This window comes from Podarcis vaucheri, assembly GCF_965113315.1.
Source record: "Podarcis vaucheri genome assembly, chromosome: 13".
NCBI lineage: Eukaryota > Metazoa > Chordata > Lepidosauria > Squamata > Lacertidae > Podarcis > Podarcis vaucheri.
In genome coordinates, this window is record NC_138751.1 from 52,581,848 (window position 1) to 52,642,795 (window position 60,948).

The following is a 60,948-nucleotide window of genomic DNA, read 5'->3' on the forward strand; positions in this document are numbered from 1 at the left end:
AGGAAAGGCCATATTGTGTTCCATTGCGTATCCGTCAAGGCTGCGAACAGCGGCAGTGCTGTGGCGTCCAGTCCGCTTCCACTGCACCAATCTGCTTCTCCCAAGTACAGCAGAGTATCTTGAGCAGCGGTGTGCCTGTGTGGAAGGAATCTCAGCCATGCAGTAAAACTTGCGTACAACAGCTTCTTCTATTCTATGAAGCTTTATTGTACAGCAGCAAAACAACAAGATAGCCAGGAGAAAGTGAAGGCATCATGCTTTTCCTGTCGCAGCCAAAACTGAAAGTAAAAGTGTTCACATAACAAAGCACAATACCTGTATGCGAACACACACACACACACACACACACACACCAGTAACAGGAGGTCATTTCCCTTGAGCTGTTAACCCTGTAAGCTCTGGGTATCCTCACATATTGTTCAACCCTGTAACCAACCACATATTCACAGCAGAAAATATAATCTGGGGACCACAGCGGAGGACCTGCCAAGCTGTCAACATCTGTGGACATGTCAAGCCAGGGAGCCAAGTCACATGCACCAGTGATGGGTAACACTAATAATAACAATAATAGTAGTAATAATAATAATTAGACCAAACTGCGGGAGGCAGTGGAAGACAGGAGTGCCTGGTGTGCTCTGGTCCACGGGGTCACGAAGAGATGGACATGACTAAATGACTAAACAACAACAACATGCCACTCATCTCCTCTGGGTTTCAGAGTTCCTCCTACTTTCAGAGTTGCTTCTGGGATGAGGCCACCGTGGGTCAGGCCAGAGGGTGCTGTTGGAGGGGGGGTTTGTGCCTCCCCTGGTTCTGCATCTTGCTTCCCCGCCCCTTCCTTTAGCTGCTTGATGGAATCATAGCATAGCAGAGTTGGAAGGGATGCCAAGGGTCATCTTAGAATCATAGAATCATAGAATCATAGAGTTGGAAGAGACCACAAGGGCCATTGAGTCCAACCCCCTGCCAAGCAGGAAACACCATCAGAGCACTCCTGACATATGGTTGTCAAGCCTCTGCTTAAAGACCTCCAAAGTAGGAGACTCCACCACACTCCTTGGCAGCAAATTCCACTGTCGAACAGCTCTTACAGTCAGGAAGTTCTTCCTAATGTTTAGGTGGAATCTTCTTTCTTGTAGTTTGGATCCATTGCTCCGTGTCCGCTTCTCTGGAGCAGCAGAAAACAACCTTTCTCCCTCCTCTATGTGACATCCTTTTATATATTTGAACATGGCTATCATATCACCCCTTAACCTCCTCTTCTCCAGGCTAAACATGCCCAGCTCCCTTAGCCGTTCCTCATAAGGCATCGTTTCCAGACCTTTGACCATTTTGGTTGCCCTCCTCGGGACACGTTCCAGTTTGTCAGTGTCCTTCTTGAATTGTGGTGCCCAGAACTGGACACAGTACTCCAGGTGAGGTCTGACCAGAGCAGAATACAGTGGCACTATTACCTCCCTTGATCTAGATGCTATACTCCTATTGATGCAGCCCAGAATTGCATTGGCTTTTTTAGCTGCCGCGTCACACTGTTGGCTCATGTCAAGTTTGTGGTCAACCAAGACTCCTAGATCCTTTTCACATGTACTGCTCTCTAGACCACCCCCCTAGACCAACCCCCGGCAATGCCAGGATCCTGCCCACAGCCAGCCCTGGCTGGGCCCCAAACTCCGACCATCTTCTTACCAGCCAGATGCACTGCCAATTCTGCCTGGGCGGGAGAAAGGGGAGAGAGAAACGTTTTGCTCTCTGTCCCTCAGGACATGGATATGAGAGCCACACCATGCAGCCCTCTCAATATCTCAAGGGCCGTCACAGAGAGGAGGGAGGAAGCTTGTTTTCTCCTGCTCCAGAGGCCCTCAGGACCTGAAGTCATGGATTCAAGTTACAAGAAAGGAAATTCCATTACTTGGCGGTTTTTGAGCAGAGGTGGGATGGCCATCTGCCATGGATGCTTTAGCTGAGATTCCTGTATTGCAGGGGGTTGGTCTAGATGACCCTCAGGGTCCCTCCTAACACTACAATTCTATGGTCCTATGATTTAAAGTGCATCCAATGAGCATTTAAAGCACATGACGTCCCCCAAATGATCCTGGTCGTTGTAGCTTTCCTCTCACAGACCTACAAATCTCAGAACCCCCAACAAACTACAATTCCCAAAATTGTTTGGGGAAAGACACCTGCTTTTTAGAACAGACAGGAGAACCGGCAGCTCACTTCCCCCAATTTCCTAGGAAGCAGCAGAGGGAAGATTATGTGCCTCTGATAGGATGACTTGACAGAGCTGGATGTATAAAACATTGCTCCAAAAGTCGGGTTTCTCCCCCCTCTCTGCCCAGTGGGCAGTGGGGGCAACAGCCCAAGGGGTTCCAGACTCTCCCCTTTGGAGAACTGAGACATGGCGGAGACTGTCATGGCTTTAAGAAAGAGTAGAGTCATTTCCAGAGGGACTTGTCCTTCACAGCAGGGCAGCCAGCCTTCCCAAGTTGGATTCCAGACTCCCCTCCTCCTCCTCCTTCCCTCACCACTTGCTCATAGCCTCTCTTTTCCTGCCACCTAAGCACCCACTAGGGACACGGGTGGTGCTGTGGGTTAAACCACAGAGCCTAGGACTTGCCAATCAGAAGGTCGGCGGTTCGAATCCCCATGACGGGGTGAGCTCCTGTTGCTCGGTTCCTGCTCCTGCCAACCTAGCAGTTCGAAAGCACGTCAAAGTGCAACTAGATAAATAGGTACCACTCTGGCGGGAAGGTAAATGGTGTTTCCGTGCGCTGCTCTGGTTCACCAGAAGCGGCTTAGTCATGCTGGCCACATGACCCGGAAGCTGTACGCCGGCTCCCTCGGCCAATAAAGCGAGATGAGCGCTGCAACCCCAGAGTCGGCCACGACTGGACCTAATGGTCAGACGTCCCTTTACCTTTAAGCACCCACTTATCCCAGCCCCCTTCCAGATCCCCCGTCTCTGTTCACACCGCAGGACAAAGGAGAAGGACTTCTCTTGCATTTCCAGTTAGTCCCTCAGGGGCCTTGTATTGCGTGTTCAGACCCAGAAACCTCCCCCGTAAATAAATTCACACTTGACTCAAGTTTCGGTTTGGTTTCTGGCAGAATTTAGGCCACAACTTTATTGATTACAGAAAGCGACTGGTCCCAGGGTTTAGTGGTTATCCCCCCTAAATCTATATTTTAAAAAAAGGTGTAATAGGATAATTGAGGTGAAGCCATTAGAATTCCCAAGGGAACGTTAAGCAGGGAGGGAGGAGGGAAGAGAGAGAGTGGAATTCTGGAGGAGAGAGACGATTGGAGGAGAGTTTGAAAGGGAGTTTGAATGTTGAGAGGAGGCAGTTGAGAGTCAGTTGAGAGCGGTGGGTTCTCGAAGGGGGCACTTGGTGGGGTACCTGAAGCTGGGCAGGTCAGCTATTCAGCTTAGGATCAATAGTCCAGTTGCCATTGCCTGGGGCATGTGGCTGTTCCCTGACAAGAGAAGAGGGCTCTGCCAGTTCCCCAGGAACAGAATAACCTCAATTTAGGAGGGCCACGGAGCTAAGGCTTGGCTTGTACTGCTAAGGCCCAGAAGCCTCACACCACCCTCTCCAGTTACCTGGAAAGCTGCTTTACGGACCTGGGCTACACCTGATTATCGTCTTCCCAAGCAACTTAAAAATGTAATGCTGGTGGTCAGTGAAAGAGGTTTAAAGACTTCTCAAGGCAAATCTAAAAGAAATGTCGTATAAACAATTGGGAAAAGCTGCCTAGCGAGCGCTCAAATTGGAGAACAGCCTTTACTGAAGGTGTCATGGAATTTGAAGACGCTCGAACTCAGGAAGAAAGAGAGAAACGAGTTAAGAGGAAGGCATGTTCAGCAAATCCTCACCATGAATGACTCACGCCAGGAAACCGCCAGGAAACTGCAAGGACATGTGGACCCAGAATTGGCCTCTACAGTCCATTATGGACTCACTGTTAAGATTGTGTTCATGGAAGACAATCTTACTTGGCTATGTGTGATGCCCCTGTCCTGACCTTGCTCCCCAAGAAAGCTTGGCTCCTCCACTTCTGGACAAGAGCATCTCATTTCTGCTCTCATGCAGGAAGGTTCTTCTCCCATTCTCTGTTGACACTCAACTTGGAGGGTGTTCTCCCAGCCCCATGCAAATCTTCCCTTCCTCTTTCCTGTTCTTTTTATGAGAGGCTTTGGCAGCAGACACAGCGGTGCAAACAGAGGATCTTGGAAGAAAGAAGGCGTCTTTGAAGCAGGAGAGAAATTGACGCTAAGGGCTGCTTTGAGGGAAGAATCACTGGACATGTGAATGGGCTGTCACAGGCCATGAGAGGCACCAAAAGAGCATCTCTGACTGCATGGCTTAAAAAGAGGATGAGGTGACTGAATGGAGGAGAGGGTGGTCAAAGGGTACTACTCCTGATAAAAATGCTTCAGGATAGCCATTGCAGGGGCATTTCCTCCTACCTGATCTTATAAGGGCTCCCCATTTGTCCTCCTCCGTACAGGCGTCTGGGCTCCGTCCCAGCCGGCCTAGCACAGAAGCAGCAGCCAAAATCTCCTCCCTCTGTGAAATAACTCTAGATGCGGTTTTAATGGGAGGAAACTTTGGCTGCTGCTTCTGCGCCAAACCGAGCCGGGAAGGAGCCATGCCCGTATGGAGAAGGGGCAGTGGCGAAGCGTTGCGAGGGTTGACAGCCATTAACCGCCGGGATGTTGTGTGCTTCTTCATCCTGGGAGCCGGAGCTGGAGCCTCATCCCTGGAGGCGTGGCCCGGTTTTATTTGTGGGGGGCCTTCAGCAGCAGCCACATTGGTGCACAAGCAAGATCCTGCAAGAAAGAAGGAATCTTTGAGGCAGGGAAGAACGGAACGCTACGCGCTGCTTCGAGGGAAGAATCCCTGGACATGTGAATGGTCTGTCACAGACCAAACTCCAGGGACGGTGCTTCAAAAAGCAATTGCAGGAAGTCCCAGGTGCGCAGACGGCTCTTGGGCTCAAATCCTGTTTGTGGCCAGCGACATACAGAAGGGGGGTAGGGGGGTGGTCCGCCCAGGGTGCCATCCTGAACAGGGGTGACATTTCGGCACCCTTCCCCGACCGCAACCCCCAAACCCGCAAATTGCGAGTGGCAAAGCATAGACCAGATAAAGCAATAAAATCATGCCTAGCTAGGGCACCACTCAGGAGAATCACGCTTAGGCAGGGTTCTATGTGGAAAGACAGTCCTTTAGGTTGCTCGTGGCTGAAGGACATGCCCTTTGCACAGGCTCAGAGGGCCCCTGGTGAGTTTTGGGTTTCCAAGCATAAAGACCTCCCCCCCACAAAAAGGTGGAGGAGACCTGGGCAGAGTGTCTTGCCCTCTGCACCCCAAAGCAGCTTGGATGCAGGAAAAGTCACTTGCCACGCCCCCCTCTATCCAGGTGCCAAAGCCCCTACCTCCGCCACTGTTTGTGACTTTCCCACTGGGTGGCCCCTGGGAGAAGAGGAGCATGGACCAGGGAGGCCCTTGTGTGTTTCCTAAGGCCTCCCTCCTTCCCCCTGTACCATTACCTCAGGGGCGAGAGGCCGTCGTTTGGGCTCCAGTCCCTCCTGGAGAAATGCGGCCGTTCCACGACTGAACTTCTCCCTCCCTGCAAAACAAACAGAGACATCAGCAGGCGCCTGGCTCCCAGTTACAATAGCCCCAGTCTGGGGCAGGCGGGGGGGGGGGGACCTGGGAAGGGGCATTTCTTCCTACCTGATCTTATTAGCTGCCCCAACCTGTACTCCTCCGTACGGGCGTCTGGGCTCCGTCCCGACTGGCCTGGCACAGAGGCAGCAGCCCAAGTCTCCCCCAGCTCCAGAATAACTCCCGAGGTGTTCTTGATGGGGGGAAACCTTGGCTCCCCAAGTAGGACCGGGAAGGAGCCATGCCCACATGGAGAAGGGTCAGTGGGGAAGAGGTGCGAGGGTTGCCAGCCGGGAACCGCTGGGATGTTCTCTCGCCCTTCATCCCGGGAGCTGGAGCCTCGTCCCTGGAGGCCTGGCCCTGTGGAGGCGTGGCTCTGTGCCCATGCCCACGTCCCCACTGGCTACCAACGATCGCTGCTCCTGCCTGGGCACATAATGGACAGACCCCTGGCTTGGAAGGAGGGGGCGAGGGGCTGGGGAGAGACAGGCCTGCTCCTCCCCCCCACCAGCACTCAATTGGCATTTCCCCCTACCTGAACTCTGAGCCTTTCCACACTTTGCGGGGGTCTTTGTCCTTCCCCCTGTCCCAGTACCTCTGGGGTGAGAGGCCTTTGTCTGGGCTCCAGTCCGTCCCATGATGCAGCGGCTCCCAGGCTGAACCTTCTCCTCGCTGCAAAGGAAACAGAGACATCAGCAGGCGCCTGGCTCCCAGCCACGCTAGCCCCAGTCTGGGGCAGGAGGGGGGACCTGGGAAGGGGCATTTCCTCCTACCTGATCTTATCAGGGCTCCCCACTTCTCCTCTGTACGGGCGTCCGACCAGCCTAGTACAGAAGCATCAGCCAAAGTCCCCTCCCTCTCAGAAATCACCCGAGAAGCTGTTTTAATGGGAGGAAACTTTGGCTGCTGCTTCTGTGCCAAACTGGGCCGGGATGGAGCCATGCCCACACGGAGAAGGGGCAGTGGGGAAGCACCATGAGGGACGTCAGCCGGGAACCTCCGGGATGTTGTCCGGGTCTTCCTTCTGGGAGCCGGCGCTGGAGCCTCATCCCTGGAGGTGTAGCCCTGTGGAGGAAGAGGGACATCACATGAGTATGGAAGCCACAGGTGGGGAGAGTGTTTCTAGGACTCCCAAAACATGTTTCACAAGGACCCCTTCGTTCCCTCTGCCCTGGTAACTGATGTTCGCCACGTCTCTCCAGGGATTTGGCCAGAACAAAATACGTGTTGGGGAAAGGCTCCCACACTGCAAAGAAAAAGAAACATGAGCAGGCGCCTGGCTCCCTGCCAGACTGGGGCAAGAGGGTGGGGGACAAGGGAAGGAAGCATTCCTAAAATATGGGGCACTCTGTTGGCATTTCCACTTACCTGAGCTGGGAGCCTTTCCCCCTTTGCTCTGGCCGGCCTCTCGCCTAAGGAAGAAAGAAGCTCAGTTAGTCTGATTGGCTGGAGGAGTTCCAGATAAATATATAGGTATATCTATATCATTCTAAGGTTCATTATGGTAACTGAGACCACCAGTTGAGCTTGGCTAGAATCTCAGGAAGCACATTTGCATGGGATGCAGAAATTAGAGAATAAGATGGGCTAAGAAGGCAAGGAGAGCCAATTCTTCCCCTGGTCCAGTTCCACACACCATGTCTGCTTCTGACTGAAGGAATGACTTGGGGGGGGGGAATTCTGGGATTGATTTCTACAGAAGCATTCCCCACTGGAGCCAGATTATTCAATGGACAGAGCAGGTGCCTGGCTCTCAGCCACGCTAGCCCCAGTCTGGGGCAGGAGGGTGGGGGACCTGGGAATGGGCATTTCTTCCTACTTGATCTTATCAGGGCTTCCCACTTCTCCACCATACAGGCGTCCGACCAGCCTAGCACAGAAGCATCAGCCAAAGTCTCCTCCCTCTCAGAAATCACCTGAGAAGCTGTTTTAATGGGAGGAAACTTTGGCTGCTGCTTCTGCGACAAACAGGGCCAGGAAGGAGCCATGCCCACACAGAGAAGTGGCAGTGGTGAAGCGTCGCGAGAGACGTCAGCCGGGAACCGCTGGCATGTTCTCTTGCCCTTCATCCCGGGAGCTGGAGCAGGAGCCTCATCCCTGGAGGCCTGGCCCTGTGGAGGAAGCAGGATACAGTATGTGAGCCAAAGCACGCTAAAGACCTTTCCCTTGAAACCATAGGCTGTGTACCCACCATACCTTTGGGGCTCATCCCCACTTCCCCTTGGGTCGTGTGCCCAGCAATCTCAGGTGTGTTAACAGATTTGCTCTTTGCTAGACGGGCCAGCCTGGTTTGCTAAAGTCAGCCCAGGAATTCCTTGTCTGGCACAGTTGTGCAGCCTGTACTTTCATAGATATCCCAATTTATCAAAATTCTACCTTTTGTGTATTTCTGGGGTTTGGGAGGGGAGGTTTCCGGCAAATGTATAACACTATTTTGCCTGCACAGTTTTTAATGCCACTATTGATGTGAACTGATGCATGATTCTAAAGTAAATAAAGCTTATTTTTAAAGTTCCCATGTTGATGCCTGATTCTTTCTTAAGTGGGGAAAAGGGAGGGGAGGCAGCTAGCTTCATGGCTGGACTTGCTCAAAAGAAGGTTTTGCAGCCTGATTCCTATCCTTTTAAGTTTGCTGTCAAGGATGGAATTTTAATGTTTTTAAAGAACCAGGTGGCAACCCTTCTTCAGGTATACAGGACCCACACTGTGAAATGTGCTCACAAACATACTGGGAGCCATCATAGATCCTTTAGGACTGGCGTTCTCTGGTCCTGCCAGCTGCTCCCAGTCCCCAGTCTAGCTGTCGCTACATCTGCTAGCTCCTCTCAGATATGCCTGAGCCAATCTGATCTGAGGGGAATCCCTTCCTGTCCTCCAATATATGGTCATCTGTTAGAGCTTGAGCAGGACCAAACCCCATCTCCCAGGCGTCCCCTTGATGGCAAGGCACAATCCTGGGACCCTCAACACCCAACGGTTTTCCATTTCCAAGGCACGGGGTCACTCCCCATCTCAAGAACGGGGCATCTGAGCTCCTCCTTCCTTCCTGGTTCCTCCTCATGACTGAGTTCCTAGGACTCCAGAGCGCCTAACAAACTACAGTTCCCAGGATCTTTGGGGGGAAGACATCTGCTTTTTAGAGCATGCGCTTCAGGTTACAGACTCCACTAACCCAGAAATAGTACCTCGGGTTAAGAACTTTGCTTCAGGATGAGAACAGAAATCGTGCACCGGCAGCAGCAGAAGGCCCCATTAGCTAAAGTGGTACCTCAGGTTAAGAACAGTTTCAGGTTAAGAATGGACCTCCAGAACGAATTAAGTCCTTAACCCAAGAAGTGTACTACTACTAGTAGTAGTAGTAGTAGTAGAAGCAATTTGTACCCCGCCCATCTTCCTGGGTGGCCCCAGCCACTCTGAGGTAGAAGGAGCAATCTAGGGTCTAAATCCCCTTCCTGTGTTTGTGTTTGGGAGGGGCTGTGGCCAGTGGTGTAGCGTGGGTTGTCAGCACCCAGGGCAAGGCAAGTAATTTGCGCCCCCTAACCCGTGGATTCGCGCCCCCTAACCCTAACCCCCAGATGTTGCGCCCGGTGCAGCTGGCCCCCCTTCACCCCCTACGCTACGCCACTGGCGAGCGCCTCCTAAGCATGTGCAGAGCGCCTCCCTCCGCCACCGCCACGCGGAGCTCAGCCTGAGCGTGGGCAGGCCCTTTGCGTCATGCGCACTTGCCAATCCCCGGCACCTCTCCTCTCCTCTCTCTCTCCCTGGAGAAATGAAGCAGTGACCCGACAAGGAGTAGCAAGGGATGGGCGTGTTTCGTCCCTGATCCGGATGAAATCAAGTCGCCGGCAACGGGAAGGAGGCGGGGGAGAAGCAGGAGCAGGCCAGCCGGGGCTGCTCCAGATCCCCCCCCCCATCTCTCCCATCGCCGCTGGAGGGGTCATGGAGGCACTGAGCCCGGGAGGCGGGTAGCCAGCCAGGGCGCACCTACCCAACCTCGCTGCGCCCAGGCGCGCTGCTCTCTCCAGCTTCCTCCCAGCCGGGCCAGCGGCTCCATCTCTTCCTTTGCCTCTTTGAGCCGCTTAATTCCCAGCAAGCGATTAGCAGGCTTGGATCGGATCCTGCGGCAGGCGGCGCCTCCACCTCCTCCTCCTCCCGGCTTTGCTTTTGCTGCTGCTGCTGCTCGGCTCTTTTCCCTCCACCGACGGTGCGCTGCGCCTTGGAGAGGTTCCCGCTTCCTCGAGGGGGGCCGGCCAAATGGAGACGACGACCCCACACCCCAAACAAGCCTCGATTGCTTGTCCCTTCCCTCTGGACTCGCGCCCCCCCAGATGTTGCGCCCGGTGCGGCCGGCACCCCTGGCACCCCCCACGCTACGCCACTGGCTGTGGCTCAGTGGCAGAGCATCTTCTGGGCACCCAGAAGGGCCTTGATTCAACTCCCTGCTTGGCTTCAGGTGTGGGGATGAGAAGGCCCAGCTTGCAGGTTCGATCCCCATCTGGCACAGCTGCATCTTCCTTGACTAGATGATCCTCAAGGTCCCTTCCTGCTCTCTGATTCTTTGAGTCTAAGGATGCAAGAAGCGTTGGCACTCCTGCTGTGCGAACCCAACACAGGCACACAGAGAGACAGATTGAAGCTCGGCCACGGAGTGTTCAGTCGCCAGAGGTGAATAAGCAGGAAAGCGCCTGGCCCTTTGCCTGGCAGAAGACCTCACCCACTGGGCTGCATAGACAGCTGCCTCAGGAGCCAGATCCCGGGTCCCGGGAGCTCCAGACTGCCTTCCTCTGGCCTGGCTGGCAGCAGCTCACCAGGGGATCAGAAATTCCCAAGCCTCACCTGGAGATGCTGAGGACTGACCCTGTGGCCTTCCACGTGCGCTGAGCTATGGCCTAAAAAGGCCCCTGGGTGGGTCCGTCCTTGGTCTATCTAGGCCAGGCTGGGAGCAACTGCTACCTGCCCCCCTTTGGACAACCATGGCCAGGCAGTTGACAGCTGGGATGAGGAACCCAAGGCCCACCATCTGATTCCATGCATCCCAGAGATGGCACAGAGAGAGAGGCAGAGACTGTCTCTTGTGGGGAGGGGACTCTGCAATCTTGCCGTGCAGCAAACACGGCCCACTTTGCCTTGTCCCACGACAAGCTGCAGCTCCAAATATTTTCCCGTTGAGACTAGAAATTTTTCTTTTCACATCTTTCTTTCCTCTTACCTGTTATTTTCTCAAGGGAGGCTTGGGCAGCAGCAGTTTTCCCAAGATTCTTTTAAGTCAGATTCCTCCACTTGAAACAAAAACAAAAAGAACCTTGCGGTTTTATCCTACTGTCTTCTAAGCAGCATTTGCAGTATTGCCATAATGTCAAGGGTGTGAATGGACTCAGGGGGAAGCCGCATAACAACTACACACACAGAGAGACACACACACACACACACACCCTCTCTGATCTGACAAGCTCTATTGTGAAGGCAACGGTTCCTACGTGTCAGGGAACTGACATCGGAGGGAGAGGCGAAGGGGAGGCTCCCAGATGATGCTGGCGAAGGACCCAGCACCAGGGGGAGAAACAGCTCAGTGGAGGGGGAAGCCAATCAGCGCAACACCAGGGATAAAGGGGGGCAGACGGGGGAATTGGAGAGAGGGCTCCAGGACTCTTCACTGGACATCAGTGAGGAGAGCCCAGGTCCTCCGCTACCCACGCAACCTGTCTAGTGTCTGAGACTTTATCAGGCGTTATCCACACAGTTTCAAGTTTTCAAAGTCCATGAGGACCAGAAATTTGCCATTTAATTTTTTTTAATTAAAAAAAGGTAAGATTAGCAGGAAACTGGATTCTGTACCCTATTATACCTTCTGCATGCTGTAGCTCCAGCAGGTCAGGTGAACATGTGTTATCCCTGCAAGTACCTGTGTTATCCCTGTGCTAACAGAGCAATTTAAAGAAAAGATTTCTGGGCTGTGTACAGCAGACAGAACATAAAAATGCAGAAATACACAGGATCCTTATTTGCAGTGGGTCAGGTGCAGCCATGGCAGAAACTAGTATCTCCTCCAGCTGGCCTCCTTTTTAGGAGAATGACTGCGTCATTCATCCGTCTTGACATCCAAGTAACAGCCCAGTTTCAGATCCCCCACCAAGTGCATCCTAGAACTCACTACTCTCAACTGCCCCTCCCCCAACATTCACTCTACCTTCAATTCATCAACACCTGTGGGTATCTGGAGGGATTAATTTCAATTCACATATACTCTCCTTCCTGTTAAAACCCATCCCACACAGAGGCAAGATCCCAAAACTTTGAGAAATTCTCTTTGAAATGATCTAGAATTTTTTTAAAGGGAAAATGAGTCTGTAAGTTGACATTTAATGGAATGCCCCCGTGACTTCAAGGTGAGATGTTTCTGCAGCTTTAGATTTCAGAGAATAGAGGCATGGAAAGGCCATATGGTTCAATCTAGTACCCAACCAGATATTCACAGCAGTAAATATAATGTAGGGATCACAGCTGAGGGCCTGCCCAGCTGTCAAGAGCTGTGGACAAGTCAAGCCAGTGAGCCAAGTCACAGGCACCAGTGACGGATGACGCTAATAATAATAATAATAATAATAATAATAATAATAATAATAATAATAATAATTCTATGCCACTCATCTCCCCTCTGGGCCTCGGAGAGCCTCCTACCTTCACAGTTCCTTCTCATTATAGCTGATGGGAACACTTTTCTCTGTAAGTCCCTCACCATCATCTGACAGGCATCCCTCTTGCAGGCTTGCAAGCAAATCAGCACTCTGTGACATGAGCTGGCAAACAGGGGCCAGGTTGCTGGGTTGCCAGGCAGCTGAATTAATACAAATAAAATGGGGTTCAAAGTGTTCTGGGATGAGGCCACCATGGGTCAGGCCAGAGGGTGCTGTTGGGGTGTGGTTGTGCCTTCCCTTGTTCTGCATCTTGCTCCCCTGCCTGTTCCTTTAGCTGCTTGATGGAATCATAGCAGGGTAGATTTGAGAGGGATCCCAAGGGTCATCTAGTCCAACCCCAGACAATGCCAGGATCCTGCCCAATGCCAGCCCTGGCTGGGCTCCAAACTCTGACCATCTTCTCCTTACCAGCCAGATGCACAGACCCCTTGCAATTCCTCCTAGGGTGGAGTAAGGGGAGAGAGAACCAAATAAGCCCAAATCCTACCATTTATTAATTTCTATTGTTTAATGGGATCCCCCCTCAATCTATAACAATATTGTGGGTAATAGGGTAATTGAGGTAATGATATCAGAATTCCCAAGGGAATGTCAAGCAGGGAGGGGGGGGAAGAGAGAGAGAGGAATTCTGGGGGAGAGAGACGATTGGAGGAGAGTTTGAAAGGGAGTTTGAATGTTGGGGGGGGGAGGCAGTTGAGAGTCAGTTGAGAGCGGTGGGTTCTGGAGGGAGGAGGTCAGCTGGGCTGGGCAGCTCTTCAGCTTAGGATCAGTATGAGAGTTGTTTGATGGTGGCCAAAAAGGAACAGAGACTCAGAGAGGGACTGTGAGTCTCCTGTGGAGGCCGGGGAATGTGGCAGTTCCATGCCCAGCGAAGAGGGGCTCTGCCAGCTGCCCAGGAACAGAATAACCTCAATTTAGGAGTGCCACAGAGCGAGGCTTGGCTTGTATTCCTAATGCCCAGGTGCCTCACACCACCCTCTGAAAACACCTGGGAAGCAGCTTAACAGACCTGGGCTATGCCTGATTATCATCTTCCCAAGCAAGTTAGAAATGTAATGCTGGTGGTCAACGAAAGAGGTTTAAAGACTCTCTCAAGGCATAACTAAAAGAAATGTTGTGTAAACAATTGGGAAATGCTGGCCTGCAAATGCTCCAATTGGAGAACAGCCTTTACCAACAGTGTCATGGACTCTGAAGACACTCGAACTCAGGACAAAAGGGAGAAACAAGTTAAGAGGAAGGCACGCTTGGCAAACCTGTCATCAACTCCCACCCAGAAACCTATGTCCCCACTGTGGAAGGAAGTGTGGATCCAGAATTGGCCTCCACAGTCACTTATGGACTCACTCTTAAGACCATGTTCATGGAAGACAATCTTACTCGGCTACGAGTGATCGCCAGAGAAGAAGATGATAGATTTGGGGTCTACGGCCAATTTCATGGCCTTCATGGAAATGTCATGGAAGACTGAGTTTGGCTCTTGTCCATCAGCCTGGAAAGTGGAGATGGAGACCATTCTCTTGAAGCGTGGCCCTGTGGAGGAAGAAGGACTTGGTAACATCCTGGCAGACATGAGGAATGGATGCCCAATGTCCCTGCCCTGACATTCCTCCCAAAGAAAGCTTGGCCAACCTACTTCCGGACGAGACCATCTCTTTTCTCCTCTCATGGGGTCTACGGCCAATTTCATGGCCTTCATGGAAAATCCTCCTGGGAAGATGCCTTGCATGGGAAGATGCTCCCCTCCCCCCGGTTGGTCCATCACTTCCACCATTGTGCTCCCCCAAAGCCGGCACCCAACCAGCAGGTGGAGGCGCACCTTGGGGAGGGGGATAGTGTCATGGGGCAGGAATCTGCTTCACCTACTGAACAGCAGCCTGAAGGGGTAAAAGGGGGAGTGACTTCACCTGCAGCTTCAAGGACTCCAAGAAGAAAGTGCTGATGAAAACCCGCTGGCTTCAGCCTTCCTAAGAAGAACTCCCAGTAGCAGCCAGAGAAGGCAGAGAAGGAAAGGAGACAGCTCGCTATTTTTTTTTCTTTTTAACACTGTTTATTATGAAATATTATTTGATCGTTGGCATATTGAAAGCAACCAGTTGCTCTAATTTCTTTGTTTAGTTTTAACATGTGCCAGTCATGCCGCTCTCCACTTTCAGGGAAGGGCACATTCAGACAGCAACCAGGACATCCGAGAAAACATGCAAGGCACTGAGTAGCATAGATTCCTCCAGCGACATGGAAGGACTTTACAATCCAGAAAAGCAAGACCGAAATGTCACGGAATACTGAGTTTGGCTCTTGTCTATCAGCTTGGGAAGTGGCAACGAAGACCATTCTCTGGAAGTGTGGCCCTATGAAAATATTTATCTGAATTTTCAGCATTAAGCCTTAGTCCAGAAGTCACCTTGAGACCTGCTTACTCACATCAAAGTTCAAATGTTGAGAGAAGTGCTTAATCAAGGAGCTGGTGCATGTGATCGCTCTCTCCAGTTCATATATTTTGGGAGTCAATCCAGAAATGCAAGACTGGAATGCCACAGATGACGGAGTTTGGCTCTTGTCCACCAGCTTGGGAAGTGGCGATGGAGACCATTCTCTGGAAGCGTGGCCCTGTGGAGGAATCCACTTCCGGACGAGACCATCTCTTTTCTCCTCTCATGCAGGAAAGTTCTTCCATTCTCTGTTGACACTCAACTTGTAGGGTGTTCTCCCAGCCCCATGCAAATCTTTCCTTCCTCTTACCTGTTCTTTTTATAAGGGCGGCTTGGGCAACAGCCACACGTCTCTCCAGGGATTTGGCCAGAACAAAGTATACCCACTGGCGAGGGTGTCTGGCCAACTGACCCAGGGAAGGAGGGGGACAGAACAAGCACCCCTGCCATGATGCCCATGCCCACGTCACCACTGGCTGCAACGATCGCTGCTCCTGCCTGGGCACATAATGCCCAGACCACTGGCTTGGAAGGAGGGGGCGAGGGGCTGGGGAGAGACAGAGGCAGAAGGCAAAGTCTCCCCCGGCTCCGGAATAACTCTTGAGGTGTTTTTGGTGGGTGGAAACCTTGGCTCCTCTTTCTGCGCCAAGTAGGGCCGGGAAGGAGCCATGCCCACATGGAGAAGGGGCAGTGGGGAAGAGATGCCAGGGTTGCCAGACGGGAACCGCTGGGATGTTCTGTCGCCCTTCATCCCGGGAGCTGGAGCCTCGTCCCTGGAGGCCTGGCCCTGTGGAGGCGTGGCTCTGTGCCCATGCCCACGTCCCCACTGGCTGCCAACGATTGCTGCTCCTGCCTGGGCACATAATGGCCTGACCCCTGGCTTGGAATGAGGGGGGTGAGGGGCTGGGGAGAGACAGGCTTGCTCCTCCCCCCCCACCAGCACTCAATTGGCATTTCCCCCTACCTGAACTCTGAGCCTTTCCACACTTTGCGTCCGTACGGGGGGTCTTTGTCCTTCCCCCTGTCCCAGTACCTCTGGGGTGAGAGGCCTTTGTCTGGGCTCCAGTCCGTCCCATGATGCAGCGGCTCCCAGGCTGAACCTTCTCCTCGCTGCAAAACAAACGGAGACATCAGCAGGCGCCTGGCTCCCAGCCACGCTAGCCCCAGTCTGGGGCAGGAGGGGGGACCTGGGAAGGGGCATTTCTTCCTACCTGATCTTATTAGCTGCCCCAACCTGTACTCCTCCGTCTGGGCGTCTGGGCTCCTTCCCGACTGGCCTGGCACAGAGGCAGCAGCCCAAGTCTCCCCCGGCTCCGGAATAACTCTTGAGTTGTTCTTGATGGGGGGAAACCTTGGCTCCTCTTTCTGCGCCAAGTAGGACCGGGAAGGAGCCATGCCCACATGGAGAAGGGGCAGTGGGGAAGAGGTTTCCTGCTTGGCAGGGGGTTGGACTCGATGGCCCTTGTGGTCTCTTCCAGCTCTATGATTCTATGATTCTAGGTGCGAGGGTTTTTCATCCCTTGAGGCGTGGTCCTGTGGAGGAAGCAGGAAGCATCTGATGAGAAGGGGCTGGGGCGGATGAAAAACTACTGCCCCATTTTTGGTGACCCCCCCAAAAGAAGTCCCACAAGGACCCCTTCCTGCTGTCCCAGTCCCTGATGTTCGCCACGTCCCTCCAGGGATTTCGCCAGTGTGATGTAAACGTTGGGGAAAGGCTCCCTCCCTGCAGAGAAACTGGAGGAACCAGCAAGCGCCTGGATCCCAGATGATAGCACCAGTCTGGCGCATGAGGGAGGGGGGACACGGGAAGGAAGCATTCCTAAAATATGGGGCACTCAGTAGGCATTTCCACTTACCTGAAGTGGGAGCCTTTCCCCCTCGTTCTGGCGGGTCTCTCGCCTGAGGAAGAAATAAGTTGTTATTCTGATTGCTTGGAGGAGTTCCAGATAGATATATAGATGATAATATTTATTATTATCATCTATATATTTAGACATATTTATGGACATATTTTTGAGCCCATTTTGTGCCCCACCCCTCACCTGTTGGGGGCCCACCTCACCACCCCCTAGCTACGGCCCTGCCTGTACCACCCTACGATTTGGCACCCCTCCCTCTTGTTCTTCCGCGTAGTTTTAGCCCCCTCTGCAGCGTGGTGCCCAGCGTGAGCGCCCCAGTCATGCCATCCTAAAACTGCCCCAGCGCAGCCTTGACAGAGGATCCCACTCCTTGTCCTGGCCAGGTGGACCACAGAGAAACCCTCTCCATAAAACTATAGGGATCTCTAAATCAGACCTTCCTCCTCCAGCTAGCAAGAGCACTGGGAATCACTTCCCCTGCCACACAAGGTCACAACATACCTCAATATTGCCCCCCCCCCCAGGTCTGCCTTCCCAGCTCCCTCCCTTGTTTGGCACAGAGCAGCCCGGCAGCAGCCCATGGGCAGGCAAGCCAGGGGAGACAGGGCCTTCCTGCGGTGGAGACATAGGGCCCCCGGGGGGAGCAGCAGCCCCAAACCTCTGTAGGGACAGCCTGAGTGCTGGCGAGGGTGTCTGGCCAGCTGACCCAGGGAGGGAGGGGGACAGAACAAGCACCCCTGCCAGGCTGCCCATGCCCACTGGCTGCAACGATCGCTGCTCCTGCCTGGGCACATAATGGCCAGACCCCTGGCTTGGAAGGAGGGGACAAGGGGCTGGGGAGAGACAGGCCTGCTCCCCCCCCCACTCCAGCACTCAATTGGCATTTCCCCCTACCTGAACTCTGAGCCTTTCCACACTTTGCCTCCGTACAGGGGTCTTTGTCCTTCCCCCTGTCCCAGTACCTCTGGGGTGAGAGGCCTTTGTCTGGGCTCCAGTCCGTCCCATGATGCAGCGGCTCCCAGGCTGAACCTTCTCCTCGCTGCAAAACAAACGGAGACATCAGCAGGCGCCTGGCTCCCAGTTACGATAGCCCGGTCTGGGGCAGGGGGGGGACCTGGGAAGGGGGCATTTCCTCCTACCTGATCTTATCAACTGCCCCAACCTGTACTCCTCCATACGGGCGTCTGGGCTCCGTCCCGGCTGGCTTGGCACAGAGGAAGCAGCCGAAGTCTCCCCCGGCTCCGGAATAACTCTTGAGTTGTTCTTGATGGGGCGAAACCTTGGCTCCTCTTTCTGCGCCAAGTAGGACCGGGAAGGAGCCATGCCCGCACGGGGAACAGATGGAGGGTGAGGCAGGCGAGGGTTAGGGGCCGGCAACCGCAGTGATGGTCTGTTGTTCTTCGTCCCGGGAGCAGGCGCTGGAGCCTCTTCCCTTGAGGCGTGGTCCTGTGGAGGAAGCAGGACATCAGATGGGCCAAAAACAATGGCAGGACCCCTTTGTTCCCTCTCCCCCAGTTCCTGAGGGTCGTCACATCTCTCCAGGGATTTGTCCAGAACAAAGTATATGTTGGGGAAAGGCTCCCTCCCTGCAAAGAAAACGGAGACATCAGCAGGCTCCTAGCTCCCAGCCACGCTAGCCCAGTCAGAAAGGTGGGGGAGCTGGGAAGGGGGCATTTCCTCTTACCTGATCTTAGCAGGGCTCCCCACTTCTCCTCCATACGGGCGTCCGACCAGCCTAGTACAGAAGCATCAGCCAAAGTCTCCTCCCTCTCAGAAATAACCCGAGAAGCTGTTTTAATGGCAGGAAACTTTGGGTGTTGCTTCTGCGCCAAACAGGGCCGGGAAGGAGCCATGTCCGCACGGAAAAGGGGCAGTGGGGAAGAGGTGCGAGGGACGTCAGCCGGGAACCGCCAGGATGTTGTTCGGTTCTTCATCCCGGGTGCCGGATCTGGAGCCTCATCCCTGGAGGCCTGGCCCTGTGGAGGAAGCAGGATACAGTATGGGCTCTCATGTGAATGGGCTCTCACTGCCTGCAGATTCCCCAATTATTGCATCGCCACACCATGCTGCTGGGCAAACTCGCAGAGCATGAAATTGCTGGTGGCTCCTGAGGTTTTAATGCTCGCAGTTGTGCTCTGCGTCCACCTGGGAACTGTAGCGTCACACGCGAACTGAGACCAGGAATAGCCACTGGTGGTAGTGAAGGCGCAGTGTTGTCCCAGAGGATACATATGGGAAATGCCAGGGAACCCAGAAGTCTAAATTGACTGATTAGTTCTTTCAGCAGGACTCAGGGGACCACCCTGGACCCTCAGCCTTTCGCTGTTGCCTCCTTGCCTCAAATTAAGAGTTTAAGGAACCTCTTTTCAAAGGGTCACACGCAGTGATGGTGCAAAGAAATAATACAAAATCTCACTACGCTCCTGCCCTGTGTGAGCCAAAGCACTCTAGAGACCTTTCCCTTGAAACGATAGGCTGTGTACCCACCACACCTTTGGGGCTCATCCCCACTTCCTCTTGGGTCATGTGCCCAGCAAGCTCAGGTGTGTTAAGAGATTTGCCCTTTGCTAGACGGGCCAGCCTGGTTTGCAAAAGTCAGCCCAGGAATTCCTTGTCTGGCACAGTTGTGCAGCCTGTACTTTCACTGATATCCCAATTAAGCAAAATTCTGCAGTTGATCAATTTCTACAGCTTAGTTGGGTTGGGGTCTCCTGCAAATCTATAACAGTATTTTTCCTGTACAGTTTTTAATCCCTGTATTGTTGTGACCTGATTCATGATTATAAAGTAAGTAAAGCTTATTTTTAAAGTTCCCAGGTTGATGCCTGATTCTTTCTTAAGTGGGGCAAAGGGAGGGAAGGCAGCTAGCTTCATAGCTGGACTTGCTCAAAACAAGGTTTTGCAGTCTAATTCCTATCCTTTTAAGTTTGCTGTCAAGGATGAGATTTTTTAAGGACCAGGTGACAACCCTTCTTCAGGTATACAGGACCCACACTGTGAATGGCGCTCACAAAGGTACTGGGAGCCATCATAGATCCTTTAGGACCGGTGTTCTGTGGTCGCAGCGGCTGCTCCCAGTCCCCAATCTAGCTGTTGCTACATCTGCTAGCTCCTCTCAGATATGCCTGAGCCAATCTGATCTGAGGAGAATCCCTTCCTGTCCCCCAATATATGGTCATCTGTTAGAGCTTGAGCAGGACCAAACCCCATCTCCCAGGCATCCCCTTGATGGCAAGGCACAATCCTGGGACCCTCAACACCCAACGGTCACATAATAATAATAATAATAATAATAATAATAATAATAATAATAATAATAATAATAATTTATTATTTAAACCCCGCCCATCTGGCTGAGTTTCCCCAGCCACTCTGGGCGGCTCCCAATCAGTGTTAAAAACAGTACAGCGTTACATATTAAAAACTTCCCTGAACAGGGCTGCCTTAAGATGTCTTCTGAATGTCAGGTAATTATTTATCTCTTTGACATCTGATGGGAGGGCGTTCCACAGGGCGGGCGCCACAACCGAGAAGGCCCTCTGTCTGGTTCCCTGTAGCCACATGCAGTGATGGTGCAAAGAAATAATACAAAATAAATCTGGGAGCCACCGTAGATCCTTTAGGACCGGTGTTCTGTGGTCCTGCCAGCTGCTCCCAGTCTAGCTGTTGCTACATCTGCTGGCTCCTCTCAGATATGCCTGAGCCAATCTGATCTGAGGGGAATCCCTTCCTGAGCTTGAGCAGGACCAAACCCCATCTCCCAGGCGTCCCCCTTGAAGGCAAGGCACAATCCTGGGACCCTCAGCACCCAACGGTTTTCCATTTCCAAGGCACAGGGTCCCTCCCCAACTCAAAAACCTGGCATCTGAGCTCCTCCCACTTTCCTGGTTCCTCCTCATGACTGAGTTCCTAGGACTCCACGGATCTCTGCTAATGGGAGCTGTTCCCAGAGCCCCTAACAAACTACAGTTCCCAGGATCTTTGGGGGGAAGACATCTGCTTTTTAGAACAGGCGCTTCAGGTTACAGAATCCACTAACCCAGAAATACAGTGGTGCCTCGCAAGACGAAAAGAATCCGTTCTGTGATTCTCTTCGTCTAGCGGTTTTTTCGTCTTGCGAAGCAAACCCATTGACGGATTAGCGGATTAGTGCTATTAGCGCTATTAGCGGCTTTTAGCGGCTTTTAGTGGCTTATTGGCTTATCGGATCAGCTGATAAGTGGCTTAGCGGCTTAGAAAAAGGGGGGGAACCCGCAGGAACTCGCAAGACATTTTCGTCTTGCGAAGCAAGCCCATAGGAGATTTGTTTTGCAAAGCACCTCCAAAACGGAAAACTCTTTCGTCTAGCGAGTTTTCCGTCTTGCAAGGCATTCATCTTGCGGGGCACCACTGTAGTACCTCGGGTTAAGAATTTTGCTTCAGGATGAGAACAGAAATTGCATGGTGGCTGTGCGGTAGCAGTGGGAGGCCCCATTAGCTAAAGTGGGGTACCTCAGGTTAAGAACAGTTTCAGGTTAAGAATGGACCTCCAGAACAAATTAAGTCCTTAACCCAAGGTACCACTGTACTACTACTACTACTACCACTAGTAGTAGTAGTAGTAATTTGTACCCCGCCCATCTTCCTGGGTTGCCCCAGCCACTCTGAGGTAGATGGAGCAATCCAGGGTCTAAATCCCCTTCCTGTGTTTCTGTTTGGGAGGGGCTGTGGCTCAGTGGCAGAGCATCTTCCGGGCACCCAGAAGGGCCTTGATTCAACTCCCTGCTTGGCTTCAGGTGTGGGGATGAGAAGGCCCAGCTTGCAGGTTCGATCCCCATCTGGCACAGCTGCATCTTCATGCATGGCAAGGGGTTGGACTACATGACCCTCAAGGTCCCTTCCTGCTCTCTGATTCTTTGAGTCTAAGGATGCAAGAAGCGTTGGCACTCCTGCTGTGCGAACCCAACACAGGCACACAGAGAGACAGATTGAAGCTCGGCCACGGAGTCTTCAGTCGCCAGAGGTGAATAAGCAGGAAAGCGCCTGGCCCTTTGCCTGGCAGAAGACCTCACCCACTGGGCTGCATAGACAGCTGCCTCAGGAGCCAGGTCCCGGGTCCCGGGAGCTCCAGACTGCCTTCCTCTGGCCTGGCTGGCAGCAGCTCACCAGGGGATCAGAAATTCCCAAGCCTCAGCTGGAGATGCTGAGGACTGACCCTGTGGCCTTCCACGTGCGCTGAGCTATGGCCTAAAAAGGCCCCTGGGTGGGTCCATCCTTGGTCTATCTAGGCCAGGCTGGGAGCAACTGCTACCTGCCCCCCTTTGGACAACCTTGGCCAGGCAGTTGACAGCTGGGATGAGGAAGCCAAGGCCCACCATCTGATTCCATGCATCCCAGAGATGGCACAGAGAGAGAGGCAGAGACTGTCTCTTGTGGGGAGGGGACTCTGCAATCTTGCCGTGCAGCAAACACAGCCCACTTTGCCTTGACCCACGACAAGCTACAGCTCCAAATTTACCATATTTTCCTGTTGAGACTAGAAATTTTTCTTTTCACATCTTTCTTTCCTCTTACCTGTTATTTTCTCAAGGGAGGCTTGGGCAGCAGCACTTTGCCCAAGATTCTTTTAAGTCAGATTCCTCCACTTGAAACAAAAACAAAAAGAACCTTGCGGTTTTATCCTACTGTCTTCTAAGCAGCATTTGCAGTATTGCCATAATGTCAAGGGTGTGAATGGACTCAGGGGGAAGCCGCATAACAACTACACACACACACACACACACACACACACACACACACACACACCCTCTCTGATCTGACAAGCTCTATTGTGAAGGCAACGGTTCCTACGTGTCAGGGAACTGACATCGGAGGGAGAGGCGAAGGGGAGGCTCCCAGATGATGCTGGCGAAGGACCCAGCAGCAGGGGGAGAAACAGCTCAGTAGAGGGGGAAGCCAATCAGCACAACACCGGGGATAAAGGGGGCAGACGGGGGAATTGGAGAGAGGGCTCCAGGACTCTTCACTGGACATCAGTGAGGAGAGCCCAGGTCCTCCACTACCCACGCCTTCCCTGCGCAGAAGACTCCCGCGCAGTGAGAGGAGGAGACTGGGTGTCAAACAACTTTTATGTTGGAAGAGGTTCAAGAAACGCCCACTGACGGATTCTGCCAGTGACTGAGGCAGCCACCATGAGAAGGGGCTGTGCAGTCAGAAAGGTTTAACAAGGCAAACTAACCGAGAAAGGCACCAGCTTACGCACGAGTAACTCATACCTATTACACTACGTTTCAGGGGAACTGCAGCCATTGGGAAGAGGCATGCCTTAGGCCACCACCTCACAGGGAACATAACAACTATGGTCCTCCTTTAAAAAGTGGCTCCTTGGTGAAGCATCTCCTTTGGAGACAGAAGGGCCCAGATTCCATCCGGATAAGGCTGGGAGATGCTGGTGCCTGAATTCCTGCAGAGCCCTGCCGGCGTAGACCACACACCGAACAAGGCGTGGACCCACGGTCAGTATAATAAGGCAGTTTTCCCTACCAGCCTGCTGGCAAAATGCCCCTTTGTCTGCATCTCTTGCCTCTGGTGTGGGGGAACGAGGCACCTCCCGGTGGGCTGGATTTGGTTCCGGCGCCTCCATCCACCGACCCAGAAGATAAAAAGCTTTTTTACCCCCTTACAAGGAAGTATAGGAGGCCTAGAGGGGCCAATAGTGCACATTGTATTGACCAGCCATGTTGCTCCTCTTTTTCTTGTTGGCCAAGCCCAACTGTGACCTTGCTAATGGCACTGCGCCGTCTTTTAAGATTTGCTTGACTTTGAAAATCCAAAAGAGGTTGCCCATCTGCACATTGGCTTTGTACATACCGAGCGAAATGAGACAGGCGACTGAAGGCCTCACTTTTTTTCCTCTTCTGCGCTCCCCTCCCCCCAGAACAACCTTTTTTGTACATTTTTAAAAATATGGTTCAAGCAATATCACTCTGTATGTTTGCAAAGCTGTATGATGTCTTAACGTGCTTTATTAAATTATGTTATTCATATATTGTTATTGGTGAAAACATTTGTATCAGTGAGACAGTTTGTAAATGGTAATCAGTGCTACAACTTTGTCCTTCAGCTCCGGGGTCTGGGATCGTTGTGCTTTGCAAGTTCTCTCCCCCCCCCCCATCGCCACCCCTCAAAATCCCAAGCTCTACGAAAAGGGCCCAAATGGCGTCATCCCAATGGAAAACTGAAGCCTCTTGTCAGTTTAAAGACAATGGGGTGGTGGGTGTTGTTCTGGACTTGGTGGCGGAGTATGAAATATCTATGGCAGCAACTAGATAAAGGGATTTCTCTGATTATCATTCTACTTGCATATGGCACCATGATTGCATTATCTTCCTTCCTAATAGTTTTGACACCATTGCTGCTGCTTTTGGTACCACAGAACTCAAACTGTCTTTACATGTTTTCAGTGAGGCCGAAACTAGAAGTGACATTGAATACGTCTTTGCATTTAACAGGTGCCATTTTTGCAAAACCACAAATAGCAGCTGGGTGGGTGAGTGAGTGAGAGCAGCTTAACCCTTTGATGAGAGGGAAGCTCCCTTGGGCACCGCTGGTGGCTTTCCAATCCCAATGTCAATAGTAGTTTCAAGGGAGGAATTTCCCTTGTGACTGAAACAGGGGAGAGGTCCTTCCAATCTGCTGTGATCCTGATAACAATCAGCCCTCTCCTCCTTGCATTTTAAGAAGCTACTTGTTGCATTCAACGTCATATCTACAGTAGTTTGTTCCTGGGAGGACTCTCTGAGCACTCCCCACACCAGATAATCTCTCAATTTCTTTCAAGTGCAGCCCTACCAGTGACTGTGCAAAAACTTTTAAGGCCATTTTAAAACTGCCAAGAAAAGATGCTTGGGGATGAAACTGAGCCCATCTGCATAACTCCTCCTTTTGCAGAATATTCTGATTCTGCTCAGATGCATTGTAAGTTTGTTCCGTCTGGGCATTCCAAGGATGTGAAAGCCCCACCCACAACCCCCCCAAAATCTTATTCAGCAACCTGTCTAGTGTCTGAGGCTTTATCAGGCATTATCCACACAGTTTCAAGTTTTCAAAGACCATGAGGACCAGAAATTTGCCATTTAATTTTTTTTAATTAAAAAAAGGTAAGATTAGCAGGAAGCTGGATTCTGTACCCTATTATACCTTCTGCATGCTGTAGCTCCAGCAGGTCAGGTGAACATGTGTTATCCCTGCAAGTACCTGTGCTAACAGAGCAATTTAAAGAAAAGATTTCTGGGCTGTGTACAGCAGACAGAACATAAAAATGCAGAAATACACAGGATCCTTATTTGCAGTGGGTCAGGTGCAGCCATGGCAGAAACTAGTATCTCCTCCAGCTGGCCTCCTTTTTAGGAGAATGACTGCGTCATTCATCCGTCTTGACATCCAAGTAACAGCCCAGTTTCAGATCCCCCACCAAGTGCATCCTAGAACTCACTACTCTCAACTGCCCCCCCCCAACATTCACTCTACCTTCAATTCATCAACACCTGTGGGTATCTGGAGGGATTATTTCAATTCACAGATACTCTCCTTCCTGTTAAAACCCATCCCACACAGAGGCAAGATCCCAAAACTTTGAGAAATTCTCTTTGAAATGATCTGGAATTTTTTTAAATGGAAAATGAGTCTGTAGGTTTACATTTAATGGAATGGCCCTGTGACTTCAAGATGAGAGGTTTCCACAGCCTTAGATTTCAGAGAATAGAGGCATGGAAAGGCCATATGGTTCAATCTAGTACCCAACCAGATATTCACAGCAGTAAATATAATGTAGGGATCACAGCTGAGGGCCTGCCCAGCTGTCAAGAGCTGTGGACAAGTCAAGCCAGTGAGCCAAGTCACAGGCACCAGGGATGGATAACAACAACAACAACAACAACAACAACAACAACAACAACAACAATAATAATTCTATGCCACTCATCTCCCATCTGGGCCTCGGAGCGCCTCCTACCTTCACAGTTCCTTCTCATTATAGCTGATGGGCACACTTTTCTCTGTAAGTCCCTCACCATCATCTGACAGGCATCCCTCTTGCAGGCCACTGTAAGGCTTGCTTGCAAAGCAGCACTTTGTGACATCAGCTGGCAAAGATGGGCCAGGCTGCTGGGTTGCCAGGCAGCTGAATTAATAAAAATAAAATGGGGGGCTGTTGTCAAAGTGTGCTGGGATGAGGCCCCCGTGGGTCAGGCCAGAGGGTGCTGTTGGGGTGTGTAGTTGTGCCTCCCCTTGTTCTGCATCTTGCTCCCCCGCCCCTTCCTTTAGCTGTTTGAAGGAATCATAGCATGGTTGAGTTGGGAGGGATCTCAAGGGTCATCTATTACACCTTCTGCGGCCGCCGAGACCACATAACACCGGACTTGAAAGACCTACATTGGCTCCCAGTACGTTTCTGAGCACAATTCAAAGTGCTGGTGTTGACCTTTAAAGCCCTAAACGGCCTCGGTCCAGTATGCCTGAAGGAGCGTCTCCACCCCCATCATTCTGCCCTGACGCTGAGGTCCAGCACCGAGGGCCTTCTGGCGGTTCCCTCACTGCGAGAAGCAAAGCTACAGGGAACCAGGCAGAGGGCCTTTTCGGTAGTGGCGCCCGCCCTGTGGAACGCCCTCCCACCAGATGTCAAAACGATAAACAACTACCTGACATTCAGAAGACATCTTAAGGAAGCCCTGTTCAGGGAAGTTTTTAATGTATGGTATTTTAGTGTTTTTTGGTTTCTATGGAAGCCGCCCAGAGTGGCTGGGGAAACCCAGCCAGATGGGCGGGGTACAAATAATAAATTATTATTATTATTATTATTATTATTATTATTATTATTATTATTATTATTTATTTACTCCAACCCCCAACAATGCCAGGATCCTGCCCACAGCCAGCCCTGGCAGGGCTCCAAATTCTGACCCTCTTCTTACCAGCCAGATGCACTGACCCCTTGCAATTTCTCCTGGGGTGGAAAAAGGGGAGAGAGAGATGTTTTGCTCTCTGTCCCTCCGGACATGGATATGAGAGCCACGCCATACAGCCCTCTCAATATCTCAAGGGCCGTCACAGGGAGGAAGCTTGTTTTCTCCTGCTCTAGAAGCTCTCAGGACCTGAAGCCATGGCTTCAAGCTAGAAGAAAGGAGGTTCCAACTCAACATCAGGAGGAATTTTCTGACAGCAAGAGCTGTTTGACAGTGGGAAGAAATCCCTCAGGAGGCAGTAGACTCTCCTTCCTTGCAGGTTTTTGAGCAGAGGTGGGATGGCCATCTGCCATGGATGCTTGAGCTGAGATTCCTGCGTTGCAGGGGGTTGGTCTAGATGACCCTCGGGGTCCCTCCTAACACTACAATTCTATGGTCCTATGATTTAAAGTGCATCCAATGAGCATTTAAAGCACATGACGTCCCCCCAATTATCCTGTGCTTTGCGGCTTTCCTCTCGCAGAACTACAGTTCCCAGAACCCCTGACAAACTACAATTCCCAGGATCATTTAGGGATCATTTCCTCACCACACACCATTATCCTGCATCCCGTCTCTGTTCACACAGCAGGGCAAGGGAAAAGGACTTCTTTTGCATTTCCAGTTAGGCTCTCCTTGTCCTTGAATTGTTTCTTAAAGGCCCTTGCTTGGCCAGGACCGTTTGCATAGGGCAGCCCAGGAATTCCTCTGCAGCGTCCCAAATAATCCCAAATCCTACCATTTATTAAATTCTAGGGTTTAATGGGATCCCCCCTCAATCTATAATAATATGATAACTAAGGTCATTCTATTCGGATTCCCAAGGGAATGTCAAGCAGGGAGGGAGGGGGGAAGAGAGAGCGTGGAATTCTGGGGGAGAGAGACGATTGGAGGAGAGTTTGAAAGGGAGTTTGAATGTTGGGGGGGGGAGGCAGTTGAGAGTCAGTTGAGAGCGGTGGGTTCTGGAGGGAGGAGGTCAGCTGGGCTGGGCAGCTCTTCAGCTTAGGATCAGTATGAGAGTCGTTTGACGGTGGCCAAAAAGGAACAGAGGCGCAGAGAGGGACTGTGAGTCTCCTGGGGAGGCCGGGGAATGTGGCAGTCCCATGCCCAGCGAAGAGGGGCTCTGCCAGCTGCCCAGGAACAGAATAACCTCAATTTTGGATGGCCACAGAGCCAGGCTTGGCTTGTATTCCTAATGCCCAGATGCCTCACACCACCCTCTGAAAACACCTGGGAAGCAGCTTAACAGACCTGGGCTATGCCTGATTATCATCTTCCCAAGCAAGTTAGAAATGTAATGCTGGTGGTCAACGAAAGAAGTTTAAAGACTCTCTCAAGGCAAATCTAAAAGAAATGTAGTATAAACAATTGGGAAATACTAGCCTGCCAATGCTCCAATTGGAGAACAGCCTTTACCAACGGTGTCATGGACTCTGAAGACACACAAACTCAGGGCAAAAGGGAGAAACAAGCTAAGAGGAAGGCACGCTTGGCAAACCCTCACCGTGATCAACTCCCACCAGAAACCTATGTCCCCACTGTGGAAGGACGTGTGAATCCAGAATTGGCCTCCACAGTCCATTATGGACTCACTCTTAAGACCATGTTCGTGGAAGACAATCTTACTCGGCTACGAGTGATCGCCAAAGAAGAAGATGATAGATTTGGGGTCTATAGCCAATTTCATGGCCTTCATGGAAAATCCTTCTGGGAAGATGCTCCCCCTCCCCCCCCCCCCCGTTGGTCCATCACTTCCACCATTGTGCTCCCCCAAAGCCGGCAGCCACCCAGCAGGTGGAGGCGCACCTTGGGGAGGGGGATAGTGTCATGGGGCAGGAATCTGCTTCACCTGCTGAGCAGCAGCCTGAAGGGGTAAAAGGGGGAGTGACTTCACCTGCGGCTTCAAGGACTCCAAGAAGAAAGCGCTGATGAAAACCAGCTGGCTCCAGCCTTCTTAAGCAGAGCTCCCAGTAGCAGCCAGAGAAGGCAGAGAAGGAAAGAAAACAGCTTGTTTTTTTTCCTTTTTAACACTATTTATTGTGAAATATTATTTTATCAATGGCATATCGAAAGCCACCAGCTGCTCTAATTTCTTTGTTTAGTTTTAACATGTGCCAGTCATGCCGCTCTCCGCTTTCAGGGAAGGACACATTCAGACAGCAACCAGGACATCTGAGAAAACATGCAAGGCACTGAGTAGCATAGATTCCTCCAGCGACATGAAAGGACTTTACAATCCAGAAAAGCCAGACCGAAATGTCACGGAATACTGAGTTTGGCTCTTGTCTATCAGCATGGGAAGTGGCGACGAAGACCATTCTCTGGAAGCGTGGCCCTATGAAAATATTAATCTGAATTTTCAGCATTAAGCCTTAGTCCAGAAGTCACCTTGAGACCTGCTTACTCACATCAAAGTTCAAATGTTGAGAGAAGTGCTTAATCAAGGAGCTGGTGCATGTGATCGCTCTTTCCTGTTCATATATTTTGGGAGTCAATCCAGAAATGCAAGACTGGAATGCCACAGATGACGGAGTTTGGCTCTTGTCCACCAGCTTGGGAAGTGGCGATGGAGACCATTCTCTGGAAGCATGGCCCTGTGGAGGAATCCACTTCCGGAAGAGACCATCTCTTTTCTCCTCTCATGCAGGAAGGTTCTTCCATTCTCTGTTGACACTCAACTTGTAGGGTGTTCTCCCAGCCCCATGCAAATCTTTCCTTCCTCTTACCTGTTCTTTTTATAAGGGCGGCTTGGGCAACAGCCACACGTCTCTCCGGGGATTTGGCCAGAACAAAGTATACCCACTGGCGAGGGTGTCTGGCCAGCTGACCCAGGGAGGGAGGGGGACAGAACAAGCACCCCTGCCAGGCTGCCCATGCCCACGTCCCCACTGGCTGCCAAAAATCACTGCTCCTGCCTGGGCACATAATGGACAGACCCCTGGCTTGGAAGGAGGGGGGCGAGGGGCTGGGGAGAGACAGGCCTGCTCCCCCCCCCACTCCAGCACTCAATTGGCATTTCCCCCTACCTGAACTCTGAGCCTTTCCACACTTTGCGTCCGTACGGGGGTCTTTGTCCTTCCCCCTGTCCCAGTACCTCTGGGGTGAGAGGCCTTTGTCTGGGCTCCAGTCCGTCCCATGATGCAGCGGCTCCCAGGCTGAACCTTCTCCTCGCTGCAAAACAAACGGAGACATCAGCAGGCGCCTGGCTCCCAGTTACGATAGCCCGGTCTGGGGCAGGGGGGGGACCTGGGAAGGGGGCATTTCCTCCTACCTGATCTTATCAGCTGCCCCAACCTGTACTCCTCCATACGGGCGTCTGGGCTCCGTCCCGGCCGGCTTGGCACAGAGGAAGCAGCCGAAGTCTCCCCCGGCTCCGGAATAACTCTTGAGTTGTTCTTGATGGGGGGAAACCTTGGCTCCTCTTTCTGCGCCAAGTAGGGCCGGGAAGGAGCCATGCCCACACGGGGAACAGATGGAGGGTGAGGCAGGCGAGGATCAGGGGCCGGGAACCACTGCGATGGTCTGTTATTCTTCGTCCCAGGAGCAGGCGGTGGAGCCTCTTCCCTTGAGGCATGGTCCTGTGGAGAAAGCAGGAAGCATCTAATGAAGATGGGCTGGGGCATTCCTCAATATTGCCCCCCCCCGGTCTGCCTTCCCAGCTCCCTCCCTTGTTTGGCACAGAGCAGCCCGGCAGCAGCCCATGGGCAGGCAAGCCAGGGGAGACAGGGCCTTCCTGCGGTGGAGACATAGGACCCCAGGGGGGAGCAGCCCCCCAACTTCTGTAGGGACAGCCTGAGTGCTGGCAAGGGTGTCTGGCCAGCTGACCCAGGGAGGGAGGGGGACAGAACAAGCACCCCTGCCAGGCTGCCCATGCCCACGTCACCAATGGCTGCAACGATTGCTGCTCCTGCCTGGGCACATAATGACCAGACCCCTGGCTGGGGCTGGGGAGAGACAGGCCTGCTCCTCCCCCCAACCTGTACTCAATTGGCATTTCCCCCTACCTGAACTCTGAGCCTTTCCACACTTTGCGTCCGTACGGGGGTCTTTGTCCTTCCCCCTGTCCCAGTACTTCTGGGGTGAGAGGCCTTTGTCTGGGCTCCAGTCCGTCCCATGATGCAGCGGCTCCCAGGCTGAACCTTCTCCTCGCTGCAAAGGAAACAGAGACATCAGCAGGCGACTGGCTCCCAGGCACGATAGCCCAGTCTGGGGCAGGAGGGGGGACCTGGGAAAGGGGGCATTTCCTCCTACCTGATCTTATAAGCTGCCCCAACCTGACCTCCTCCGTACGGGTGTCTGGGCTCCGTCCCGGCTGGCTTGGTACAGAGGCAGCAGCCCAAGTCTCCCCCGGCTCCGGAATAACTCTTGAGTTGTTCTTGATGGGGGGAAACCTTGGCTCCTCTTTCTGCGCCAAGTAGGACCGGGAAGGAGCCATGCCCACATGGAGAAGGGGCAGTGGGGAAGAGGTTTCCTGCTTGGCAGGGGCTTGGACTCGATGGCCCTTGTGGTCTCTTCCAGCTCTATGATTCTATGATTCTAGGTGCGAGGGTTTTTCTGCGATGGTCTGTTATTCTTCGTCCCGGGAGCAGGCGGTGGAGCCTCTTCCCTTGAGGCATGGTCCTGTGGAGAAAGCAGGAAGCATCTAATGAAGATGGGCTGGGGCATTCCTCAATATTGCCCCCCCCCCGGTCTGCCTTCCCAGCTCCCTCCCTTGTTTGGCACAGAGCAGCCCGGCAGCAGCCCATGGGCAGGCAAGCCAGGGGAGACAGGGCCTTCCTGCGGTGGAGACATAGGGCCCCCGGGGGGAGCAGCAGCCCCAAACGTCTGTAGGGACAGCCTGAGTGCTGGCAAGGGTGTCTGGCCAGCTGACCCAGGGAGGGAGGGGGACAGAACAAGCACCCCTGCCAGGCTGCCCATGCCCACTGGCTGCAACGATCGCTGCTCCTGCCTGGGCACATAATGACCCGACCCCTGGCTTGGAAGGAGGGGGGCGAGGGGCTGGGGAGAGACAGGCCTGCTCCCCCCACCCACTCCAGCACTCAATTGGCATTCCCCCCTACCTGAACTCTGAGCCTTTCCACACTTTGCGTCCGTACGGGGGTCTTTGTCCTTCCCCCTGTCCCAGTACCTCTGGGGTGAGAGGCCTTTGTCTGGGCTCCAGTCCGTCCCATGATGCAGCGGCTCCCAGGCTGAACCTTCTCCTCACTGCAAAACAAACGGAGACATCAGCAGGCGACTGGCTCCCAGCCACGCTAGCCCCAGTCTGGGGCAGGAGGGTGGGGGACCTGGGAAGGGGGCATTTCCTCCTACCTGATCTTATTAGCTGCCCCAACCTGTACTCCTCCGTACGGGCGTCTGGGCTCCGTCCCGGCCGGCTTGGCACAGAGGCAGCAGCCCAAGTCTCCCCCGGCTCCAGAATAACTCCCGAGGTGTTCTTGATGGGGGGAAACCTTGGCTCCTCTTTCTGCACCAAGTAGGACCGGGAAGGAGCCATGCCCGCACGGGGAACGGACGGAGGGTGAGGCAGGCAAGGGTCAGGGGCTGGGAACGTTCATGATAGTTTCTTGTTAATAATCCTGGCTCTGGAGCCTCATCCCTGGAGGCGTGGCCCTGTGGAGGAAGCAGGACATCATATGAGAATGGGCCTCAGATGGGCCAAAAACTATGGCAGGACCCCTTTGTTCCCTCTGCCCCAGTTCCTGAGGGTCGTCACGTCTCTCCAGGGATTTGTCCAGAACAAAGTATATGTTGGGGAAAGGCTCCCTCCCTGCAAAGAAAACGGAGACATCAGCAGGCTCCTAGCTCCCAGCCACGCTAGCACAGTTTGGACAGTGGGGTATCTGGGAAGGGGGCATTTCCTCCTACCTGATCTTATAAGCTGCCCCACCCTGACCTCCTCCGTACGGGTGTCTGGGCTCCGTCCCGGCCGGCTTGGCACAGAGGCAGCAGCCCAAGTCTCCCCCGGCTCCGGAATAACTCTTGAGTTGTTCTTGATGGGGGGAAACCTTGGCTCCTCTTTCTGCGCCAAGTAGGACCGGGAAGGAGCCATGCCCACATGGAGAAGGGGCAGTGGGGAAGAGGTTTCCTGCTTGGCAGGGGGTTGGACTCGATGGCCCTTGTGGTCTCTTCCAACTCTATGATTCTATGATTCTAGGTGCTAGGGTTTTTCATCCCTTGAGGCGTGGTCCTGTGGAGAAAGCAGGAAGCATCTGATGAGAAGGGGCTGGGGCGGATGAAAAACTACTGCCCCTTTTTGATGACCCCCCAAAAGAAGTTCCACAAGGACCGCCACGATGGTATCTCATTCTTCGTCCCTGGAGCAGGTGCTGGAGCCTCATCCCTGGAGATGTGGCCCTGTGGAGGAAGCAGGACATCATATGAGAATGGGCCTCAGATGGGCCAAAAACTATGGCAGGACCCCTTTGTTCCCTCTGCCCCAGTTCCTGAGGGTCGTCACGTCTCTCCAGGGATTTGTCCAGAACAAAGTATATGTTGGGGAAAGGCTCCCTCCCTGCAAAGAAAACGGAGACATCAGCAGGCTCCTAGCTCCCAGCCACGCTAGCACAGTTTGGACAGTGGGGTATCTGGGAAGGGGGCATTTCCTCCTACCTGATCTTATAAGCTGCCCCACCCTGACCTGCTCCGTTCGGGTGTCTGGGCTCCGTCCCGACCGGCCTAGAACAGAAGCAGCAGCCAAATTCTCCCCCGGCTCCAGAATAAGTGTTTTTGATGGGTGGAAACCTTGGCTGCTGCTTCTGCGCCAAACAGGGCCGTGAAGGAGCCATGTCCGCACGGAAAAGGGGCAGTGGGGAAGAGGTGCGAGGGACGTCAGCCGGGAACCGCCAGGATGTTGTTCGGTTCTTCATCCCGGGTGCCGGATCTGGAGCCTCATCCCTGGAGGCCTGTCCCTGTGGAGGAAGCAGGATACAGTATGGGCTCTCATGTGAATGGGCTCTCACTGCCTGCAGATTCCCCAATTATTGCATCGCCACACCATGCTGCTGGGCAAACTCACAGAGCATGAAATTGCTGGTGGCTCCTGAGGTTTTAATGCTCGCAGTTGTGCTCTGTGTCCACCTGGGAACTGTAGCGTCACACGCGAACTGAGACCAGGAATAGCCAGTGGTGGAAGAGGCGCAGTGTTGTCCCAGAGGATACCAATGGGAAATGCCAGGGAACCCAGAAGTCTAAACTGACAGATTAGTTCTTTCAGCAGGACTCAGGGGACCACCCTGGATCCTCAGCCTTTCGCTGTTGCCTCCTTGCCTCAGATTAAAGAGTTTAAGGAACCTCTTTTTAAAGGGTCACACGCAGTGATGGTGCAGAGAAATAATACAAAATAAATCTCACTACGTTTCTGCCCCGTGTAAGCTAAAGCCTGCTAGAGACCTTTCCCTTGAAACCATAGGCTGTGTACCCACCACACCTTTGGGGCTCATCCCCACTTCCCCTTGGGTCGTGTGCCCAGCAAGCTCAGGTGTGTTAACAGATTTGCCCTTTGCTAGACGGGCCAGCCTGGTTTGCAAAAGTCAGCCCAGGAATTCCTTGTCTGGCAGAGTTGTGCAGCCTGTACTTTCACTGATATCCCAATTAATCAAAAATCTACCTTTTGTGTATTTCTAGGGTTTGGGAGGGGGGGTTTCCGGCAAATGTATAACACTATTTTGCCTGCACAGTTTTTAATGCCACTATTGATGTGAACCGATGCATGATTATAAAGTAAATAAAGCTTATTTTTAAAGTTCCCATGTTGATGCCTGATTCTTTCTTAAGTGGGGCAAAGGGAGGGAAGGCTGGACTTGCTCAAAAGAAGGTTTTGCAGCCTAAATTCCTATCCTTCTAAGTTTGCTGTCAAGGATGGAACTTTAAAACTCTGTTTTTAAAGAACCAGGAGGCAACCCTTCTTTAGGTATACAGGACCCACACTGTGAATGGTGCTTGCAAATGTACTGGGAGCCACATCTGCTTTTTAGAACAGGGATGAACCTGCAGCTTCCTCACGCCCATTTCCTTGGAACCAGGAACAGGAAGCTGAAGTGCTTTTTCTATCAGGATTTTTGCAGGGAGCAGCAGTGCTTTTCTTCAGCCAGAATTCTCCTCAACTCCATTCAAGCATCTTAAAAAGATTAGTATTTATTTATTTATTTGCCCAACTTCCGCCTGCTTTTACCCTTCTGGCCGGGAAAGGAATCTCACCCCCTGGCAACACAGCTAAGATGGCTCACTGCTTCGTGCCCAGGGAAGGGCCGCCCTTGCCCGCTGCAGCGGACACCTCGTGTGTAAAGAGAGGGATGCTGGTTGGGAAGCAGTGGAAAAGCTCTAAATTGATGCAGGATTGCAGGCGGTATGAACATCATTTTATGGAATTAAATGTGAGATACAATACAATAAAATACAGTATATACGAAGCAAAAGCAATTTGGGCACCATTTGGGGGGAAAGGGTTGTTTTCAGTCCTGATCTGGAGGCTTTCTTCTACTTGGAAATAAATCACAACAGTTCAATGGAGTTTCATCCCAAGTAAAATATGCATGGATTTGGGGCTTCAATGGCTAAAGCCATTTGTGTTTGTGGAAATACTTCTGCCTTGAGACCGTCCAGAGCAATTGCTGGTTAGTGTAGGCTAATAATAATAATAATAATAATAATAATAATAATAATAATAATAGTTATTTGTACCATGCCCTGGTTGTGCTCTCTGAGCACTCTCCACACCAAACAATCTCTGAGTTTCTTTCAAGTGCCGCCCTACCAGTGATTGTGCAAAAACATTTAACGCCATTTTAAAACTGCCAAGAAAAGATGCTTGGGGATCAAACTGAGCGCATCTGCATAACTCCTTTTGCAGAACGTTCTGATTCTGTTCAGATGCATTGTAAGTTTGTTCCGTCTGGGCATTCCAAAGATGTGAAAGCCCCACCCACAACCCCCAAAACTCTTATTCAGTCACCTGTCTGGTGTCTGAGACTTTATCAGGCGTTGTCTACACAATTTCAAGTTTTCAAAGACCACAAGGACTAGAAATCTGCCTTTTATTTATTTATTTATTTATTTAAAAGTAAGATTAGCAGGAAGCTGGATTTTGTACCCTATTATACCTTCTGCTGGGACGCGGGTGGTGCTGTGGGTTAAACCACAGAGCCTAGGACTTGCCGATAGAAGGTTGGTGGTTCCAATCCCCGCGATGGGGTGAGCTCCCGTTGCTTGGACCCTGCTCCTGCCAACCTAGCAGTTCAACAGCACGTCAAAGTGCAAGAAGTAGATAAATAGGTACCGCTCCGGCGGGAAGGTAAACGGCGTCTTCCTGCGCTGCTCTGGTTCGTCAGAAGCGGCTTAGTCATGCTGGACAAATGACCCGGAAGCTGTACGCCAGCTCCCTCAGCCAATAAAGCGAGATGAGCGTCGCAACCCCAGAGTCGGCCAGGACTGGACCTAATGGTCAGGTGTCCCTTTATACCTTCTGTAGTTTTTGTTGTTTTGTACATCAGTTGCAACATGAACACAATTCTACACAGACACACACAATGGCAAGGCATGTTGTTTTAAAATCCTAATGTGCCTGCCAGATGGTGGTGTTTCAAAAACATCCGAAAGTGCAACATGCTGCATTTACATCAAACCCTTGTCTTTTATTCTGTTCTTCCCTCGTTGAAGAACTCTTCATAGTCTTGGGATTTCACTTTTGGCGGATTTCGAAAACAATGAACTCTCAGCACTGGCAAGTATATGCAGAACTGCTCGCATTATTCAGAATTGGGCATTATCCACAAATGATCCTGTATGATCTAATACCACAGTTGCTGAATAATAATAATAATAATAATAATAATAATAATAATAATAATTTATACCCTGCCCCTCCGGCTGGGTTTCCCCAACCACTCTGGGCGGCTTCCAACCAAATATTAAAAACAATACAGCAATTGTTTGTATGCAGACATAGAGCCAAAAAACATAGCCACCAAGCAGCGCATTGTGTCAAGTGAGGCTTCACACAACCATGTAGCCACGTAATAGCAATGGGTGCAAATCGGGGACAGGAATTGCAATTTCTCAATTGCATGCTGTAGCTCCAGCAGGTCAGGTGAACCTGTGTTATCCCTGCAATTACCTGTGTTCTCCCTGTGTTAACAGAGCAATTTGAAGGAAAGCTTTCTAGGCTGTGTACAACAGACAGAACATAAAAATGCAGAAATACACAGCATCCTTATTTGCAGTGGGTGAGATGCAGCCATAGCATAAATCTCCACCAGCTGGCCTCCTTTTTAGTTGTTTTCTCGCTGCGTCATCCATCCGTCTTGACATCCAGGTAACATCAACAGCTAGAAGCCAATTCAGGAGAGTAGTCAGGGGAAGAGAGACCAAGGATTTGGAAGGAAGAGGGACCTCAAGCAGTTGTGGAAGTTGTGCTGGGACTCATTGGGTTGCCTCACGAGTCTGGATAATGCATTATTTTTGAAGAGGATACCTGGATAAATCAAATCAAATAACTTTCTTGCCATCACAGTCTAAAACATTGCAAGTCACTGGGATAATTAAAAGGACAGGGGTGAAGCTGTTGAGGGTCATAAGGTCACATTGTGATTGTGTGCACTTAGATATTCTGCTTCTCCCTGTCTGTTCCCTGAAAGGATGGACCTTTTGGGTAAGATTGTGGCTAAAAAGGATGCTACTAAAAAAAAAAAGGGAAATTGCAAGAAATACTGACAATAGAAGAATGGCAGTTACAGATAGGTAGCCATGTTGGTCTGCCATAGTCAAAATAAAAAAAAATCCTTCCAGTAGCACCTTAAAGACCAACTAAGTTAGTTCTTGGTATGAGCTTTCGTGTGCATGCACACTTCTTCAGATACACTGAAACAGAAGTTGCCAGATCCTTCTATATAGTGAGAAAGTGGGGAGGGGTATTACTCAGAAGGGTGGTGGGAATGGGAGATTGGCAGATAGCTGAGATGAGCCTGTTGACGACTCTTAACGACTGTAATAGGTCTTACAGGAAAAGGCAAGGGGTGAGAAGGTGAGAAATGGCTTAGTCATGTATAATGAGATAAGAATCCAATGTCTCTGTTCAGACCAGGTCTCTCCATGGTTTTAAGTTTGGTAATGAGTTGCAATTCAGCAGCTTCTCTTTCCAGTCTATTTCTGAAATTCCTTTGCAGTAAAACAGCTATTTTGAGATCTTGTATAGAATGTCCTGGGAGATTGAAGTGTTCTCCTACACTTCAGAATGGCAGATGAACATGATGGACTTTTTGGAGCTGGCTAACCTGACTGGAAGAATCTGCGGCCAGAAAGAGGAGGAAACACAAGAAGACTGGAAGAAATTAAAAAAATATTTAGTGAGATACTGTAATATAAGATAATTCGGAAATCCCTAGAAGTAACAGATTAGGCTAAGGGATAGAAAAAGATTAATAATAAAGATTATTATGGATGACAATTGGAAGTAAGGTTAAGAAGTTTGTAATGAAAGAAGATACTGATGTTATAAATATGAAATTGGGAACTGCTAAATATGTAATTTGATGGAATCCAGATTGGAGGGTGTCGAGGAAGTCTTTTAGCAATGTAAATACACCAGGGAATAAGAAGGGGGGGAAATCTTCTTTTATATTGTGTGTGTTTATTAAGTTTTTATGTTGTGTCAAATGTAATGCTTTTCTTTTGTGTTTTTGTCTATGTGTTATAAGAGAAAACTAATGATTTATTATTATTATTATTATTATTATTATTATTATTATTATTATTATTTAAAAAGGAGGCTACTAAAGCAGTGATATCGTTGTCCCGATCTGCCAGGAGAAACCTCATTTGACTTCTTCTCAGAGTTCTAGGCTGGAAGTCCAACATTTTGCTCAGCATCAGTTGGTGAGGTCTGCTGTGTCAAGAGCAATCTAAGAAAATGTGGTCCATTGAATCAATACCTGGATTATAAGTACGCCAATTGAACACTCATGACCTGATGCGTTATTATCAAGCCGCGTCAGAAGCTGGACACGGAGCTGCTTTCAGAATATCACCAAGGTGAGTAGCATAGCATTTTGGATCAGGGTGTCACAATCTCAGAAGCGTCAATTCGGAAAGCTGAATTCAAGTGACGCGATAACTGAAACCAGCTCTGGCCACGTGGTGGCAGCAAAATACACTTTTTGAAAGAATTGTTCCACTATTTCTTTTAATTCTTTCTCCTTATTTTGATTTAATTTGGGAAGTTTTCTCGCTCTGGTGAGAGTCTTAGAGGCTGTGTGCTGATGCGCTGATCTCTGCCTCTAGTGCCAGGGCTCATTTCCCAAATTGCAAGAGCTCGAACTCTTCAGACCTTGCCTTGCCCTGGCGGGGAGCTTGGTTTTTTGTTGTGTGTGTGTGTGTGTGTGTGTGTGTGTGTTTGCATTTATAGAAAATTTTATTCAGTGTTTTTAAAAGATGGCATGTCAAGTCATCAAGCACAAGGAAAGAAAGATTAAACAGCAAATACCTGGGTTATATATGGCAAAGAACAAGAACATTCAATCTAAAATGTCCCCTTTCTATAGACTTTTTAATGTCTACAGTTCCACAGCTGCAGACATGAAACAGTAATTGCCTTGAATAGATATATTTCCTGATTTTTTAAAAAATTACCCAGTTACAATACATTACTGACAGTAAACACAGAACAAAAGTAATATATTTAAGTATTTAATAGAACAAAAGTAATATATTTAAGTATTTAATAGAACAAACGTAATATATTTAAGTATTTAATAGAACAAACGTAATATATTTAAGTATTTAATAGAACAAACGTAATATATTTAAGTATTTAATGTGCCTTGTTTTCATCAAGGTAGGTAATAATATGGTTTAATATGGTTTACTTGTACCTACAGGGACACAGGTAAGAAGCATTTCCATGAACAGAAGGATGGAGTACGTGCGCATTATAAGAAACCAAGTTTGTGTTCAACCAAAAGATGAGGATCCCCCATTCCTTCACTCTGTGCCGGGTCGTTCAGAATATCCTCAAAACCAATTCAGTCACAGTTGCCTTTCCAGATATCCAGGGACAAGTTAGAACTAGGAAGGAAGACGCTGGAGCAGCTTCACTGCTTGGAATTCCATCTGCAGCTTCAGCGGTGCATGCAGCCCCGGAATATTTCTCAGAGTAGACAAATTCATCTTATCCTGATTTAGCAACAACAAAATTATCCAGTGTGTCCAAAGGATGAACAGGGAAAAGTTCGCTCTTCACATTTGTAAAGCCTCTGTTTATCACATCACAGCTTTCAAATGCTCCAGCAGCTGAAAAATCAGAAAGTGGAATACAGTCCTTCAGTTGACATCCAAATGCTCTGGAATTCATCTTTCCACCGTCACCCAATGCCTCTTCCTTCTGCCAGCCGGCGGGGAGCTCGTTGACGGCATCGCCGGGGAATCCTCAAGCTGTTCCTTTTTATTAAAAAAGCAGGGGGGAAAGGATAGTGGTCAAGGACAATGGGAACTGTAGTCAAGCAACCCCTGTAGGAAGGCCCCCAGTTCCCAAACTCATCTTATTAGTGTAAGCCTTTTTTCAGAACTGCCTCCACAGCATGAACACTTACGCTCAACTTGTAGAGGGTTCTCCACACCCTCTGCAAATCTTTCCTTCGTCTTATGTGTTCTGTTTATAAGGGTGGCTTCAGCAGCAGCCACAACAGTGACGACAGGAGATCCTGGAAGAAAGAAGCAGGGGAGAACTCGACACTAAGAACTGCTTTGAGGGGAGAATCCCTGAACATGTGAATGGGCTGTCACAGACCAAACGCCAGGGAGAGAACGTCCCCTCATCCGCCCATCCAGCTGTCACACCCACCCCAGGGAATTTAAGCCCATCCCACTGCGGAGCTCAAAAGAGCCATTCTTTGGCAGGAACAATCAGATGACTATGAGATGCAGCAGAAGAGAATGTCTGACTACATGGCTTTAAAAGAGGACTTCCTGTTTGTCTGCCATGGCAATCGCCTGTGCCAATTACACTGGAGCCCTTCTGTGCTGGTAATAGAAGATAATATGGGAGTAATTATCCTCCCAACCCCCCTGGGGTTGGGGGGGGCTCTCCACCTGCAGATCGTCCAATACCTGCTGCCTGTCCAGAAGGAAGAGGGGGCAGGGGGAGCTGGGTGTACACCGCACGGCTGTGGCAACTCTCCCAAGCCGGCGCCACAAGCAGAGAACACCTGCTTTTTAAGATAAAAATTTGGACTTAATTAACAGGCATGCCCTGAACCAGCAGAGACAAAATAACTTGCTAATTTAATCAGCCACTGAGAAGGAACTGATCTGGGGAAAGAGTTTAATCATGACCAAAATACAACGGCTTGAAAATGTAAGTGGATGCTATCTTAATTATGAAACGGACTGGTGAAATTTTGACTATGAGTCTGGCAGTGATCACTAAGGGAAAGATGAAAGGAATTCCTAATGGAGCTATCATTTTAGCGTAGAGGTATCATCTCAATAGCGTCTGGAAGAAGGCCAAGAGGAGAGTTCTGGATATCTGCCTGGGATTAATGGCAGACAATGATGCAGTTAAAATATCTCCGAGAGCAGAAAACGAAACTAAAGATCGCTGAGGAGCAGAAACAACCGTACAAAGGACTGGCCCACTCACTGAAATAATTGATGGATTACTTGTATAGCCCCAGGGGGAGGCGAGCCTTTTTTAATTCTCTTTTGATATATATGCATTTACAGTTTTACCTCGTTAACCTCTCCCAAAAGTCAATGACTTGAAATACACAAGTGGGTTTGAAAGAACTGTGCTGCTGTTCCCTCAGTGGAAGGAAGTAAAAAAATCCTGGATTAGAGCTACTTTGTTTTTGCAGAGGTACCAGGATGTTGGGAGATGATACGAGACTATGGAGGGGGATTCTGGAGAGCTGCCCTGAGCTAATGGTGTCTTTCTGTCTGGGATGTGGCGTATAATGGCTCCTGATGGCAGAAACCGAAAATGGAATTGCAGGAAGCGGATAATACCAGGGGAAAATATTTCACCAGAACTATGAAGACGAAGGTAAAAAGAAATTTAGAAATATGGAGCAGAATGAATCTTTCAATGTTAGGAAAAATATCAGCGATTAAAATGAATGTGTTGCCAAAAATGCTATTTCTTTTTCAATCAATACCAGTCATCCTGAAAGATGAATGCTTTAAAAAATGGCAGAACGAGATTTTAAGATTTATCTGGGGGGGGGGGAGGCCAAGGATAAAACATAAAATACTTACAGATGTAAAAGATAGAGGCGGGTTTGCCCTCCCAGACCGTATTTACGAATCTGCTTGTTTGGTATGGATCAGGGACTGGATAAGATTGGACAAGCAAGAGGCATTAGAACTAGAAGGACATGACAATAGATTTGGTTGGCATGCATACTTATGGTACGGGAAAGGGAAGATACATAGAAGCTTTTACAACCATATAATCAGGAAATCATTAATGAGAGTATGGGAGAGATATAAAGACTTATTGGAACAAAAGACTCCGTGGTGGCTTTCACCACATGAAGCATTACTGCTCAAACCACTTGGAAAGAAAGGAAAATGGCTCACATATGCTGATTTATTAAAGGAACATGATGGAAAATGGAAATTAAGAGATTATGATGAGGGGTTATGAGGAAAAAGAATCTAGGTATCAAAAAGAGATAATAAATAATGAACATAAAAATTTGTTGAAAATGTATAACATACTGCTGGAATGGAATACGAAGGACGAAGAAGTGAAATCAGTGATGGTTCAGTGGGCGAGGGATTTCGGATACAATATCCAATTGGAAGACTGGGAAAGGTTATGGAAGGTGAACATAAAATTTACGGCGTGTACGCTTTTGAAAGAAAACATGATGAAGATGCTTTACAGGTGGTATATGACACCAGTGAAGCTGGCAAGGATGTACAAGGTAGACAACAAATGCTGGAAATGCAGACAGATAGAGGGGACATTTTATCATCAGTGGTGGGAATGCAAAAAAATTAAAAGTTTCTGGGAGGAGATTTACAACGAAATGAAAAAGATGCTGAGATACACCTTCGTTAAAAGACCAGAAACCTTCCTATTGGGTATTGTAGGTAAAGATATTGAAAGGAAGGACCGAAAACTTTTTCAGTACGCGGCAACGGCTGCAAGAATTGTGTTAGCTCAGAGATGGAAGCAGGAGGAAACTCCAACGGTGGAAGAGTGGAGAGGAAAATTGATAGAATATGTAGAATTGGATAAATTAACAGGGAAAATCAGATATACCAAAGAGGGGAAATTTGTGGGTTATCTGGGAAATTATTGTGATGTAAATACAACGCTAGTGGGTTTTAAAGAGGCACTGTAAAGAATTAATAAGTATTGTCGATTAGAAATAATGAAGGAAGGGAGGGAAAACGGCAATATGTAAGAATGGAATGCGTATGAAAGGAATAACTACGAATGATTGTCAGTAACGTTGAAGGAAGTCTAAAATGGATAAGAATGTCACGATATGGAAAAAATGTACAACTGGTTGGAAACCAATAAAATTTTAAAATGCAAAAAAAAAAAAGGAAAATGGAAATTAAGAGATTATGATGAGATCAAAGACCACTTTCAGAGTTGGTTGCATTATCGACAACTACATGAAAAATATAAAGAAGACAGTAAGAAAGGATTTAGTTATACTAGAGCTAGGTTTCAAACGGAAGTGATTGAAGGGAAAGTGAAACTACTGAAGGCCGCATACAGCATACTATTAGAATGGGAGACGAAAGATGAAGAGGTAAAATCAGTTATGATTAAATGGGCACAAGATGTAGGTCACAACATTATGATGAAAGATTGGGTTAAATTATGGAAAACTGACTTAAAATTTACAGATTGTTCCCTATTGAAGGAGAATTACATGAAGATGATGTACAGCTGGTACACAACACCAGTGCAGTTAGGGAAAATGTACAAAACTAGTTCAAATATATGTTGGAAGTGTAAGGAAAAGGAGGGAACATTTTATCATATGTGGTGGGATTGTAAAGTAATTAAAAAATTTTGGGAAATGATATACAATGAATTGAAGAAAATGTTCCATTTAACATTTGTTTAAAACCCCGAGGCATTTTTGTTGGGGATTGTAGGGAAAGACCTGCCAAAAACGTTGAAAAACATCTTCATGTATGCGACAACAGCCACAAGAGTTCTGGTAGCACAAGGATGGAAGACTGAAGAAACCCCAACTAAAGAATCATGGCAAGAAAAACTGATGGATTATGCAGAACTGGCAAAATTGACATATAAGCTACGGGATAAGGATAACTGTGACTTTAAGGATGAATGGGAACCTTTCACAAAGTATTTGAAGACGCAACAATGCGAACTGGACTCCTTGGCCGGTTTTGAATAAACATTGACAATTTTTTTACTGATAATAATTAGCTAAACAGTTGCAGGATCTATACAACTCTGTAACATGCAGAAAATAGCAATATTGGAGAAACCAAAGACTGGAACTGAGGGAAGTCGGGGGGTGGGGTGGGGGATGGATTTTATGGGGGGAGGGGAGGGAGAAAAAATGGGGGGGAAATAAGGATATGTTTTTGGAAAATATGTTTTGTTATAACTTTGAATAAAAAATTTTTTAAAAAGAAAAAGAAAAGAAAGTTTGAACAGACCAGTGGTTGTCAACATAAATGAAAATTAAGTGAAGGAAACATCGGAATGGTTTATTGACTAATTAAGAAATGCAATGTGATATTAAATGATTAGGGTAGGGATAATCGCGGAGTGGACAGTGGGGTCCGGAGGGAGCACACTCTACCAGCAGGCAGCCACAGTCCCCCCCTCAGACAAGCCACGGCTGTTGGAACATCGTTCCCTCTCTCTAACCTTTTGCGGTCTCAGTAGTCAGCGGTGTCCTGTCTGTAACCTTTGTCCCTGAGACCTTTTGTCTCCTTCGTCATACACTGTGCAAGGGGAAAATGACGCGGTGGAAACTGTTGTTAATGCAGAGTCCTGTGCACAACGGAATGACGAACAGTACGTGCCACATGCTTAAAGTTGCTTTACTTTCAGTTCATTGTTGAGAAATTACAAACATGCATCTTGCCTCTGCGGGAGCAGAGAAGCAACCATCCTTCTCCTCGGAATGAAGAACACCGAGAGAACAGTGAAAAACAGGAAACCAGTGTACGTCACATCCAGCTTCCCATTCCCGTGGGAAAACCCAACAGTACTCTGACTGTGGAATGTAAACATTGTCTTGTGACAAGCACTTTGCTGCACAGTGAAGGAAGCAGAAACCAACATCCTCCCCCTTTCTGTGAACATCACTGGGCAGCGTGTTCGTACAATATCAGTACAAACCCAACTTCTGTACATAGGTACAGTGTTGATCCCTTGATACAATCTTGGACAATACATCAGCAGGAATTTCACTACCTGGCATATAGGACACCGTTACGAGTCCCTTCTGAATATGTTCCCTAGCATGTTGCACCTTCAACTGCAAGTGCTTCGTGCTTTGCTTACAACCTTCCGAATTCAGCAAAGCCAAACATGCTTTGTTGTCCTGGTAAACCTGGATTGGACATTTGACAGGAATTTTCATGTCTTTGCACAATTGTAACAACCATTCACAATCCTTAAGTGAATAAGACAGTGCATTCAGTTCAGCTTCACAAGTACTTAAGCTAATTGTTGTTTGCTTCTTGCATGACCAATCAAATAGACCCTGATTGTACATGTAGCAAACTCCAGACGTACTTTTCCTGTCTGTAGTGTCACTTCCAAAACTTGCATCTGCAAAAATTTCAAGACCACCAGACTTCTGATTGTTAAATCTCAGTCTGTAATGCATAGTGCCTTTCAAATAGCGTGCTATGCGTTTCAGAGCTTTCCAATCCTTAACAGTAGGATTGTTGACTTGTCTGCTTAGCAAATTACAGCTAACAGCAATGTCAGGTCTTGAACATCTGGCAATGAAGTTTAGCTTGCCTAGCACACTTCTGTACAGTGTTGTGTCAGAAAATGCTTCTTCAGTGTCTTCTACCTGATAACCTGTTGTCATCGGTGTGTCTACAGGGTTAGCATCCATCAGGTTTAGTTTGCTTAACACATCAGCAATTTTCCTTGACTGGTGTACTAGAATGTTACCACTTTGATCTTTCTCTATTTCCAGAGATAGGTAGTTGTTTACCTCACCAAGATCTTTCATGTCAAAGTGCTCTTTCAGTTGAGCTAGGGCATTATTGTACATTGTGACATCTTTCCAAAAGAATAAAATATCATCAACATAAAACAAACAATACAGCTTCTTTTGCCCCTCCTCTTTGACAAATACACATGTGTCAGGGGTTCAGGAGCAGAGGCGAGGGCAAGGGAGGAAACAGAGAGCGAGGGGGAGGAGGCAGAAGAAAGGATGAGTGATGACGACGACCCGAGATCTCCGAGTCTTTCCAGTGAATCAGAAGATTCACAAAAAGGAGCACCAGTGGCCAGGGCAAGGGGGGAGACTAGGGGGACACCCCAGGAAGAAAGAGCCAGAGGGGACTCAGAGGGGAGCAGTTGGAGATCGGGACCAACGTCACCACCAGAGAGTAGGAAAGAGGAAGAGCGCCAGGGAGCAAGCGCTGGCAGCTCGCAACAGGAGGGAGGGCACGAGTCAGGAGTGGCCACACCTTCATCGGGGAGCGAAGTGACGGTTAGACGGAAAGTGGAAGGTTGGGCGCGCGTGCCAAGTTCAAATGCACAGGAAGGTGGCGCAGTAGGCAGCCCGGAAAGGGAGCCAGGTCCTAAAGCCCAGCGCAAGGAGACAGGAGAGTCAGGGGGGTCAGCGTCAGAAGAATCCCGGAAGGAAGAGACCCAGGGGGGCAGAGGGACCCAGAGGAGAACTGTCAGGCGGAAAAGGTGGAGCAGGGCTAGGATATTAAGTTGGTGCGCAAGGGGCGGAGACTCAGACGGAGCTTCGCCGATCTAAGCATAAGACGTAGGGTTGCACGCAGCAGCTTGAGAATGGAGACTGTAACTCAATAAAGACTTTTATTTAACGATCGCTGGCTAGCGTGATCCTCTGTGAGCTAGGATCTGGAAGTAACCCTGACAGTAAGCTCCGTCTCATCAAATTGTGGGCATCCACGGCCTCGCGGAGAGGAGGGAAAGCGGGTGCCTACAAGAGAGCTCACGAACGGCAGACAATATGACGGCCGAACAGCAAATAACGGAACTCAGAGAAGCAGTTTCACGACTGAATGCCGAGGCGCTGGCGTCCAGGAAGAGAGAGGAGGAAGCAGCTGCCGCCTACAGGGATCTCCAGGTCAGGTTGGACGTGCTTACGAAGCAAGGGCAACAGACACCCAAATCAGAGGGGATTGGGTTGGGGAGACGCACAGGCGGTCTGGTCTCGCACTTCGATGGGAATTTGCAACAGTACCCCAACTTTAGAGCAGACGTAATGTGTGCACTGCAACTACTGCACAAAGACTTTAGAGATGAACAAGAGAAAGTGGGGTTCATCATGTCCCATTTGCATGGAGACGCAAAAGCATGGCTGCGCAATTTGTGGAGAGATAAGGATCCTGCGCTCCAAAATGCAGACGCCTTTATTAAAGCGATGGATGGCTGTTTTTTATCAAGCATTGACGTGGATCTTGCCCGAAAGGAGGTGCATGGACTAAGGCAGGGAGGGCCAGCGTAAGGCAGTATCATGCCCGCTTTTTCACTTTGGTCAGTGCCCTGGAATGGGACAGAGATTCGGCTCCTGTCAGAGACCTTTTTTGGGAGGGCTTGCACAACTCGGTTAAAGATGAGATTGCGAGGGGGGAGAGACCCCGGACCACGCAGGAGATCGTTCAGAGGGCGCTGGCGGTGGGGGTGCGGCTGGAAGAACGTCCGTGGAGCAGGGACGAAGGGCGCAGCGGGCGCGAACCAGCCAGGGGCTCCTCCTTCCTTCCCAGAGAAGCAGCGCGTGCGCAATCCACGCCTCCAACAGGGGGAGGGGTGGAACCGATGGAGGTTGGGAGTGCAAGGGCTCAGTCAGCAGCCAGAGCCCTAGCACCGGCAGCAGTGAAAGCGAAGCCTCCTAGAGGGAACAGGAAGTGTTATATCTGCGAGGATCCAGGGCATATGGCGAAAGAGTGTCCCCGGAGGCTCCACAAGCACACTGCAGCCTCAGCAATGGTGACTGCAGCAACGCAGCACGGAGAACCACAGCAGGGAAACGACGATGTCTGGCTGGAGGAAGAGGCACTGGGGCCCAGCCAGACGTGTCAGTGAAGCAGTCCCCAGAGATTTTACCGCCCATGGACCCCCTCCCGCCCAAGCCAGTAGTGAGGCTCACCGCATCGCTCCAGCTACCCAATGGAATCACCATGGACGTGCCAATCACCGTCGACTCGGGAAGCAATGCAGACTTCATAGGGCAGGACTTTGTCGACCGGCACGCTATACAGTTGCTGCCTGCCACGCTGCCCCTGCAGGTTGTCACGGTGGATGGCAGGGAGCTGTTAGGGGGGCAAGTGGTGAAGCAGACGCCACCTATGGTGCTGCGGCTTGGAAATCACAGGGAAATCATCAGCTTCAACGTCACTCAACTCTCGGACACGCCTATTGTATTGGGCATGAGTTGGCTGGACAAGCACAGCCCGACGCTGGCTTGGTACCAGAGGCAGCTGACCTTCGGCTCTTCCTTTTGTGCTGAACACTGCATCATGCCCCAGCAGGAAGGGGAGCAAGAGGAGTCACAGCTGCTGCTAGGCACGCTGCAAGCGATTCCCCACAAGTACGCAGAATTTTTGGAGGTTTTCTGCGAGAAGGAGGCAGACAAGCTACCCCCCCACAGACCATATGACTGCAAAATTGACCTGCTGCCGGGGGCGGCGCTGCCCAAAGGGAAGCTGTATTCCATGTCTGAAGACGAACTGCAGGAACTCAAAGAGTTCATAGATCATAATTTGAAGCGCGGTTTCATCCGAGAGTCCCAGGCAGCGGGGGGCAGTCCTGTATTCTTTGTGAAGAAGCGAGACACGCCCCAAAAAAGACTCGTAGTGGACTACCGCATTTTGAACAGTGTCACCAAGCCATCGGACTTCCCCATGCCCCGAATCGACGACCTCCTCGCAAAAGTACGCAAGGGCAGCGTGTTCACCAAGTTGGACCTGCGAGGGGCGGACAACCTCATTCGCATGCGGGAAGGAGATGAGTGGAAGACAGCCATGTTCACGCCCCTGGGCACCTACGAATATAGAGTTATGCCTTTTGGATTGCAAAATGGCTCCCACGTTTTTCAAGCTTTCATGCATCACGTGTTGGCGGGGCTCCTCTACAAGACGTGCGTCTGTTTCTTGGATGACATCCTGATCTTTTCGGAATCGCAGCAGGAGCATGACAGACACGTCAGGGAAGTGCTGAGCAGGCTCCAGCAACATAGGCTTTACGCCAAGCTGGAGAAGTGCCAATTCGACGTGACGGAGGTGGATTTCCTGGGCTACAAGTTGTCTGACAAGGGGCTCGCCATGGACAGCGCCAAGGTTCGAGCGGTGTTGGATTGGAAAAGCCCACGCAACCGGAAGGAGGTCCAACGGTTTGTCGGCTTCGCGAACTTCTATCGCAAGTTCATCAAAGGCTTCGCTATGCAGACAGCGGCCATCACGGACACGCTCAGTTCCAAGAAAAAGAAGTTCATCTGGACAGCACAGGCGGAGCAGTCCTTTCAGGCACTCAAGCGTCTTTTCGCGTCGGAGGAACAGCTGCTTCATGTCGACCCCAGCAGGCCGATGAGAGTTGAAACAGACGCCTCGGACAGGGCCGTCGGAGCAGTCCTGCTGCAGAAGGACCCGCAGGGGGTTTGGAGGCCCGGAGCGTTTTACTCCAGGAAGCTCAGCAAGTCCGAACAGAACTACACCATCTGGGACAGGGAGTTGCTGGCTATTCATGCAGCGTTCAAAGCATGGAGGCACTTCCTGATTGGAGCCAAGCACACGGTGCAGGTCTGCACGGACCACAAGAATCTGGAGCACTGGCGCACGGCACAGTTCCTGAACCAGAGGCAGATACGTTGGGCTGAGTTCTTTGCGAACTTCGACTTCCGAATAGAGTATGTCCCGGGGGACACCAACATCATGGCGGACGCGCTCTCCCGTAAGCCACAGTATCTGGAGGACGCCACGCCAGCGGCCGCCATGCACATCTTCGCGCCAACAGTGTGGGCGTGCGCGGCGGCGACAGTGGACCTGGAGGCGGTGCGACGAGCGTTGCAGAATGACTCCTTCGCGCAAGCAAAGATGGCAGAGATGCAAAGGGGCACGGCAGCGACCGACGGGTTCCAGCTGAGAGATGGATTGCTCATCCGCAAAGGGGCCATCTACGTGCCGGGAGACGAACTTCGCGCCAAGGTACTGCATCAGCTGCACGACGCGCCCACTGCCGGGCACTTTGGCAAGGAGAAGACGGTGGAATTAGTCGCCAGGGATTTCTGGTGGCCCGGAATGAGAGGGGAGGTCGCGGACTACGTGGCGAGGTGCGACACCTGCCAGAGGGCCAAACCAGTGCACAGACCGCCGGCCGGACTGTTGGAACCGCTGCAAACTCCAGTCGAGCCATGGGAGAGAGTCGCCCTGGACTTCGTCACGGATCTGCCCAGCTCGAGGGGCAAGACGGCCGTGCTGGTGGTGGTGGACTTGTTCTCCAAGATGGCACATTTCATCCCGTGTGCGAAGGTGGCCACGGCGGAACAAACCGCCAAACTGTTCATAGACCACGTGTTCAAGGTTCACGGTCTGCCACGGTCTATTCTGTCCGACCGAGGGCGGCAGTTCATCTCGAACTTCTGGCAGAAGCTGATGGGCTTCCTAAATGTCAAGATCAACCTGGCGTCGGCGAGACACCCGCAGACCAACGGGCAAGCGGAGCGGGTCAATGCCATCATGCAGCAGTACCTGAGATGCTATGCGAATCAACAGCCTGCGACGTGGGCGGATTACCTGCCGCTCACCGAGTTCGCCTACAACAACACGAAGCACGTGTCCACGGGGGTCACGCCGTTCTTCGCCAACAACGGGAGGCACCCCAGAACCTTCCCGGGACTGGAAAGACTGGTGGAGGGGGAGCCGCAAACAGCAGATGCGTTCGCGTCGGAGTTGCAGGAGGTCCACGATCAGCTGCGGCGGCACCTGGAGCTGGCCAAACACGCATACAAGGTGCAGGCAGACAAACACAGAAGGGTTGGCGAAGAGATCCATGTGGGAGACTGGGTCTGGTTAGCAGCCCACGCAGTGCCGGCCAGGTCGTTGGCCAAGAAGAAACTAGGGCATAAGCAACTGGGGCCCTACCAAGTCGAAGAGCAGGTCAACCCGGTGGCCTTCAGGCTGACGCTTCCGGAGGGTTCCAGAATGCATCCGGTGTTCCACAGATCGGTGCTCACTCCCTACAAGGCACCGCACAGGTTTCAGGAACCCGGAACGGCGCCTAGTCCGCTCCGAGAGGGAACCAGGCAACGGGGAGTGGCACAGGAGGTGCGCCTCAATGAAGTCACGGAGATTTTGGACTCCAGATGGGGGGAAGAGGGGGTAGAATACCTTCTCGCTAAGGAGGGCACCCCGGCCAGTGCCAACAGCTGGGTGCCGGGCTACGCTTTAGATGAACCTCTGCTCAAGGAAGAGTTTCATGCCCTCTTCCCCCATAGGCCAATGCCAGCAGACTTTTTCGACGACTGGCTTTTCACGCCCACGCTTTCAGCCAGCACGTTCCGGGGGTTCGACTCGGATGAGGAACCGACACGAGACGCCCGTTCCCCGGAGGGGTCGCCCTCGGGATCTGCTTCAGAACCCTCGTATTGGTGGGATGATCGACCAGAGGAGCAGTGGCGCAGGAAGTGGCTGGAGGGTCCAGGACGAGCAACGCCTCCAGAAGGAAGCGAGGGAGAGACGGACATGGACGTTTTCGGGGACGACCAGGGTCTCGAGCACGGCGGCACAGAGATGGAAGCAGAGGTGACCGTCGTCGACGAGAGCAGGGAGGAAGAACCGGAAGACTTCGGATGGAGGCCCGCCATGGGAAGCGAACTGTACCCGACATTCGTCCCCTTGACACTGCAGCACCCAGTTCCCGCACCGGAAGGAGGGGAGGGGGGAAGAGGGGGCTTTGAGGGGGGGATGGATGTCAGGGGTTCAGGAGCAGAGGCGAGGGCAAGGGAGGAAACAGAGAGCGAGGGGGAGGAGGCAGAAGAAAGGATGAGTGATGACGACGACCCGAGATCTCCGAGTCTTTCCAGTGAATCAGAAGATTCACAAAAAGGAGCACCAGTGGCCAGGGCAAGGGGGGAGACTAGGGGGACACCCCAGGAAGAAAGAGCCAGAGGGGACTCAGAGGGGAGCAGTTGGAGATCGGGATCAACGTCACCGCCAGAGAGTAGGAAAGAGGAAGAGCGCCAGGGAGCAAGCACTGGCAGCTCGCAACAGGAGGGAGGGCACGAGTCAGGAGTGGCCACACCTTCATCGGGGAGCGAAGTGACGGTTAGACGGAAAGTGGAAGGTTGGGCGCGCGCGCCAAGTTCAAATGCACAGGAAGGTGGCGCAGTAGGCAGCCCGGAAAGGGAGCCAGGTCCTAAAGCCCGGCGCAAGGAGACAGGAGAGTCAGGGGGGTCAGCGTCAGAAGAATCCCGGAAGGAAGAGACCCAGGGGGGCAGAGGGACCCAGAGGAGAACTGTCAGGCGGAAAAGGTGGAGCAGGGCTAGGATATTAAGTTGGTGCGCAAGGGGCGGAGACTCAGACGGAGCTTCGCCGATCTAAGCATAAGACGTAGGGTTGCACGCAGCAGCTTGAGAATGGAGACTGTAACTCAATAAAGACTTTTATTTAACGATCGCTGGCTAGCGTGATCCTCTGTGAGCTAGGATCTGGAAGTAACCCTGACAACATGGATCAGCTTTCCCTTGTTGAAAACCTAGAGAAAACAATGCTTCAGTGAGTTTTGTGTGCCAACACCGTGCACTTTGTTTGAGACCATAAAGGGACTTTTTCAGAGCACAAACAAATCCCTGTTTTACCTGTACGCCATCAGGTGGAAGCATATAAAGTGATTCACCTAGAGATCCGTACAAAAATGCTGTATTCACATCGTGGTGACTAATGTGTAGATTCTCCTCTGCAGCTAGCTTGAGCATAAGCCTAATGCTCTCATATCTCACAGTGGGTGAGTAGGTCTCGTGATAGTCTTCACCTGGTACCTGTGCAAAACCTCTGGCTACCAATCTGGCTTTGTGTCTGACTATCTTGCCATTTTGATCAGTCTTCGCTTTGAAGACCCATTTGCTTCCAAGCAGTTTCATTCCTGGAACTACTGGAACTAGCTCCCAAGTTTTGTTCCTTTCTAAGGAATCAAGCTCAGCCTTCATGGCATTTAACCATGGCTCAGCTTCCTTAGAATCCAAATCCTGGATTTCTTGGAAACTTGAAGGTTCAAATACCTTCTTGGAGCTTTTAACAGCTGCTACTGCTGTCTTAGCAAATTCATCAGCAAATCTCTTTGGAGGTCTGCCTTTTGTGGCTCTTTGTGACCTGCGAATTAGCCTTTGGTCTTCAACACTCTCCTCTTCCTTCTTAGGAGAAAAGTGACCTATTGTGAACAATGGTTCTTCCAATTCCTGATCAGAGCTTTCAGAGGGTCGCATAGAGGCTTTCGCACTCTTGAAATCCTCTGAATTATCCGATTCAGTTTCTGACTCAGAATCAGAACCTTCATCAGTGGGTGTGGGTTGTTGTTGCTTATCCTCAGTCTCATCACTGTCATCAGGATAACATTGGAAAATTCCCACGTTCTCCCCCCACTTGGCATTGTACTCAACACTTCTTGTGAGCTTAATTGTCTTAGAGTCAGTCATCATTATTCTGTAAGAACCTTTCTGATAACCTAGAAAGATACCATGCAAACCACGTTTGTCTAACTTGGAGCTTTGTGGTGAGTGAATCCACATGTCAGAACCAAAAATTTTCATGTGTTTGATGTATGGTTTCTTGCCAAACATCTTCTCATACGGGGTACAACCAATCGCTGAAGATAACCTGCGATTGTAACTGTAAATAAAACACGAGAGAGCTTCGGCCCAATAACTCTCTGGAAGATTGGCATCATGCAGCAAGGTTTTTAACCCTTGAAGCAATGTCTGATTTGCCCTTTCGCAAAGTCCATTCTGCCATGGCGAGCGAGGACTGGACAAATCGTGTTGAATTCCTTTCTCAATCAGAAAAGCTTCAAACTGCTGAGAAGTGAATTCTCCCCCGCGATCTGTGAAAAGAATTTTTATCTTCTTACCATGCACATTATCCAACCAAGCACAGAATTCCTTGAACCTTGGAAAAGCCTCTGATTTCTGCTTGAGATTGTACACATAAATATATCTAGAAAATGCATCAATGAGAACCATGAAGAACCTATTTCCACCCAAAGAGGGTGATAGTGGACCAACCAAATCAGCATGAACAACCTGGTATGGTTCTGTAGCTTGCCTACTAGACACCTTACCTTTCGCAGCCATTTTTACCTTGTTTGCTGCGCATGCCTTGCACTTCATGTGGTACCTGCAGGGTTTAATAGTCATACCTTCAACCAAGGCAGGCATTTTAGATACTGCCTCAAAATGCAAATGACCAAATTTCCTGTGAAAATCATGAATACATCCTGCATGCAAACTTTTGTTAGAACCTGCAATGCAACAAGTCTCATTCTGCACAACATCATCATAATACAAAACAAACAAACGATCAACACATTCAGCATGCAATACATAATCGTCTTTCTTTGTGATGGTGCATTTCTTGTTCTTGAAGGAAACGTCAATGTTCCGTTCATTCAGCTGCATCACACTTAGAAGATTGTGTGTGGCATCTGGAACGTAAAGTACATCCTGTATCGATAAGTCCAAACTGTGAAGAACAACAGTTCCGTAGCCTTGACTGGGGATCGTGTGGTCATCCGCCTGGTGAATCGCACCTTCCTGCGGTGTAAAAGACACGAACAGTCTCTTATCGTTGCACATGTGGTGGGTAGCTGCTGAATCAACAACGAAGAAAGATCTAGACGTCTTCTGTACCTTTGCGACGGTTGGAGTGAAGCGTGAGACCATTGCCTTGTGCTGCGTTGTCCTGGACACCGGACCTTTGCCTTTGCTTTGGCCTTTTCCACGCGATGAACTTCCGCTGCGCTGCTCTGTCTTGGCCCTGGGATATTTGCATTCCCTCTTCATATGGCCTAGACGTCCACACGAGTAGCATTTCACTGCCTTCAAAGCTTTGGCGCCCTCTGGTGGTTCCACTGCACTCTGGGATGACGTCTGTGAAGACTCCCCCTTATCCATGCAGCTAGCACCCCGGCGATCTGCTTCGTTCTGGATCACGGCAGTAACATAGGCTACTGTGAGCTGAGCAGTTGGTTGAACAGCAATCTGAGTGGCAACGGACTCCCAACTTGGACCCAAAGAATGTAGTATCATGAAGGAATACACAGCCTCTGGAAAGTTGAGTCCTCTCTGTTGCAGCTCGTGTCTCAGATTCTGCATCTCCATCAGATGTTTACGCACATCTCCACCTTCAGCAAGAGCCATACCATGCAGCTTGGCATAGTAGTACATTGAGGAACCAGCTTCTGTCCTCAAGTGAGCCTCTCTTAAAGTGTTCCAAATTTCTTTGGCTGTGGTCTTTCCACGCAACAGACAGAGCTCTTCTGGGGATACTATCAACGTAAGCGTTCCCCTTGCTTTTGAATCCTTAGCAGTCCATTCAGCTGTAATTGGAGCTGGGGGGTTGTCTGTAATAACATTAAACAGACCTTCTTTCCGCAGAATTGCCTCTGCATACTGCACCCACTCCGTGTAATTTTTCTTATTGAGCTTAGGAATCCCAAAAGCATCAGCCAGCTTTGCTTCAGCCATCTCTGCTACTTTAAGCAAGCTGCGTCACTGTATAGCAACTTCCAAAAGCACTTGTAAAAAGTACTTTCGTTTTCCCCAGCCATCCAAGCCTGTGAGCTTGTGCCTTAAAGCCTTTATCGCGGCAAAACGGCTTTAAAAGTTCAAAGTCCAGCCATAAAGCCATGAATTAGAAACTGGCAGGCTGCCCGGAGCATGAGCACATAACTTCATCAATCAAACTTGACGCGCAGAGCAGATAACGCGATCCGTTTCTCTGTACCTCTGCCGGCATTCTTCAGTTTGATTTACGTCTTTCTGGGCCCGAAACCAAAATGTTGTTAATGCAGAGTCCTGTGCACAACGGAATGACGAACAGTACGTGCCACATGCTTAAAGTTGCTTTACTTTCAGTTCATTGTTGAGAAATTACAAACATGCATCTTGCCTCTGCGGGAGCAGAGAAGCAACCATCCTTCTCCTCGGAATGAAGAACACCGAGAGAACAGTGAAAAACAGGAAACCAGTGTACGTCACATCCAGCTTCCCATTCCCGTGGGAAAACCCAACAGTACTCTGACTGTGGAATGTAAACATTGTCTTGTGACAAGCACTTTGCTGCACAGTGAAGGAAGCAGAAACCAACAGAAACAGGTGCCAAAATAACTTTGTACCACCCCACGATTTCAACAATGCATTTGGCTGGCATGCATATTTGTGGTACGATAAAGTAAAAGCACATAAAGCGTTTAAAAATCATATTGTTAGAAAAGCATTGTTTAATGTTTGGATAAGATATAAGGATTTGTTAGAAAAGAAAACCCCAAGATGGTTGTCACCAATAGAAGCGAAGGCACAGAAAAAACTCAATATGGAGGCCAAATGGCCGAAATATTGGGAAATTCTGGAACAAGATGGAGACAGAATAAAATTGCAGAGCTTTGAAAAATTGAAAAACAAAGTGTGAGATTGGCTCCATTGTTACCAAATAATGGAGGCATACAATTTGGACAAAAAAGTTGGTTTCCAGGTGGAAAAATCAAAATTGGAAACAGAATTGTTAGATACAAAAATCAAGAATTTGTCAAGAATGTATAACTTGCTGTTGAAATGGAACACTCAGGATGAAATGGTGAAATCAGCTATGATTAAATGGGCACAAGATGTTGGACATAACATAATGATGGCTGACTGGGAACAGTTATGGACCACAGGTATGAAATTCATGGCATGTTATGCCCTAAGAGAAAATTTAATGAAAATGATTTACAGGTGGTACATGACACCAGTCAAGCTTGCAAAAATTTATCATTTGCCCAACAATAAATGTTGGAAATGTAATGAGACTGAAGGTATATTCTTTCACCTTTGGTGGACATGCCCAAGGATTAAGACATTCTGGGAGATGATTTATAATGAAATGAAAAAGAAATTCAAATATACCTTCCTGAAGAAACCAGAGGCCTTTCTCCTGGGCATGGTCGGCCAAATGGTGCCAAAGAAGGATAGAACTTTTTTAATGTATGCAACAACAGCAGCAAGAATACTTATCGGGAAGTATTGGAAGACACAAGATTTTCCCACCCGGGAAGAATGGCAGATGAAGTTGATGGACTATATGGAACTGGCGGAAATGACGGGCAGAATCCGAGACCAGGGAGAAGAGTCGGTGGAAGAAGACTGGAAAAAGTTTAAAGACTATTTACAGAAATACTGTTAAATTAATGAATGTTAGAAAAATGTTGGAATGAAGTTATATGGCTTTAGTAGAAATGTTATAAGGAATTAAGTATAAATAGATTAATAGGAGTATTAAAGGAAAAAATAAGGTTAGAATGTGTTAAGATAATTATAGGATAGAAAACAGAGGAAGATGGAAAGGAATTGCTGAAACAATTAACAGAAGTGTAATACGAATAGGGAGGTGTGAGGCGGTCGTTGAAATAAGTGAATGAAAGATAAGATATTGAAATTGTTTGATGTGTTTTAAACTGTTTTTGTTTTGATAGTTTAATGTGTTAGTGTTATGTAGTGTTTTTGTATTGTATTGTATTGTATTGCTCTTTTTTTGGGTAGTGTTTAAATTGTTGGAAAAGTAATAAATATTATTATTATTATTTTTAAAAAGGGAGGCAGTAGACTCTCCTTCCGTGGAGGTTTTTGAGCAGAGGTGGGATGGCCATCTGCCACGGATGCTTGAGCTGAGATTCTTGCATTGCAGGGGGTTGGTCTAGATGACCCTTAGGGTCCCTCCCACCGTTACAATTCTATAATCCTATGATTTAAAGTGCATCCAATGAGCATTGAAAGCACATGGCGTCCCCCAAATGATCCTGGGCATTGCAGCTTTCCTCTCACAGAACTACAATTCCCTGACAAACTACAATTTCCAGAATCATTTCGGGGAAGAGACCTTCCCCCAATTTCTTAGGAACCAGGAATGGGAAGCTTCTAACAGGATGACTTGTCAAGCAGGCTTATAAAATTTTGTTCCAAAAGGTGCCTCCCCTCTCTCTACTGAGCAATGGCAAGAATCCATGGCTCTCACCTTTGGAGAACTAAGACATGGCAGAGACTGTCTTACCTTTAAGAAATACAGTTTATTCACCTGTTTACACCTTTGCATGAAGGGAGTCTAGATCTTACAGCAAAGTCCGGGACATGTCCCCCACAACAGGGCAGCCAGCCTTCCCAAGTTGGATTCCAGACTCTGCTCCTCCTTCTCCCCCCCTTGCTCAAAGCCTCAGTTTTCCTCACCACACACCATTATCCTGGATCCCTTTCACACCACAGGGCAAGGGAGAAGGACTTCTCTTGCATTTCCAGTTAGGCTCTCCTTGTCCTTGAATTGTTTCTTAAAGGCCCTTGCTTGGCCAGGACCGTTTGCATAGGGCAGCTCAGGAATTCCTCTGCAGCTTCTATTTCTCCCTTCACATCCCAAATAATCCCCAATTCGTACCATTTATTAATCTCTAGGGTTTAGTGGGATTCCCCCCTCAATCTATAACAATATGATAACTAAGGTCATTCTATTTGGATTCCCAAGGGAATGTCAAGCAGGGAGGGGGGGGAGAGAGAGCGTGGAATTCTGGGGGAGAGAGACGATTGGAGGAGAGTTTGAAAGGGAGTTTGAATGTTGGGGGGGAGGCAGTTGAGAGTCAGTTGAGAGCGGTGGGTTCTGGAGGGAGGAGGTCAGCTGGGGTGGGCAGCTCTTCAGCTTAGGATCAGTATGAGAGTCGTTTGATGGTGGCCAAAAAGGAACAGAGACGCAGAGAGGGACTGTGAGTCTCCTGGGGAGGCCGGGGAATGTGGCAGTTCCATGCCCAGCGAAGAGGGGCTCTGCCAGCTGCCCAGGAACAGAATAACCTCAATTTTGGATGGCCACAGAGCCGGGCTTGGCTTGTATTCCTAATGCCCAGGTGCCTCACACCACCCTCTCCAAGCACCTGGGAAGCAGCTTAACAGACCTGGGCTATGCCTGATTATCATCTTCCCAAGCAAGTTAGAAATGTAATGCTGGTGGTCAACGAAAGAAGTTTAAAGACTCTCTCAAGGCAGATCTAAAAGAAATGTTGTGTAAACAATTGGGAAACGCTGGCGTGCGAGTGCTCCAATTGGAGAACAGCCTTTACCAACGGTGTCATGGACTTTGAAGACACTCGAACTCAGGGCAAAAGGGAGAAACAAGCTAAGAGGAAGGCACGCTTGGCAAACCCTCACCATGATCAACTCCCACCTGGACATCTATGTCCCCACTGTGGAAGGACGTGTGGATCCAGAAGAAGATAGAAATTGGGGGGCTATGGCCTATTTTATGGACAGGAAGATGCTTTTCATGTCCATGCTCCCCCAACATCCGGTTGGTCCAACACTTCCACCATTGTGTTCCCCGAAAGGCGGCACCCACCCAGCAGGGGAAGCGCACCTTGGGGAGGGGGATATCGTCATGGGGCAGGGATCAGCTTCACCTGCTGAACAGCAGCCTGAGGGGGGAGTGACTTTACCTGCAGCTTCAAGGACTCCAAGGAGAAAGTGCTGATGAGAACCAGCTGGCTTCAACCTTCTTAAGCAGAGCTCCCAGTAGTAGCCAGAGAAGGCAGAGAAGGAAAGAAAACAGCTCCCCCCCCTTTTTTGATACTGTTTGTTACGGAATATTATTTGATCACTGGCATATTGAAAGCAACCAGTTGCTCTGACTTCTTTATTTAATTTTGACATGTGCCAGTCATGCCGTTCTCTTTCAGTGAAGGGCACATTCAGACAGCAACCGGAACATCCCAGAAAACTTGCAAGGCACTGAGTAGCATGGATTCCTCCAGCGATTTGGAAGGACTTTACTATCCAGAAAAGCAAGACTGGAACGCCACGGAAGACGGAGTCTCGCTCTGTGTCCATCACCTTGTGTGCTGGCGACGGAGACCATTCTCTGGAAGCATGGCCCTGTGGAGGAAGCAGGACTTGGTATCCTCCTGGCAGAGGTGGGGAATGCCCAATGCCCCTGCCCTGACATTATTGCCAAAGAAAGCTTGGCCAACCCACTTCCGGACGAGAGCATGAGAGCAGAAAGGTTCTTCTCCTATTCTGTGTTGACACTCAACTTGTAGGGTGTTCTCCCAGCCACATGGAAATCTTTCCTTCCTCTTACCTGTTCTTTTTATAAGGGTGGCTTTGGCAACAGCCACAGGGGACAATGTTCCTACAATTCCCCAAACATATCTCAGAAGGACCCCTTCCTTCCTTCTGCCCCAGTACCTGAGGGTCGTCACGTCTCTCCAGGGATTTGGCCAGAACAATGTACACATTGGGGAAAGGTTCCCTTCCTGCAAAGAAAATGGAGCAATCAGCAAGTGCCTGTCTCCCAGCCATGCTAGCACCAGTCTGGGGCAGGAGGGTGGGAGACGTGGGAAGGAAGCAGTCCTATAATATAATATAGGGCACTCAATTGGCATTTCCACCTACCTGAACTCTGAGCCTTTGCACACTTTGCGTCCGTACGGGAGACTAGCTCAGCTGATAGAGCACGAGACTCTTAATTTCAGGGTTGTGGGTTCAAGCCCCACATTGGGCAAAATATTCCTACATTGAAGGGGGTTGGACTAGATGACCCTTGTGGTCCCTTCCAACTCTACAATTCTATGATATTCTATTGGCATTTCCCCCTACCTGAACTCTGAGCCTTTCCACACTTTGCCTACCTATGGGGGTCTTTGTCCTTCCCCCTGTCCCAGTACCTCTGGGGTGAGAGGCCTTTGTCTGGGCTCCAGTCCGTCCCATGATGCAGCGGCTCCCAGGCTGAACCTTCTCCTCGCTGCAAAACAAACGGAGACACCAGCAGGCGCCTGGCTCCCAGCCACGCTAGCCCCAGTCTGGGGCGGGGGGGGACCTGGGAAGGGGGCATTTCCTCCTACCTGATCTTATCAGCTGCCCCAACCTGTCCTCC

At 50.1% G+C, this 60,948-nt stretch overlaps 1 protein-coding gene across 1 annotated transcript; it reads right to left on the minus strand.

Annotated features, from left to right (window-relative positions):
- Positions 1 to 17,550: 17,550 nt before the first annotated feature.
- Positions 17,551 to 60,470, minus strand: LOC309517545 (uncharacterized protein; the record flags this gene model as incomplete). Its single annotated transcript, XM_082196766.1, has 4 exons — positions 60,261 to 60,470; positions 29,912 to 30,218; positions 17,800 to 18,246; positions 17,551 to 17,699 (listed from the first exon to the last, which is right to left on the minus strand). Exons 1-4 carry the CDS (start codon positions 60,372 to 60,374, stop codon positions 17,551 to 17,553), a joined length of 1,017 nt encoding a protein of 338 aa, XP_082052892.1. The 5' UTR covers positions 60,375 to 60,470.
- Between the last annotated feature and the right edge of the window lie 478 nt (positions 60,471 to 60,948).